General features: G+C 41.7%; 1 protein-coding gene across 1 annotated transcript; it reads right to left on the reverse strand.

Moving 5' to 3' along the window:
• Window positions 1-28,386: 28,386 nt before the first annotated feature.
• On the reverse strand, window positions 28,387-50,305 carry LOC134508910 (cell surface glycoprotein CD200 receptor 1-A-like). The gene is made up of 6 exons (XM_063321129.1): window positions 50,056-50,305; window positions 35,954-36,262; window positions 34,942-35,187; window positions 34,059-34,158; window positions 32,481-32,532; window positions 28,387-31,184 (listed from the first exon to the last, which is right to left on the reverse strand). Exons 1-6 carry the CDS (start codon window positions 50,123-50,125, stop codon window positions 31,062-31,064), a joined length of 900 nt encoding a protein of 299 aa, XP_063177199.1. The 5' UTR covers window positions 50,126-50,305; the 3' UTR covers window positions 28,387-31,061.
• Between the last annotated feature and the right edge of the window lie 21,784 nt (window positions 50,306-72,089).

Below are 72,089 nucleotides of genomic sequence, written 5' to 3' on the forward strand. Positions count from 1 at the left end.
TGTCTTGGATTAAATGCCTGAAAATGTTGATGGTCTTGTTTGTCCCAGCCATTTGCTTACCAGATTTGTTGAGCTAACAGACATATTGCTGTATGTTGGCACATGCATTACCTCAGCTTAAACGAATTTATGGGCTGTGGCACCTCTGACACAGTTCCCCTGTTCCAAACAACAGTCTTAATCAGTCTCACTTAGAAACATGTATAATGCTGAGGAGCTGTAACTCTTGATTTAGCTTTTCTCTTATTAGGCCTTTGGCACTGGTCCATTATTCAGCCCTCCATGAACGAACGCGTAAAGGAGCTCAATGAAGCAGAGATGGCATTGACAGACGGGTCAGTGATTTTTTTCTGTCAGGAAGAACAAAAATGTGGTGAGACAACTAGGGGACAGGGAAAGTCATACAAGACAACCCAGCCTATTTCCTTCTTAAACAAAGATGTCTGGAATGAGCCTGCACTAGCCCGTCATAGCGTCTATTTGTTGTTTCTTGGGATGCTAAGGAGGCTGGAGCTTACTGTGGTAGTGGAATATCTCTGCAGTCACTTTGGCAGATAAGGAGGCTGGGGCTGGCTCTCTGCTGTGCCTCCTAGAAAACTGCAAAGAAGGAACAGCCTGATAGAGGAGAACAAAAACTGGATTTGTGCCACTCTGATTCCTCTATCATTAACTTAAGTACCTCAAAGTTTATGTAGCCCTCAATATAAGGATACCCAAGGGGCTGCTCCAGATTGTAGCAAGGTTACAGATCTTTTCATGGACTACTCTGGAGTTTGTGAAGACTAGCATCTGTACAGTATCTCTCTCCTAGCCGTAATCTGCTTCGGCTTGCCCTGCCTCTCTTACTTATGCTAAGAACTGCATAAGAGAGCTGCTGGTTATGCACCGTACTGTTCCTGTATAGGCTGCGGGCACTTTGTCGGAAGAGCCCTGAATTTAAGCTAACAACCCCTTCAGCACTGTTTTAGCTGAGGAAAAGGAAGGACGAGCAGGAACAGAGGGTTAAGAATTTACAGAGAGATGCTAGATACAGTCAAGTATAATCCTCAGTCCATCTGTTTCTGCAGCTTGTCTCATAACTCAGGAAAAGAATTAAGGAAATTAGCTAAGGGAATTCACTTTAAAGAGTGGTCAACATTTGGAAGTGTTTTCCTTAAAATTTGCCAAAAGTATTTTTTCCATTTAACTCAAAATTTTTCACTGCCTCTTCCTTTATTTTCCAACACAGTGAGCTGTTGTTTTAAAAAATACTTGCCTGTCCACTAAAGGAAAAAGAAGGAAAAAAGGGAGGAAGTTAGAAAAGTGGACAACAAACCCAAACGAAACCTTGCAATTTTTTGCTTTTTCACTAAATAACTTGAAACCGTGAAAAAACCAGATCTCTCTAAAGTTTGGTTCAGTCTTTTTTTCATCCTAAAATGTGTTGACGTGCAGTAAGACAGATGTCTCCCAAGGTGGTGGGCTGCATGCCTTGGAGGAGGAGGCACCGAACAAGGGCTTGGGTACAGCCCCGCAGCCCACACGGAGAAATCGGGCCATGTTGAAGGGCCCGCTGGTGGGTGTGAAGCAAGCTTCTTGCTAAGCCACCGTAACTCAGCCTCATGGTCAGCAATTTGCCCTTACTTTGCCCTACAAAGGACACTCCGAAACACCAGGTGTTTCACCTCAATTTGATTTGAGACCAAAAGCAGTAAAACAAAAAAAAAAAAAAAAAAGAAAGAAAAATGTAACTCTGTTCTTGGTTATTTTTGTCAGTCTAGGTAGGGCGGTGTTGCTAGCAGTATACCAGACACCGGAGCTGGCAGTGCGCTGCACGGAGCTGGGCAGTGAAGAAAACAGCTGTTTTCAAGCACTCTTGAGTATCTCCTGCAAAACTGCCACTTCACATTGCGCTAAACCCTGCCTTGACCCTCTTGCCCCACCGGAGAGGCCGTTCTGCCCTCCCCCAGGGCAATCACGCCACTGCACGACGTTGCAGCTGGCAGCTTTGGACGTGTGGATTACTCCTGGGAGGGCTGCGGAAGGTGTCCGAGCAAGGTGGCTGCCGGCAGGCTGCCACTTGCCCTGCCGGGGCTGGGGCCTGTCCCGGGGAAGAAGTAGGGGAAGGCTGAAAAAGCCCCGGTTGGGGAGGTGAGGGGCTGGCAGTTGGCGGTTGGCAGTTGGCCGTTGGCTGTTGGCAGTTGGTGGTTGTCAGTTGGGCATTGAAGGTTCTGGCACCAGAGCTGGGAGGGGAGGGGCGCCCCCTGGGCGGGACACGGGGAGCAGCTGGGTGAGGGGAGGTACAGGCAAGCGCTTCGCGGGCCAGGGGGGCTGCTCCTGAGGAGCAGCGAGGGGAGACTGGACTCCGCACGGCCCCTGCTGAGGTAAGAGCCGGTGGCCGTGGCTCCCTCGAGCTCTCCTGAAGGTGGGAGGGAGTTTGTGCTCTCTGTTTGTCTGGTCTTTTGTTTCAGCTGCTGCTGCTGCGCAGCTCCCTTGCGCTTGTTTCAGTATTCCCCGCTGTGGGCTCCTTCCTCCTCTCTGCCTCCACCCCCCTACCCTACTCCCCCTTCTTTTCCTCACAAATTGCTCTAGTGAGTCCCCTCCTCTGCCCACAAGCAAACCAGCAGAGTGGGACCCAAGGCCTGCTACAGTCAGGGTGCCATTTGCTTTTCTCATCGTGGCAGGTCCAAAGTACTGCATGGTGGCCAAGCTGCCCTGCAGCCAGGCTATACGGGCACTGCATGTGGGATTTTAGGTGAGGCTCAGGATATTTGGGTAAGGGGGGAAGTCCTGGTTCATCCTGCTGCTTCTTTCAAGGCTCATGTACCTTGGTGGTGTTTTAATGTGTCTAACAAATATTTTACCCTTGTGTCGCCTCTACTAAAGACTAATGGGATGTGTAAGTATCTGGAGCACCAGTTGCCTGTGTATATGTCCTGTCTGTCTGAAGTGAGTTTGGGGTCTTTTTCACCTGCCTAGAGTGAGTTAGGAGGAACAGAGTGGACAACGTGTCATTTTTTAAAATACAAATAGGCATAGACGAGTCATTTTTCTCAGCGAATAGTGTCTTGTCACCTGAGAACTAAAAAAGAATATAAAAGAAGTGCAAGGAAAATGATGCCTGGAGGAGAAATTGGAAGTACCTCTGGTGTTCTAGTGTACCCTTTTAGAATTACATCCCCTTAACAATGTGCAGCCTCACTTCCCATCCCTCTGATTTAATGGTTTTAAGGCAAAGGCATTTGATTGCATACTAAGGGCTTAAGAAAACAAAAGACAAAAAGATTGTCAAAAGCCAAGAAGTTTGGAAGTCAAACTTTCCCTCAGGTTTTCCTTTATATGCCTAACTTCTGCACATAAAACTACCTGGAACTCTCTTCTCACTGGTAACTCTAAGGAGGACTAAGAGACTCAGGATTTGCACCTTTAGGTAGGTTTCTTTCAGTACACTGTGCTCTCTGGCTGCTGGCGTCCCATGAGAAGCAAATTGCCATGACTAATAAGTTCCATCTCACATGTCACATGAAGAGGTTTGGTGGCTTTTTCCAGATCCTTAAATTGAATCAGGGATAAGCCAACAAAGAGATTACACACATATCAAGAGTTTACTTTGCGTGATTGCCACATATTTGCTGCCAGATACAGTATCCTGTTTTCCCTCTACACTTCACTTGGAGATCACATCAAATAAATCTCAACGTCTCAGTTATGTAGAAATAAAGCAAGCTGTCTCCAGTTTTGAAATTCTTTTTATTTAGCAAGAAATGAAAAAAACAGGCGTTATGCTGATGGAATTCACCGCGATTTGAGAAGAGATCACAATGAAAGGTTTTTTCAAGTCATTTTGGGATATGACCTGTGAGCCCAAATCATGACAAACAGGATTAGGGGAGGGAGAAGAGAAAAACAACTCACTGTGGGCTTTTGCGCCTAAAAATACTTTGGTTATTTACTGAGAGCTTTTCCTCTGAGCCCTGACCTATTTCCACCTGCTGCATGGCATTTGATGAAGCAAATTACTATAATGAATCCATTGTTACGGTTGGAAATAAATTTCCCTACTGGCAGAGGTTAGATTTTAGGATGCTTTTAACAGCCTTAGACCTTGCAGTCAGCACATATTTGGGTGGATGCTCAAGTTTCTGGAGTAGCTCCTGGTGCTGCCTCTCCTCTTAGGCCTTTTGATGTGACTGAGCACAAGTAATCTTTCCTCTTTGATCTACGGAGATTGGTGCTAGTCTCTGCAGCAAAGTCGCTGCTTGTTACTCAGCAATGATGAGACCATAAAAATCTCTTCATCTTTTATTTGTCACAATGAAGCCCACTGTGTTGAATTGGCAGTGTAAAACCAGATTCAGGCAAGCATTGGTATATTTGGAAAGTTTAGCTGTCCTAGTATATAGGAGGGCTAAAATGATCCTACTGCCGAACAGTCTTGCAATAGAGAGGTGCTGGTGGATGCAAATCAGCTCTGGCAAATAAGCAGAGCTGTGGGAAAGAGAACAGTATCTCCATGGCCTATGCAAGCCTGACTCGGAGAAAAATTCCTTCCCGTCTCCCAGTCAGTTTATCTGTGACCATGTGAGTCATGACCGCACAACTGACATGCCCACCTGGCTTACCTGTTCTCTTTTGTACTATGTTTGCACTGTTCTGCTTACAACTTGGACCAGGTCAGAACCTGGCTTCACTGGAAGTCAGATAAATCTATTAGAAACCTGTAATTCAAACAGCCCATTTAATGAGGTGAATGCTTTCCAGCTGTTGGTGGAAAAATCAGCTGATCCTATGAAATGCAAATTTAGGCATTCCAAATGATCTTACTAGATAAGTAGAAGTTGGGAACACTGTGATGTGGAGGATGAAGGGAGGTGCTGAGGAAATTCAGTTTATTGTCTTGGATGGATCTGAAATGTTTGTATGCGTTTTGCTATGGATGGTTAGTGCAGGAACTCTGCAGATGCTGTAATTTCATCCATTTTCTGTGAAAATCACAGAGTACTTAAAAAGCAGATTCTGAACGGCTTATTGTCATAGGAAGCAAAATACATCTGTAGATGTATAAATATGCTCTGTACTTTACAGAGTAAAAATAAGGCAGATTGTTGCCCCAGGAACTCATTGATTAGCTCCCAAATGCCCATGTTGATGCTTTCAGAATTGCAAATACCAGGCAGGCTTTCCAAATGCCTAGAACTCAGGTGTTTGCTGGGCCCTCAAGTCTTGCTACACAGATCAACCCTTCCTTCTGTCTCTCTGGCTTGGCTTAAGAGGCTGTTGCACTGTGAGCTGAGAGAGAAACAAATGATTGCCCAACCTAGTAATTCCGAGATTTGTAGGGCTCTGAAATAGGTACAGAACTGGGAAGTGAAAAGTGTATCCCCTGGCACTTTGTAACCAGTTGAGCCTAATAGGTGTGAGCTGGGCACTCCTATTGAAACCCAGCATCTGAGTGCCATCTCTAGAAGAACCAGCAGTGGGTTAGGGCCACCACACACGCAGGCAGAGGGAATGAGACGGGGGAAGCTGTCCTCACTGCCTTTGGTAGCTGCACTGTAGAAATCTCTTCTCTGTCAGGGTACTGTGTGCTTTCCTGATGATCCCCAAGGCCTGGCGTTGTTGTTAGTGATTAGAAACATATTTGACCCATGTCTTCACATCCCAGAGTTTAGAGGAAAAGGTTGAAATTCAGTGGTAATCATAATTGTTTGTCTCTGACCCAACTGCAATAGGAATAAAAGCCTTAATGGATATAAGTGAATATTAAATCTGTAGGAGAGCGGCTTGACAGGGTGGGATGGAGGTCACTGTGGCACACTAAGGAAGATTTCACTTGCTCTGACCTATCATTTTTGAGTGGTGCTGCTTTTTCACTGATTGTATTAGCAGAGAATTTGACCATTCTCTTCAGTGATTTATTTTCACGTTACTGAAGCTAATTCTGTTCCACATGTGCTGATATCACTGGGAGAAGGAGTCTTGTTACATGAATTTAAACCCTTTGTTTATTCTTACCAACATGGTGCATGGCTTGTTACAGGAATCTTTTGATGGCAGGTAGTGATTTCAATGAACTACCAAGAGAACAATTGTTGTCATACTAAAGAAATCACCACAGCAATAGACTCCAGTTACTGTTTGCTGGCAGAGGTTTGTGGACTCAGACAATTGCTGTCTCTTAATATCTTATCCCCTTACTAAGATTTCTCTGCATCAGGCATGGGCTGATGAAGAGGACATAATAAAAGAGAGAAACTATATTTTTCTTTATAGGAACGTCATTTTTAGAACTCTCAAGCAAGCTTTAAGTTGATAAGAGAATAATATTGACATTATCTTACAAATGCTTTTATCTATCTCCAGGCCAGAAAGCTGCTTTTCTGGAGGTTAGACTTGAAGCATGTAGACTTTGTGAGCCTGTACTGTGTGAAGTAGAGAACAGGCTTGCCAGTGAAAGTTACAGGAATTTGCAGTTTATAAGTAAGTAGCGCTTGTAATAACATCGTAAATATTTCATTTCACATCACACTTGCAGTTCCCAGCACTGTTAATATAGATGCATTGTTGATCCCCAGCCACTGAGGAAGGCGATCTTGTCTGGAAACTGGTTCATTCCTTTACTGGAAAGCCCGTTCCCTGCAAAAGCCTGTAGTGAGCTGGTTGTAAAGTGTGGGCCCCTGGTTTCCCTTCTAAGTACAAGGAGATTTTTTTTGTTATTTCTTTCCTAGCAAAGACTCGGGGGTCTCTCATCTGACTTCCTGACGTGTTTGTTTACCCTGGGCTTGAATAAGTCCTCCACCTTTTTAAGCCACAGACAGAAGAACTGTGTCTCAGTGTAACATCTCAATTTCCTTAAATCTGTTGCTGGATAGATGGTGGAATCATTTTTGCTGCCAGGATGCTCAGTAATGCAATGCAAGCAGGACTGTAGCAGCAGTTAAACACCACTGAAAATAATGAATATTTTTTCCTTGCAAGTCAATGTCTATACACGGATTAGAATACCAGCAAGCTTCCTTAATCCTTTTGCCCTTGTATATGTATCTTAACATTTTTAGAAGTGGCTAGCTATGAAATAATCTGAAAAATAAACTGAAATGTTTTTTCTAAGAAATTAGTGCAATTTTACATCTTCAGTATGTAACTCTGATAATAAAAAATAAAAAATCCACTCTTTGCATTGAATCTGAACAATCTGAATATGAATCTGAATATGAAAAAGAAGCTGACTTTGCTTTAAAGGTTTTGTTGTGCCAGTGTGATGGTATGTCAGAGGTGGATGGCAAGATCTGTGAGAATCCAGGTGCAGACATCAAGCTCTTTCTGCAAATTGAGAGAGATGTATGTCCCTGGAACTGCTCTACCGTCATCTCCAACAGCTGACTTGGCATTCATAGTTGCGAGTCCAGCAATGAAGGTTTTTACTAGATTAGGTTGCACTCTATGTCAGATAGTGGCCCAGAAATTTTAACTGCAATGGTCCAGCCCAGCAACAGCCATGACACCATGTCTGGTGGGGCTCAGCTTGAGCTGCGTTTGCATTGGCAAAGCTCCATGGAAACGAAGAACAGAGATGGTGATGATGAGATGAGTTTTGCCTAAGAGCTGAGGACATGGCTTTAGATTAATATTATGCAAGTCCAGTAATTCCAAAATCTTTGAATAGTCTTGAATACAGACTTTGGAGCCTTCTGGACCTGCTTTTTCAAGTGTGTCATTGAAAGAGCCCATTGGCTTTGCAGCTGTAATCTTGCAGAATTTCCATGTTTCATAGGGTGGAGCCCTGCAGAGCCACAGTTTTCACTGAAGTACCCAAACTCTACCAAGGACTAAGAGCTTTAATGCACCAGTTTTTTGAAACCTGCAAAAGCAAAATCTTCAGTGGAACCCTGCAAGGGGGATGTTACAACATCTGGCTTTCTGCATGGAACTGGGATGTGTAAGATTTGTCTGTCATAAAACTTCACTGTCTCTGAAAAGAGCATCATCCTGTCTAATGACACAAAACAGATTGGATATCTCTGATGTCATCTTGTGTATTTACAAAGTATGCAAATACATGGACATATTCCCCCAAACACAGTAGGAATCAAGCTGTCTGTTTTCAGTTCTTAGCATTTCAGTGACAGCATGGTGAAAGCTGCCTTTCTAGACTTTTTCTCAGTTACCAGTGCTTCTACTGATATGCTGAATTTTGTTTCTTCTTTTTCTTTGCTGTCACTCGCACATCTCCTTCCTTCCACTCTGATCCATATAAACGCAGGTTTATATAATTGAGTAACTAATGAAGCTAGTTTGCTGATGTGTTTGAGTATGCAATGAAGCTGGTTCGCTGTGTGTTTGAGGTTTCTGAATTTCTTTTCATTTGCCCATGCTTTGGGTGGTTAAGGTACTTGTGGTTGGAGGTTACTATCCGCTGCTATTTTTTCAGACTTTGATAGCTTGTTCTTTGATGACTTTGTTTTTAGTGACCTTGTCCAAAGGACTCAGTTGAGCTGTAAGCCAGATTTTAAGAACTCTATTAAAATCATAGAATCATAGAATTGTCGAGGTTGGAAGGGACCTTTCAGGTCATCCACCTAACTCTGACAAGAACCATCACTAAACTATATTTATAAGCACTATGTCTACCCATCTTTTAAATACCCCCAGGGATGGTGACTCAACCACTTCCCTGGGCAGCCTGTTCCAATGCTTATAACCCTTTCAGTGTAAAAATTTTTCCTAATATGCAATCTAAGCCTCCCCTGGTGCAACTTGAGGCCGTTTCCTCTTGTCCTATTGCCTGTTTCTTGAGAGAAGAGACTGGCACCGACCTCGCTACAGCCTCCTTTCAGGTAGTTGTAGAGAGCGATAAGGTCTCCCCTCAGCCTCCTTTTCTCTAGGCTAAACAATCCCAGCTCTCTCAGCTGCTCCTCATAAAACTTATTCTCCAGATTTAATGTCACTCTCCAGAATTAATGTCACTCTCTTTCAAATCCTGATATGCAAATTAATGAGGCAAATGCTCATCTTTCTGAAATTGCAGCTGGACTTTTTCTATCCCTTCCCATACATTACCACTAAGAAATATTCTGTTGAAAGTGAGACAATAGTCATTTTAGCAGTGGCCGTTGCAGCCTGTACCCCACTTTATAATGGCAGGGTAGTTAGATGTGTGAACTTGCCTACCAGGAAACAGCGCAGTCAACAATCCAGTCACATGTGGAATGAAAACTGTTCTTGCAAAAAGAGCTGTAGAGAGCTGATCTGGCACCTTGGACGCTTCACAGGGGCAAAAACATGTGAGTTTACTGTGTTGCTTTTCCACAAATAACCGGGTTTCGAGGGAGATTTTGTTTCCTCTCCCGAAGTTTGTATGTTCAGAGTAGTGTTTCCTAACACAGACTCTGCACTCATCCTGTATTCTTTGTCCTTTCATCTCCAGCATTCCAACATTAATATTTTGGTTCTGCAGTTTCTTGACTGTACTGTAGTATTACACATGGATGCCTCTAGTTTAGCTAACAACATGTGCTTTGAACTATTATTATTAATATTGCTGTTATTATTTCTCCTAGAAATACAGAGCCCCTAGACAGAATCAGCCCCTACAGCAACAGATTTTATACACAAATGCAGTCTCTTGACCACATCTAGTTTTCTTACTGTTTCGGTGTATTTCTGATTTACTAGAAAACCAGAAATCTTCAATATTTCTTTAAGTAGACATTTTGTTCTTTTTTATTATGAATGAGAACTTTTCACTGTTTATTTGCTTTGTAGGGACTCCTTGTCACTGAGTTCTGTTATTCTACGTCATCATCCTCATCTGCTTAAGTCTCATTGCATTTCTGTAGATATATCTTGTCAGTATTGTCTTTAAACTTGTTTAGGGAGAAGACCAAATGGGAGGGAACAAAAGTATTCTCTGCATAATATTCTCTGCACCGGCTTTTGTGCACGTGGCTGATGGTCCTTGCAGCCAACAAAGTCTTTATATTTCATTGCCTAACACACAAGCAAGCACCAGCTACATAAAATATTGTAATGAAATACAGTGTGGTTTTTCCTTGTGTGAATCAAGTTGAGCTTAAAGCAAATCTGCAGTTCCTGTGAACCTAAACACTGGGAAAATTTTGGATCCGGGTATGAATTCTGTAGCTCAAGCTGACCTGTAGCATTTTAATTACTAGATATTGCTAGGACCCGATTAGTACCTGATGGTTCAAATGCTGACAGTGACTCCTTTCCTGCTTACTGCCAAATGAAATGTGCTTCAACATAAGGAAACAGGGAGGAAGAAAGGATAGGAAAAAGTCAGCCCACTGCCATTTAATAAATAACATTGGACTAAAATCTTTTGTCCTGGGAATTTTTTACAAGAATGCATGGTCTGTGAAAAGCTGGTGAATCTCCATGATGAATCTCTGCAGACCAGAGAAGTCTGTGAAAGCCAATAACACATAAATCACAAAGCCAGTTTTAGCCAAAAAAAAAAAAAGGTCCACTCCAAGGCTTGTAATTTAGCACAGAAAATGCAAAATACATTAGACTGACTTTAAAAAAATAAGTAAGGCATATTCTAACTGATTGCAGTGAACCATGAATTCTGTTACTCCTCTGTTCTTGCAGTGAAGCAGGGTAGATTTTTCTGTAATTTTAGAACCAGGAAAGGGCAGATTCTCTCACAAATCAGTTTGGTTCAGAGCACAGTCTGATGTAGCTATACTTCCTGTCATAACTGAATGGAACAGCATTTTTCCTTCACACACAAAAATAAGAATTGCTAAAGTGTGTTACTTTCTCTTTTGCTGGTTTTCAATTGCTTTTTATAGTCTTCTACAATTCACTGGTCTTCCTGGAAGAGCATCCTGAGAGTGCTTATGCAGACCATAGGCAGCTCTTTGTATCTTATGTCTGGAATAATAACAAAATATCCTTAGTACATGATAGCTCATTTGCCCCTTGAAGTCAGCCAAAAAGGCTCCACCAATTTACTTCGGTGATCTTTGGCTCAGACTCTGAACGTTGATTTACTAAAGTCATACTAACAAACATCACTTGAATTTTGTGAAAAACAGATGAAGGCTGTATATTTATGCTTCTTAATTTACTTTTCTCGTAAAAGAAGACACACACATACTTAAGTCAAGCCTAGCTATCAAAGAAAACCTGACAACAATAATGTTGTGTTAAAGCAGCTGCATTAAACAGTGGAAATTTTTAGCTATTATAGTGTTCTCAAACCCAGACCTGCTGTTTTAGTAGGACCTTGTACACACCATTTTGTCTAAAGCATACTAAAAAGCTGCATCAATTAGCACTGGCCCCTTTGGACTGGCACTGCTTACTGCTTCCATGCTCTTCTTATAGAATCATAGAATCATTTAGGTTGGAAAAAACCTTTAAGATCACTAAGTCCAACCATTAACCTAGCACTGCCAAAACTACCATTAAACCATGTCTGTAAGCACCACATCTACATGGCTTTTAAATAACACCAGGGATGGTAACTCAACCACCTTCCTGGGCATCGTGTTCCAATGCTTGACAGCCCTTTCGGTGAAGAGATTTTTCCTAATATCCAGTCTAAACTTTACCTGATGCAATTTGAGGCCATTTCTTCCTGTCCCTATCACCTGTTACTTGGAAGAAGAGACTGACTCCCACCTCTCTACAGGCTCCGTTCAGGTAATTGTAGAGAGTGATAAGGTCTCCCCTCAGCCTCCTTTTCTCCCAGTTCCCTCAGCCGCTCCTCATAAGACTTGTTCTCCAGACCCCTCACCAGCTTGTTGCCCTTCTCTAGACTCATTCCAGCACTTCAATGTCTTTCTTGTAGTGAGGGGCCCAAAATTGAACACAGTACTCGAGGTGGGGCCTCACCAGTGCTGAATACAGGTGGATGATCACTTCCCTAGTCCTGCTCACCACACTGTTCCTGATAGAGGCCAGGATGCTGCTGGCATTGTTGGCCACCTTGGGCACGCTGCTGGCTCATATTCAGCCGGCAGTCGACCAACACCCGCAGGTCCTTTCCTGACAGGCAGCTTTCCAGCCACTCTTCCCCAAGCCTGTAGCGCTGCATGGTGTTGTTGTGACCCAAGTGCAGGACCCAGAACTCGGCCTTGTTGAACCTCATACCATTGGTCTCGGACCATCAATCCAGTCTGTCCGGATCCCTCTGTAGAGCCATCCTACCCTCAAGCAGATCAACACTCCCACCCAACTTAGTGTCATCCGCAAACTTAATGAGGGTGAACTTGATCCCCTTGTCCAGATCATTGGTAAAAATATTAAACTGAACTGGCCCCAATACTGAGCTCTGGGGAACATTCTTCATAGAAGAAATATATCTGACTTATAACTGTACTTCTAAATATGTTTTCAGGTACTTCCTCTGCACAATACCAGACAGCTGCCTTAAGATACATCCACCCATTAATTCTTTAGAGGACCTTTAATAAGGGCAGCTCAGAGCAGACAGCAATTTAAACGACTATTTAGTCTAAGATATAATGAGTGAGTGACAATGTGCATATTGCTGTCATAGGCATTGAGCTGTCTCTTTGGCAGAAAATAACTGAGGTATGTTGTTTTCAGGAGCTCCCTCTAGCAATTTTGATGATGCTTTCTCTCTTGAAAATGGTTCTGTATCACTGCCTCTACAGGTGCAAATTTAGTGACAGGTTTCATCAGTGACATAGGAATCACCTTTTTCCATCCTAACTTAAAAATGGCACTTTGTATGCTAATGTACTTAGTGAAAATACAGTTGTTTTGTCCATGCACAGATGTAAGGAAACAAAAAGCAATTGAAAAATATTCAAAAGGCATTCATTTTCACTTTTATAATGTTAATCCTACAATGGTCTTTTCTAAAACATGACGAAATATTTACTGAGAGAGACCTGATTCCAGTTCAGAAATGTGCTTGATGCTTTTGATCAAATGTAAGCACATGAAAAAACTCCTAAATTAGGATGTAAACATAAGGTTCTTTGTGTAAATCAGGCTCGCAGTTTTGTGATAAGATTTTATATTATGACTTTGTTACTTTTATGAAGTAAAGAATGTTTACTGTAAATTTAGGGTATTATTATAACTTATCAGTGATTGCCAAAGTTTTTTTTTTTGTAAAGAGCGAGCTTGGTTTATGTTCTTCTGTATTTTTTATGTAGTGAATATATTTTTTAAAATCATTCTTTTGACATTTATCTTCCTGTCAATGGGGATTAATGAAACTCTTCTATATCATGGATGTTGTCATGTAGACTATCATGGACCTTCTATTACAGGTATAAATTGAATAATTTACCTCTGCCTCTCAGTGATACCCAGCAAGGGTTTTAATCATGTTACTAATATTCCTTCCTCAAGAAGGACTTTTATTGGTAGTTGGTGGCCTTAACAGAACGTGCCAGGTACAGATGAAATACGGGCCTGTCACCCCCAGCGTAACTGAGTTCTACAGCAGTGTCAGGCATTTGGATTTTATTCATTTTGTTAAGCAGTTTCTATAGAGAGTCTACATCCTGAATCTGACAAAACAAAATACTAAAGGGAGAAGCATAAAGGTTTGTGAAGTGTTGGCATGATTTTTCAACTGCCTTGAGCTGAACGAAGTTCCTAACAGATGAAAAACATTTTTGTTCACTTGAGATAACTGCAAGGCAGCCAAATTATTACATTCAAATTTTCCAAAGCTTGCAAAGATTTGCTTCTGAGTGAAAGCCAAACACCAATAACTGCTGCCCAGAAGGGATATTGTTGTTTGGAAAGAGAGAGACAGCTATAGCTGATTGCTATGCTGAGCCTGGAAATTCCATCTCAACCTTATCTTCAGCATCATGCTTTTGCAGCGCTCTCACGAGCTCCACCACTGCTGAAGCAGCAATCCAGGAGCAGCATACCTATCTTTATGATGCAGTGAGCGGCTCCAACAAAAAATGCGTCGAATCCCTACATCAAGGAAGGTGTAGCGTAGTAAGCAGGTAGCCTGGAGAACAGAAAGCAGTCATCAGTGTTCCTTCCAAAAAACATACATATACTGCATCAAACTCAGCAAGTGATCTTTTTTTTTGATTTGAAACACCGTGTGACCAAACAAGATGTTCTGCCAGAATTAAATACAGATTAACCTTTATCAAGTGACTCTGAATAGTTGGCTATTAACAGAGAATTTGGGCCTTCAAATCTTGGCCTACAGCAATTTATATTTGTGTGTTATGTTGTTAATGAGATTTCATCTGTTCTTTTAAAAATAGTTTCTCTTGGAATCAGAACTAAACATCCGAGGAGCTGTCATAAATTAAAAAGAAACAGGTAGAATCTCTGCAGAAACAAGCCAGCATAGGAAATGCCGTCAGAGCAGCTTAGCATTCGACTGAGTGGAGGTACTGGTTCCAGGATACTTCTGTAGAATCAAAAATGACAAACATGCAATATTCAGTTCTTAACCTTATTTAAAGGCACCAACATGTCTCTATTGAATCTTCCCCAGGAAGGCTTTCCTGAAGACCATAGCATAATCTTCCATTCTCAAGCATCCTGCCTTTTTAATGGGAGAAGGAATTCACATTAGAAAACAGACCAAAAAACCCACTCCCACCCTGAAAACAGTGCTTTTTCTGTGGTGCTTCTAGTACGTATATGGATTTCACTTACCACCAACCAAAATGTTCCTTTTCTAAGAGGAGGAGGACTGACTCTTGTAAAGGACTAAGAAGATTATGAGCATCTGGAGTCTCTCCTTGCTGCCAGCTCTCCAGTTAAATACAGTTGCAGGCTGTGCGTAGGGGGATAAAAAGCAGATGTCTTTCAAATCCCATGTGAAGTTTCTGTAACTGTCATTTGAAAGAAAACACCTTTGACTTGTGCACCAGGCAAGATTGAACTGAAACCACAGGGAGAGAGTAAATATGATCCTCCTGGTGTCATTTTTAGAGCCTCTTTTTTATCCATAACTGCTCTTTAAATGTAAACAAACACTGTTCTCTTAATACGTGAATTTCTGCCCTAAGAACACTATTAGGGATTGCACAAATATTACCTCAGTGTATATTCAGACATTATTAAAACAAATTACTCTATTGCAGTACAGCTAAGGCCCATTCATTCATTCATAATGGTGGAGGACTGTGCAACGTCCCTGAGGTATGCCAGAAACAACCGCTCCGTTGTAAGCATACACACTGAGTTATTTAAAATTGATTTATTTTGTTAATATCATATAATGGCTCCCAGGAGGAGATGAAAACAAACAGATCAGAGCTGGTTATGCCTCCAGGTTATTCCCTGAGACAAGGCAGTAACTCTTGGGTCTAGAACTCACAGCTACAGTAAGATACTGCTTTGTGCTTTGTGTGCTTTTTTCTCCCTGCATCCCTTTGAACCTCGCAGTGTTCATGTGCCTCAGGTCTTAAACCACCACAGGCCTGCATTGTACAGCTTGGCCCAGGGTCTCCAGATTGCCTGAACTGTACCTGGCAGAAGTCCAAAGGGGTCTTTTACACGCAGCTATAGTCAGTTTTAAACCACCCATACAACTCCCCTGTTCTTGGGTTCCTCAAGTCTTGGGACACCCATTGGCACAGACTAAAACCATCTAAAGAAAAAGTCTCCAGTAGCTGGGGATCTCTGGTGGACAGAGACAACCAGTTAGTTCCCCCTTTATATTCTGTGTACTGAATACACAAAAGGCATGACCTAGAACACAAAGCTCTGTGTTGGCTTTGGCTCAGTCTAGAGATTCATGCCAGCTAGGAAATTTGGAGCCATGTTCCAAATTGGCTTCCAAGAGGAGTTTCAAGATCTAGATATGTTTCTCTTCCTCTCAAAACCATTGTTCATGTGTTGCATGTTCCCAACCCTCCGTTTGTTTCCATTTTCCTCTCAGATGCAGGTTTCTGTAGACATTTATCTGGACATCAGTGGTATGACTATACAATAGCTTTCTCTTGCCACAGGAGAGGTCATTCCTAACCTTGCTGCTGTGAGGCAGATAGTAAACAGCCCATGAATTATTTTTGCATGAATACAGTGAAGTGTTGGAAACAGGATGGGAGCAATGTGCTATGTCCTATATGAATGCTCTTAAACCAGATGCTATTAAGCCAGTTGAATATGGCGCACTAGAGACAGTGGCTAAGAATCTCATTTACTGAGTAAGACTGTTATGCTAGATGCTGTCGCTGTTGCCATAGTGCCTTGTGGCTGCAGTCTTGGATGAAGAACTTGCTACAGTGGGAGCTGCTCTGCTCATATATAAGTGCACGACGAAGTGGTATTTATCATACATACCGTTCCCCATCCCAGCAAAGCTGTAGATGATCTGTCAGATCTGTGCTCTAGACCTAAAATTCACACCTTAGAACTGCTTGACTGCTGATCATAATGCAGTCCCGAAACAGTAAATCCTTGGGATTTTGTTGCCTGGCTGTGTTTTCTTCTGCGCGCCATTTATGAAATAGTCCCTGAGGAGAAGCAGCACCCTGGTCCAAAAGGTGATAGACTGTTGAAAGCAGCGTAGCCCCCTATCTAAAAGAGAGTCACAAGATTTTGCTTATATTCCTGGACCCCTGAGGCTTCAGTGGATAACAAGACCTTATTTAAATCTCTTGGCAGCAATTTAGGGATCTGTCCAATAAAACAGTTATATTACTTCCAAACAAGATGAGGCCAGGACAAGGATACATTTATGATTTCTTAATGCCTAGTTTAACTGTTGCTACTTTAAGGATATGTTAGGACTTCAGATTTATGCCTGATTCAAATCTCTGAAAGCTGAGCTTTCAAGGCATAGCTGTCCACACATCTCTTGGGTATCTGTATCAAGTGTATGTATGTTAGACTGGGTAAGACTGGCACAACTTTGACCCTGGAAGGTACTTAGGCCTGTGGCTGGCATTGTATATTTCTTTGGGAAGCTGGTAAAAAGTGTTTTTTCAACAGTTTTGGTAGCACTGGGGTTCATAATTTTATTGCAGAGAGTAGGAATTAAACATTCTGCAGTGCTGTCTCTTTAAAAAAGGGGCAAGCTCTAGAAGTGACTGCCCTCTCTACTGTAAGTGTACTGCCTGCCACGTATCTGTTTGATCTATTGCCTCCAGTGTAAGATTAATAGACCACATTATCACTCCAGTTGTTACCGATAGTGATGGTAGTCTGGAGACCTGATCCTGTGCCATCAGTTTCCAGCTTCCAGTGAACCAAGGATGAACGTCACGGCGTACCCCTCATTAGACTACAGAATGCCCCAGGCTTCACATTTTTGTGAGTTTTTATCTACCTTCTGTGATAGCCCCACTTTTCTCCTATGGCCAGACACTAATATCTCCACTTGATTCAGAAGAATCCTCCAGTGAAAAATCAGGTTCTCAGTGTGTGAACTGGTAAAGTGGCACAAAATCAGAATGGATGAAATCAGAACTTATTTTCTTCTGCGTCCTAATATATCTATGCTCCAAACGTAAGGCTCACTCACTTTTAGCTGATAAAAATGTGTTTCAAATAATTTCTTTTATGTCTACTGCTGCTTTGGAAATGGCAAGCAGTAAACTGTGATAGTAGCCCGACTGTATGAGAGCTGAAGACACTGAGTAGACACTTCTGAATGAGGCTTATTGAGAGAAGGCCCAGACAGCATCTGCACACTTAAAAGCTGCTGGGAATCTCTGCATAGTCTGAGGTCTGCCTAGCCCTAGTTAGAGCCTTATAGTTTGTTTTAATTATGATTTTCCTTGCATGGGTGCAAGGCGCTCTGATGCAGTAATGCTATTGCAAGCTCCTAATGCAGATGTGTCAAGCTGTGCTGACAATGGCTTCATTCTTTGGACCCTGCCTATTACTAGATGGCTTTTTTTTTATCGATGGGTATTAAACTCACTGTGTTTGCAGGTTTCTTTTGAGATGCATGAAAGGAATGAGGTAAAAAAGGATTGAAAGTATACATCTGTCATGAAGACTTGAAGTTATTTTCTTCCACACTGTGCCTATTTTAACTACTCAGATTGTAAACTCTACAAGGAAGAGGCTTTTATCCTTGGTTTTCACTAGGATCTCTAAATTTGCCAGTAATGCAGTTAAATAATAGTAATGTTACATACAGTACATTTATAAATACATATGGTATATATACAGGACAAATCTGTTTTGTAAATATCAAGGAATCTGCATTTTTTTATTCAGAGCTTTTTATCAAGGCAATCCTTTGGTAAAACTTAAAAGCACGTGAAATTTCCAATAGAAGACAAACCCCAGAAAAATAACGGAGCATGGATAGGGACAGAAAGGATGAACAAATAATGATGTTTATATGTTTAGTATGTGTCAGATTTCAAAAGCAAATGGAATAAACTTAAGCAAAACAGCATGTATTCCAAATTGGAATCAGCCACAATATTATGAGAAATCTGAGTACCTTCTATTGTAAATATTTATATTTTTGAATTTCCTTAGTAAACTGCCAGATGTGATTCCCCAAAGAACATAATTTACTTGTTTTAGGTTTTAGCTACGCTGCCTTTCAATTCTCCTGTGAGATCAAATTCTCACATTACTGAGAAATAGGGGGTTTTGTATTGCAGATCAAGGGGGAATACAATTCATACATGCATTACAGCATCATCTATTAATGTCTATCAGACTATATTGACTAAAATTAAACTTCATAGAGTATTAAAATCTGAATAAGATGCCAGAAAAAGTGCCACAAACCTCCCTGGAACAGAAATCCACTTCATATCCTCACCTAAGTAACTTCTGCACAGTCTTCCCTTTCCTAAATTGCTGCCTGTACTTCAACACAACTTCAAAGGGAGTACTTTATGCACCCAAAGATCAGGGGATTATTAGTGCAGGAATTATTCTACTCAAATTTACATATAACTTCCTATTCTGTCTCAATGTACCTGCAATTATTAGATTTCTGACAATATGCAGTCTATTGATTAGTCTTGCTCAAGCTGATGGGACAGACCCTGAATTCTGTCCTGCCAGTGTAATCTTGAGTTATTGTGTATCTGTAGTTAATTCCTGTCCCATCTTTCATTCCTTAAATTCCATCTGCTGCCTACTTTCTCCACTCCACAGTAAGAATGCAGTGAGGCTTACATACCTTTGACTTAACTGCCTTGATACTTGCCCAAGAAAAGTCCTCATAACAAGTTAGGCTGTTATCGTTGCTTTGAGCTTTTAAATGGCAAACATGCAATTAACTTAAATGGCATAAAGTTTAGCATTTGTTTCTACAGGATGTTGCAACGGAAATGGAAACAGTGAAGACCGTATCAGCTCACAGAGTTAGCAGTTTAAGGTGAGCTTTCTCAATGTATTCTCCCACCCTTTTTGATATTCTTAACTTTGATCCAGGAAGGTGTAACTGGGCATTAAATTATTGAACAAGCTGCCACAATTGCACGTGCTTTCCAACATCACTGATAACATCCTGTTCTGTCATGTTTGGCATGTCTATTTACAATGTAAGTTCTTTAGGTCAAGGACTGTCTACAGCTCCCTGTTTGTATAGCGATTACTAAATCTTTGTCCATCTTGATTAGTACCTAGACATTACTATAATAAACAAGGGCAATAACAAAGCAGTTAGGAATCTTCAGTCACCTCAGATTTGAGCCAGAAGCATAAAGGCAAGGCCTCATTATCCCTATTACCATTCATTCAGTCTCTTCAAGGTAAGTTCTTGAACATCACAAGTCATTTCTCCCTTCCTCCCTCCCAGAAATCCTCACCACCTTTTTCTGTATGTCGTTAAAAATCAGGTAAGAGAATGACCTCAAAAGCTCTTGTGAAAAATCTCCTGAACCCCTCCAGGTCCAGACAACAACACAAACACAGAAAGGTGGTGGGGGGGAAGAGTTTCTAGTTTTGATCAAAACAGCTGCAGTTTGAAAGGATTAGATTTGGTCTACTGTCCTGAAGAGGTAAGAATTGGACAGTGGCTCTTTATGATTTCACAGCCCTCTGTGTAGGCTGCCAAAGTAAGCATGTTTTGGATGAATGTCTGAAAAAGGGGAAAAAAAGCGCTGGCATCAAAAAAAGTTTTGCTGTCCACCTCCAGTCCTAATAGTTTTCTTTTAATCTTTAGCCAGGGCATGGAAATAAAATCCTACTACATTAAAAGCAATCAAGTGATCATATGTTGGACTGTATGTGACTTGAGATTTGCCCCCTTTATGAGATGAATAATGTTCGTGGAATCTCATTATAAGCTGAGAAGTCACCACGGAAATTTTTATTAACTTGCTTTCCTCTTTACCCCCCCAAAAGTAACTTGTTCCTTTCTACAATTTTTTTTCTTCTTATGATGACATGTGAGGATTAAAGCAAGGAGGGCATACATTTACTTGGAATAATACCTAAGAATTCTTTCTAATTATCCTACTCTATTTTAGTTCCTTAGAACCCTTTTTCACTGTCATATGGTCGTATAAGTGATTTTATGTGTCCTGTTCTGTGGTTACAGATATCAATTATAAAAAGAAAAAGCACACTTTCAGCTTCTGCAATAGAGCTTGAAAGCACATGATGGAGAACCAAAATCCCAATGCTATACATTGTTTTTGCAGGTTTTTTCCTAGTTTTTTTGAAATCCATCCTCCCACCCCCACATACACATGGCAGCGTTTGTAGATTTTCAGCCTTGGGAATGTTAGCAGCTGAATCTTGTGTAACCTTTCCACTTTAGGGCATGAGCTCATCAGCTTGTACAGCTAAACCACTGCTGGGCACTGGTCAGTGTGAAGTGAGGAGACCATGGGAAAACAAACAAGCAAACGAAAAACAGTGTCCTTTGGAAAGTATTATCTAATAAACAGACAAAGGGCAGTGATTAATTTGCTGCTAGGTGACATCTTAAATCAAATACCAAATGACATTAACATTTTGTCCTTTAAAAACTCAGTATTCTCTGTAAGGACGTTATACACACTTCCATGACATGGTGCAAATAGGGGGGTGAAGGACAGCTTGCCCTTCTAAACTCAATTTGGCAGTTTCAATTTGGTGTTACAGTTTTCATTTTCTATTCTGTAACTGTTAGATAAATTTTGCAGTTTTCACAGCTTTCTGTGTTCAGACTCAGAGGTGACTTCACTTCGATGATAAAAGTAATACTTAGTTTTTACACAGCATCTAGCAAAAGTAGAAGACCATGTGCTACACAAAGTAGGTCAGTATCATTATCCTGTTTTACCTAAGGGAAAAGTGAGGCTCCTAGAGGTGAAGAAATTTGCCTATGTTTATTAAAGTATTGGTAGCTTTTTTTTAAGGAGGATGTTGCAGTTGATCTGTCCTGATTTTTGAACAGGCAAAGTGTGGTTCTTGGTGATTGTGTGCAAATCACTGAATCCTTCTTTCCTTCATGTTCTTGTCTATTTAAAATATTGATGATATTTTGATTTTGAATTTAAAATACTGAGGATGATTCAGAGGAGATTAATAAGGTTAAATTTATAAGTAATGGTGAAGTGCTATAAGATCTTTGGCTAGGAATTGTTTACTGACAGGCAAAGCAATATTATTATTCTTATACAGCATTCTGAAATACTGATATGGCAGTATCAGAGAGCCATGACTGCCTACTTACATCAGCATAATTCGATCAATGAGGTAAAGAGGGATATTTAAAAAACCTCATGTGTTTATCACCTCCCATGCTGCTCTGCTGTGGCACTAGCAGCTCCTACATTTGCAGCGTCCTCTTGATTTGGATATTCCCTACATCAGATTCACCTTGATAGCATATTTGTAATGTGCTGAGTTGCTTTCCTGCAATGCGAGTCCTGGAGCTGGAAAGAGACGGCTGCACTGCACTGCATCCAGTGGTAAATACTCCTAAAAAGCATGTTCCTACAGTCAGTCATCTATAAGTCATGATCATACAACCTCTCCTAATGTTCCTACTGTGGATCTATGCTGGTCCTACCAGCAACAGGACTAGCTAGCCCAGATGTCCCTGTTCTTCACTGAGACCTCACACACACCTACTTCCCTTTCCTGAAACAGCATCCCAGGGAGCAAGATGGATCGCACTAGTCCATGCCTAGACATCTGTTTGGTTTGTGTTTGGATAAACAGCTTTTCACATCATACTGCCAGACCCTTTGTAGTGGTTTTGGCTGAATTGGCCAATGACCGGCAACAGATGCTTTCCCCCCACCTCTCGCACACAGAGAGGAGAAGGAGAGATAGAGAGATATACGAGTAGAAGGAATAAAACTACTTTAATGAAATATTAATAATAACATAAAAAGGAAATAATGAAATAGATACAATGTATACAAAACCATATCAAGCTCCCAGGGTGACGTCAGCAGCAGGCACTGGGGAAGTACCAGACTGGACTCCGCGATGGGTGGGAACTGGATTCCAGATCTGGAGTCAGGAATGCACAGATCCGGATAAAAGGCAGATGAACAGACAGGGTCCTCCTCAGCCGTCAGCCGCTGAAGAAAGAGCTGACCCTTCGATCCCTCCACTTTTATACTGAACATGGGGCAGATGGGATGGAATACCCTGTTGGTCAGTTTTGGGTCACCTGTCCTGTCTGCTCCTCCCTGCAGGTGGGGCCCTCTACGCTTTTCCGTTTCCAACCCTCCATGGGGCAAATAACAAAATTAGCAGACCTTGGTTGTTATAGCGATAAGTATAAGCTTGCAGAGAAGTGGAGAGAGAGAAAAAAAGCAGAGATGGGCAGGTTGAACCGAGGATGGGAAGTAGTTACTCATCAGAAATGTGAACGGGATTGAAGTGACGGGATGCAAACTTTAAAAAAGTATTTAGTCCCCGGTTCTTACTGTGAGAGTGCCATAAAGGTACAGGGGAAGAGGCAAAGAACTGGTGAAATAAATGTTTCTGGCAGGTGTGTATGCCTATGTTTTCCTGTGATCAGAAATTCTTGGCCATGTTTTGTAGGGTTTTCTCAAGAAAGGCCTCGCATAGCAGAGTGGTAATACATAGGTTCTACATTTAAAAGGTAGGGCCAGCATCAACTCTTCTTAGTTTACAAGCCCCTTCCCAGCTTAATCCTTCATGGAATAAGAAAGTGTGGCCATGGCATGCTTTCTCCATGATGTTTTCCATCAGGTTTTGATCACTCTTACCCACTGGGCTGGTGTGCAATGACCTCTCACCCATTTCCTGTTCCTCTCCCCAAATTGGAGATTAAGTTTGATATCAACTCTCATGTGATGCCAAAAGATCCCATAAAGGGATCCCACCTTGTCAAGAGCTGTGTAATTTTCTGGGTTACAGGTGAGCGGCACACAAGGGAGAAGAGGAGGAAATTTGGACAAAGCTGGCTTTAGATGTTTATTTTGGCTAGAATATAAAGACCAATTTTCTAAATAGAGCAACCACTGGAGCAGATGATATTTTGCTCTACTGCTATCCATACTGAGGCCAGGGGTCCATAGAAGTGAGGGGATCGCTTTTACTGAACATGTGGAACCTCTCCTAAGGTTTCTACTGCAAACCTGCAGGTTTGGTCATACCAGCAGCAGGACTAACCAGCCCAGACGTCCCTGTCCTTTGCTGGCTTTCTGCTGGGATCTCACACCCACTTACTTCCTGTCTTGAAAGAGCAGCCCAGGAGGTATGGGAACAGTGGGGGCCGCAGGAGGGAATTCGCTGCTCTGTGGACCCCAAGTAGTAGGCAGATTTTGATCCCTATGATGAAGAATGAGCCTTCCCACTGAGAAGGTGGAGTGCTGAAAAAGGAGAGGAACTGCTGTTCCTAATGGTAGCCCTTGAAGTTCCCACTAATCACTCCCTCATCTTCTTCCCAATTTGCCTTTTACTACACAGCCCTAGAGATCCCACTGGTTTTTGTCTGTTCTCTTCTCCATAGCCTCAGAACCTACTTAACATTGCACATTTGAGTGTTGCATATACCATGGAGGTATCTCCAGCGATTTCTGAATGAACTTGTTGGTGCATAGTACGTAATTTTTGTTCATTTTACTTAGAATTGACTTATTACTCAGTGGTGTCATGCATGGGAAAATGCCTTGTTTTGGTGAGAACATCCTGTCACAAATGAAGCTCCACGTGTAGGAAAATGAGTCACTAGAATCCAGTGTTTTTCATAGGGTGAGGTGAAACTGTCATCTAGTGGTCATAATAGGTGTTCCTGAATTACCATTTTCATTTGGATATAGCTGGAATGTTTCTTATTCCCAGTATGTATCACCTGAAAATACTAAGCTAAAAAAAAAAAAAAAAAGAAATTATATCTGAGAGACTTTAGGTGAAGGGAAAAACCCTAGAATCTTTGATCAAGAATAAACAAATTTATAACTTCGTGCAGCAAGGCTGTGAACTCCCTTTTCCCTCTCTCTCCCACAATTTACCACAGTGACATATAGGCTTCTGCCTTACTGAAGAGCTGTGGGAGGCAGAAGATCAAGATAACTGAAGCTAAAATAGGGCATCAAAAGAGCTTATCTTGTTAGGCATCCTACTACATTCATTTTACAGGTCAGCCTCAATTTCAAATTTCCCCTAAAAAATAGTTGCGACGCTTCACCCTAGTTCATCCTAGAAGGTCAAGTTTTGTTACAGCGTGAGTGCAATGATAGTGTTTTCAGTTGGACAAGCATAGGTTGTAAGGGAGAATAGCCTTCAGCCTAAAGATGTAGGTCTTCTGTTGTGCATCAACTTCAGCAAGTTGTAGTAAACCTGCAGGGATATATCAAGAAACAACAGACCCATGAGTGGGCACAGCCTCAGGCTCCTAGATCTTTGAGTACAGACCTCTTTATATAAAAGATACTCTGCAGCAAGTATGTTGATAGTCAGAAGAGCGTGCATCTCCTCACTATGGGCTTGTTAATGTATTAGTGTTTTACAGCTGACTGATTGCTAAAGCTAATACTAACATCTATCTAGACAATAATGACTGCTGTTCAAAGAATAAATGTGAAACAGCAGGACTAGTACACAGTGTAATAAGAGTGTGCTCTTACAAAGAGCAAAAACTGGCAGAGCAAAGTGCAGTCTTACGAGTTTGATGACTCAGGCTAGAATACTGCTGCATAGCATTAACATTTGCCTCTAGTATCTGTGATACTGTGGACAGAAGCAGGCACGATTCTCAATTTTTTGAGAGATTCATGTGTACTGATCAGTGAGGAAGCTTTTATGCAAGCTGTGCCTTTTGGAGCAAATTGGCTAATATAAGTCATAATACTTAGCAAACAAACTTCCCGTCTATCTCAGTTTGCCGATTCTGTGTATGATTTGAATTATTTTCACAAGGTGTTGGAGCCCCAGTTTTGGATTAGGATCCCTTTATTCAAGGTGCTTGCAAACTCAGAACCTCAAGAGAGCATCTGACTTAAAATGCCTTCAGTTTTAAGTATATATCGAGGGGCAATGCTGACAGAGCAGATGATGAGAACCATAAGGGAATTACAAGACAATCTGCTCTATGTAATTAGCAGTAATTCCAGTATGTTCACACCCTAAAAAATGTAATTTTTATTGTACAGGTGTTATTGCAGAAGTTAAGCAAAGACATTGAAAAAATGATGAGGTACTTTTCTGGATGTTTATGCGGTTTCCTAACTGAGGAGTGTCCCATCTGACGTAAATGACAAAAAGCACAAGGTGAATTATTTTTAAATTTAACATGTGGTCAAAGATAGGTGGCATCTATATTCCATCAGAGAGAAATGGTTTCTCAATAATGAATGCAAGGGACAAGAAGTTAGGCTAGGGAGCCTTTCTTACATATTCGGTAGTGAAAATTCTTTGCTCAGTATTTTCTGTGAATAGGTTTTGGTCTGACTGCATAGCTTCTTTCTGTCCAAATGTAGTTTTTGAGCTTTCTTTCTAGTTATGACTAAATGCATTGCGTACTTTTCTTTCCCTACCAGTATGAATCAGTTTTTGCTCTGCCTATAAAGAATTTAGATTTTTTTAAATTTCTTTTGATAAATGTTTTTTTGAAAAATATTCCTTTAGCATTCCCATGCCAATACATTCATTCTCTAGATTTGTATGAGGAAGTCCCTGCTACCACTAGAGGCAGGTGGCTATGTCAATGCTCATGTGAAAGTCATCCAGCTCTAATGTGAAACTTAAATTTCTATTGCCAGTAGGATGAAAATAGAAGATACTGAAGTCATTTTAATTCATAACTGGACGTAAGCTGGGCAGAACGACAGAGCAGTCCCACACTGAAACAGAAGGTCTGTGATGGACAGCAGGATTACAAACTAGACTGTAAGTAGTAAACCACAAACACGAGTAGGTGATACTGGCAGGAGAATGTAGTTGTAAGTTCTGAAACCTGTTGGGATGCAGAGACAGGGTAGTTTTTGAAACACCACTTTTAATGGATTCTGTTGTTAGGAAAGCTGTTTGAACCAGGCAAGTGGTGATATAATGACCCTTCTGCAAAAATTTTCAATTTAATGAAATCTTACACATTGCTGTAATGGGTGATGAGGGGCTTGACTTTTTTCCCATGAATTTCCGGTTAGAAAGGCACAAGAATTAATGTATGTACAGAAGCTATGTTCAGTCTCAGGATTTGTAGTGCATCTATTTTTTAGTATTGCCAGTGCCATCTTAAAGAATAGGCCCTTGGTCTGAAGGAGGCCTGCTGCACTTCAGCGAGCAGTTCCTCTGTGGATGCACAACAGCACAGAATCTGCTAACTTGCTCTGCATGTGAGCTCAGTGCTCAGGACTCTCTATAGTCATAAGATAACCATGATTATTGACTGCCTGATTAGAGCCGGAATGCCAGTTGTAAACTGTCAAGAGGCTGGAATATGCGTGTGAAGATAAAAAATAGCAGTAAAGGTGGGAGATGATACAAATTAAGCAAAATTAAGTGTTGCAGCAAGAGATAGCATTGGTAAATGTGGTTAAAGCCAAAGCATTTCTTTATGGGAGGAGCTGAAAAGCTGCTGACTTTCTTCCTGTGACTCTGCAACATGCTGGGGAGCTTAGAGGGCAAACTTGCCTGGCTGCTAAGAGATAGTCAACACAGCACTTTTGCATGGAGGATGGCTGCAGCACAATAGCAGCACATTGCAAAGAAATTGCAAGTACCTTGATGTGGAAGTGCAGGAAGGGACTTTCTGCTCTAGACCTTCTGTGCTGCTAGGAGCAAAGAGCATATTTGTATATGTGTGTATACATAAGACTCTTGACATATTATTTATCACAGTGACAAACTAAAATCTTGTTGTCTGCCAACTTACTGCAGAGGATCTGGCTACATTCTTGGCTATGCTAATCAGTTAGGCACAGAAACAGTGGTCTTCCTGCCTACATGAATGGGCAGGATTAGCTGTTGTGATGGCTGCTTTGGCTTTCTAGCCACTTTGCTGCTTTGGGCTTCGGAGCAGAAGACATACATGCCATACATGACATACATGCTACATGACTTTTGACTCAAAGTGCCCATAGCAGGCCTGAATGTGGAAAAAGGTAGAGGACAAAGGAATTAATTAACCAGTTAGCAACTTAGCAACAGCCAGGTATGGAACATACATGATTTAGTACAATGTAATAGGCCTGTAAAGGATCATAAGCCCCTACAGCTAGACAGCAGGTATTATACTTCTGCAAATATATTACATATAAACTGGCATATATATAGTACATACAAACCTTCAAGAGCCGCTGTCTCATAGGACGAGCCCCACATTATGGACACTGAACAACATAAATGACCTTCCAGTCCACACAAAAGAAGTCTAAGAAATGATGGCACTCTGTTTTTGGAAGGGAAGAAAGATCATTGGATAGTATTACACTATTTTGAGTGGGGAGTTTCAGAGGTTTATGACTGAGTTGACTGGCTCTCTTCCTTGGTAAGTCACTGGAAACTGAGATTCCTTTAAAACTTTCTGTTTGTAGCTGACTGATATTCAGCCTGGCACCCTTCCATTCCAAAATGACAGAAACAGAGAAAAACAATACTTACATGCAGAAAGCGCCTCGAAAAAAGTGGCTGTTACGTTGCTGGTAGAGTGAGAATAACCAATTGTATGAGTTTACATGAGTAATACATTTAGGAACTGTAATCAATTTAGAAGTCTGTTTTACAAGCAGTAGGTCATAGCCCTTGGGAGGCTATCCCAAAGGAAAGTTCTAGCAATGTGTGGCAAAGACATTTCTATGGCGTAAAGGAAAAATCTTGTTCTTCTGATCCTACCATCAGACAAGTAACCAGTCAGTCCTTTAAAATACTGAAGTAAGAGGTAGTAAGCAGAGGTTTACAAATGGATTTATTTACTCTTATTTTTCATACTTTAGCTAGTAAGGCATCAATCAAAACTTTTGAGAACTGATAGTATGTAAAGGACAATTTATTTATCTTATTCCCAAAGGATATTTTGGGAAGGTGAGAAGAAGTCACCTCAACATGAGAGACATTAAGATGTATAGGCTAATTTACATACAAAAATGTGAATTTGCAAGTATATTTTAAAAAAATCAATAAAACATCTAGACATATTAATGAAAAAATCTTCAGTTGTGGTAGTTAAAATAAATATGACTAGAATTAGCAAGCATTTTATCCTTTTTGTACAATATTGCACAGTTATAGAAGATATATTTTAACTAGTTTCATTTTGTGAAATATTTGATGTTTGCTTCTGTTACAAGTAGTTTACCAAATTTGAGTAACATAATTCTTTTACAGTATCTTAATGCAAATACTCTTAAGAAAGAGAGGAATACCATATCTTCAGAGAATCATACAGAAAAGTAATCATAACGATAATCTGAAATACAGAATGAACACGTTTAGTGGAAATACTATATATGAACTTAACAAATACATTTATCATGCTGAAAAGGCAGAGGTTCTCAACACTTTCTTCACTTCTGTCTTTACCAGCACTGTTGTGCCACAGGCCTTGGGAAAAAAATATCCAGGTTGATGCAAACACAAACACACTGTCAGTGAAGGAAGAGTTGGTATGCGAATTATTACAGGAGCTTGACCCCTAGAAATCAATAAGCCCTGATGTTACTCACCCAAGGGTGTTAAGAGAGCTGGCTGACATCGTTGCAAGGCCATTCTCCATAATCTTTGAGAAGTTGTGGAGATCAGGGGATGTCCCAGAAGACTGGAAGAAGGCTAATGTCACCCCCATCTACAAGAAGGGCTTGAAGGAGGATCCAGGAAATTATAGGCCAATCAGTCTTACTTCAGTCCCTGGGAAAGTTATGGAACAAATCCTCCTGGGGGCTATCACAAGTCAAATGAAGCATGGGATTGGGAAAAGCCAGCACGGATTCACCAAGGGCAAATCGAGTTTGACAAACCTGATTGCCTTCTACAACAAAGTAGCCTGTTTGGTTGGTGAGCTGTGAGCAGTAGACATTGTCTATCTGGATTTCTCCAAGGCTTTCAGTATGGTTCCACACTGCCTCCTCCTGAGAAACTGTTGTGTTATGATCTACACAGTGGTCTGTATGGTGGGTGGGGAACTGGCTGACAGGCCATACCCAGAGGGTGGTGGTAAATAGCTCCTTTTCAAACTGGCAACCTTTTGACAGGAAAAGTGGGATCCCCCAGGGATCGATATTGGGCCCAACGCTGTTTAATATCTTCACAAGTCAACTGGATGATGGAATCAAGCGTACCCTGATGACACCAAACTGAGTGGGGAAGTGGACACTTCAGAAGGGAGAGACACCCTGCAGGAAGACCTAAGAGAGGGCTAACAAGAACCTTATGGAGTTCAACAAGGACAAGTGTAAGGTCTTACACCTGGGATAACATAATCCAGGACTGCAGCACAGGCTGGGATCTACCCGGCTGGGGAGCAGCTCTGTGGAAAGGGACTGGGGGGTCCTGGTGGACAACAAGTTCCATACGAGTGAACAGTGTGCTGCTGCGGCAAAGCAAGCCAACAGGATGCTGGGCTGCATCAACAAGGGCTTCACCAGCAGAGGTAAAGAAGCCATTATCCCATTATAGTCAGCACTTGTGAGGTCATAACTGGAACACTGTGTTCTGTTTTGGTCTCCGCTAGGCAAAAAAAGATGTGGACAAACTGGAGAGGGTCCAGAGAAGGACCGCAAAGATGATCAAAGGATGGGGAAGCCTGATACATGAGGAAAGGCTGAGAAAATTGGGTTAGTTCAGCCTTAGAAAAGAAGGTTTAGGGGAGATCTTATCACCATGTTCCAGTATTTAAAGGGTGGCTACAAAGAAGATGGAGACTCCCTTTTTTCAAGGAGTCGCATGGAAAAGACGAGGGGTAATGGGTACGAGTTACTCCTGGGGAGATTCCAATTGACACAAGAGGAAAACTTTTCACAATGAGAACATTCAGCCATTGGAATAGTCTCCCCAGGGATGTGGTGAATTCCCCAACACTGGACAATTTTAAGATTTGGCTGGGCAGGGTGCTGGGCCATCTTGTCTAGACCGTGCTTTTGCCGAGAAAGGTTGGGCCAGGTGATTCTTGAGGTCCCCTCCAACCTGGTATTGTATGATTCTGTGACTCCATGATTCTATGCCAGTGAAGTCTCTTTCTTAGTGGATGACCTTCTAAATTCATCACTCATTTCCGTTTTCAGAACCGGGGGATTAAAGGTCTTGCCTACCAATATATTCCGCCATTTGAGCTATTCCATCATGATCAGTACTCAGGCCACTATATTAGTAATTTGTGACTTAGAAAAAAGTGGCTGTTGATTGAAGAGTGTTTCATTTTAGTTCAGAGGTTAACACTCCTCCCATCTCCCAGATGTGTGCAACATAGTGTCAAGTGCATCAAAGTAATGCCTAGAAGTGCCTGACAAAACTAGAATCTCCAAGGCAAGAACAGCAAAGGGAAGACTGATCACAGCAACTTTTCCAGGAGAAACTATGGCATGGGGTCAGTCACATTTTCCCAAGGAATAACAGGAAACGTGTTTCCTTTCCCAAGGAAGAAGGCAAAATGGGGAAAAAAGAACTATACAGACTCATCAGCAAGCACAAGTATTTGAACAGACCTAGTGAGCTATGTTGTCCCTAAATATGAAGAAATTCTCTGGTAAGTTTCTGTCAATAACGAGTCTTTTATAAAGTGTCTCTCTCCCTTTCCAGTGTTGTTGAATCACTCATGTTGCTGGCGACAGTCCTTGTAGAAGATTCTGCCCCACTGTCAGATCAGACACTGAGTTATAAATTACATTTTCCTTCTGCACATAAGTAGTATAAGGTTCCACTTCCATTGTGTCGTCCTAGAAAACAAAACCAAAAACTGTAAATGCAACGATTAGTTTAGTTTGGCAAGAGCCTGCAAGCCTTTGATCTGGACTGAAGAATGTAACTGGAAAATAGTGCTCCCATATTTATTCCTCTTGTATTTAAGAAAGAAACTCTATTGCTATTTCTACGAAAGAACATGTATTGCTGTTTCTGTGAAATATTTTTAGGGTAAAGCTGAGGTATTGGTTCACCTGCCTCCTTTTCCTCCCCTTCTACCTCACTTTTTTTGGCCTGAAAAAAATTGTATTAGGGTCTAATTCTCTAGAAAGAGCAAATAACATGCTAGAGTCTTGACCAAGATTGATCCCTCCATTAGTCTACAATTTCAGTCTACAGACAAGCTAATGAAAGTTGCCTGATGTGACAGCAAGAACACTGGTTATTAACCCATTATTTTACAATAATGCAACTGCATCTGTCAGCAACAACTGTGAGGTAGGGCAGGAGGAATAGTAACTATAATGGACTAAGTCTTTTCAGAAATCAAAACTGAAGCACCTTTTTAAATTGATGATAGAACTTGAGCCTAGGGTCTACTCTAGGTGCACAGATAGTCACAATATAGATGTAACAAATCTTGCCTGCATAGAAATCCTGTTTATATTTAGTAGCAGAGAACAGAGACACAGAGCTGATGAGTGAATTGCTCGGCTACACAGGAAGCTTGTAACAGCATAGGGAATTCAAGAATACCTCCCAGCTTGCAGCTCAGCACTGCTTCCATTGTTTTATAAAATGTTTTGTCTTGAGTATGGTTGGTCCTTGATTGTGGATTAACCATACAAGATAAAGAGTGGCTTTCAAAACTTGCACATTATCATTCTGGACATCAAGAGGAATATTCTTTTTTCTCCTGTGTCTGTTAATTTTGTTATTTAATCCTCTTCTTTACTAATAGCTTTATTAATATTCCCTAACCCCTGACAATGCAGTATCCTTCCTGAGTATTGTTTGTACAGCAGTTGTGGTCAGTCTATCTGTTTTCAGCAGGGAGATGTGGTGGGACTCACTACTTGCTAAGATAAGGGGTGGCAGTTGCTGAGCCTTTGCTGTTGGAACATGCCTCTAATGTTTGCTCCAAGTCAAAATTATGGTGATGATAGGCTTTCTTTTGTCCTGAGATACAGCTAAGAGTAAATATATAAGACATAAGCACCTGCTGAAAGCAGAGTGTAAAAATCTAATAGTTTCCCTTTACTGACTATGTTTTCAGGGCTACCAAAAGATCCCTGATTTGGTGATGGTCTAATTTGTGTAATTCTCCTTACCTGTGGGGAATGTGTAGGAGCAGTCTCAGGAGGTTTGGTTTTGTGGCACAGTCTGTAGAAAAGAAAACAAGTATTAAAGCTAATTCCTTTCTTAATACTAGGTTTGGCTGGATCACAGCCTGGTTTCTTTGATCACAATCTTATGAAGCATTTCTTTCTTTTTTGTCATGAAGAGTAAAGCCAAAAAGCCTTCTCATATCCCTTTCTCCTTGACTTTTGATCCTTGTGTAGTTGTGGTTTCAGTTGGGATAGAGTTAACTTTCCCTTCCTTTGGGATGGGAAATAGTGTCGATAGCACACTAGTGTTTTTGGTTGCTGCTAAGCAGTCAAGGCCTTTTCTGCTCCTCATACCACCCACCAGTGAGTAGGCTGGGAGTGCACAAGAAATTGGGAGGGAATACAGCTGGGACAGCTGACCCCAACTGACCAAAGGGCTATTCCATGCCATGTGATGTCATACTCAGTACATAAAGTTGGAGGTAGAAGAAGGAAGGGGGGATGTTCAGAGTGACGGTGTTTGTCTTCCCAAGTAACCATTACGCATGATGGAGCCCTGCTTTCCTGGTCATGGTTGAACACCTGCCTGCTGATGGGAAGCAGGGAATGAATTCCTTGGTTTGCTTTGCTTGTGTGTGTAGCTTTTGCTCTACCTATTAAACTGTCTTCATCTCAACCCATGAGTTTTTTCTCACTTTTAATCTTCTGATTCTCTCCCCCCTCCCAACTAGGGGAGCGAGCGAGTGGCTGTGTGGTCCTAGTTGCCAGCTGGGGTTAAACCATGGCAGTCCTGAAATTATGGCACCCTGACTTTCTTTAGAGTTCTTTCCCCTGTTTGTGGGAGCTTAAGTACAAAGTGGAAGCAGAAGATTGAAATCAAAGTTCTCTGGAAGGATGTACAATTTGCGGTTAGTGAAATTATATTGAACCAATTCTTAACCTTGAGGTAGAAGGTTTGGGAGAAAATCAGTTTTGGAACAGGGGAAAGAGGAAACATAGCTGAGGTTTTCAGTACAGGTGCTAATTGAGCCTTTCTCTGCAGAAATTATTTCTGTAGTTTTTTATTGGAACTGCTTTTTTTCTCCCCAGATAGTCCTAGTGGGGCTAGAGTCCAGCTTCACGCAGGGAGCTTTTTCATAAATACAGTTACAATCTGCTGTTCCCTCTGTTGATATGGCAGGATAGCACTGGTCAGTCCTCTGCCACTTGATGGAACTTACTAGGCAGCAGAACCAACCCCCCGCTCTAAACAAGAGAGACATTGACAAACTGTCACCCGATCTGAAGAACAGCTTTACTCTCCCAGTTTCCTATTAAAAAGAAGAGCTCCCCTTTAGCATAGCAGGCAATGCAATGAGGAACCTCTGCCAGCTTCTGCCCATTTATATTTTACTCAGGTGCATTATTCAGTGAAGATGTGAGCAACGCACAGTGTCTGCAGTATAGAATTATTTGATGTAGTTAATTCAGTTATTCATAGCAGCACAGACTGTCAAACTCATATGGTTTCAAGATACAAATGCTACTTAAAGATTTCTTCCAGTAGTAGACAATCTTTTCTTAACACTCTATCATACGTACCTGTCACGGTGGAGCTTAAAGTAGTAAAAGACAGCCATGAAGGTGATAATGCTCAGGAAGCAAAGAATGATGTAGACGTATCGGGTAAAGATGGTGGACTCTAAACACAAAGAGTTAGTCTTAGTTATGTCTTCTTTGTTATTTCAGTATAAGATTAAAGCTGCTTTAGTACGTACACACATTTTAATTCATGCTTGTAAAATAAATAAAATCCACTTCAGCAGAAGGGAAAGTCAGTAATGAAACTTGTCTGAGAAACACAAATGGAATCTGCATCAGAGACAAAAGCAGATCCCACAAATCCCACAGTGGACACTCATGGTATTTTTTCACTAAGTCATACCTGAGATCCTCTCAAGAATTCAGCATATCTCAGTACTGCAACTTATGTGTAGTTCTCAAAAGCAAGAAAAAAAGCAAAAATGAGAAACCAAATGTCATACAGTCAGACATTCACAACTCAGAATTAAGTCATTTATTTGTTTTTGCTGGCCATGCAAGAGTTGGTTCTCTTTGTCTCTCTTACTGTGATCTGAGCAAGAGACTTTACATTTGCATCCAAAAAAATTTTGCTGATATTCTGCTTCCAAGTGATTATTTTAACACTAAGATCATGAGTGCTTTGTTTCTGGTTCCAACATCTCCATTACCAAAACAATACTACCGCACTTATCTATATCTGTCCTAAGAAAGAAAGCATTAGGAAATAGTGTCTAGAACACAAACAAGCTGGTCATGTTTATGGGCAAAGGCAGTTGGGGATTGTACTCTGTCTATATGGGACTTCACTGAAGATTTCTGTAGCTTTTACAGATTTTCCTTCCTAGAAGGAAAAAGAATGTGCACAGGATTTTGCATGCCAAATGCACAAAGGGAAGCTTACTTGTGGGATGACAGGCTATGGACTTGCTCCAGTTCCCAGCCAGGTGGGACACAATGCAGGTTGTCCCATTGGTGCTGTATGCTGTGAACTTGCTGAGAACAGTCACTGTCCCGTCGTCATGGCCTTCTTCCTTGGGGGTGGAGTTGTTCTCTAGGACCCACGAGATCTGAGCAGCCGGTTTCCCTGCCGCTGCCTCGCACACGGGGTTCCCTTGATCATCACAGTAGAGGGTCAGCCTCGGGGGGACTGCAAAGCATCAGGAGGAGGAGATACATGGAGTGAGTTTGCTGCAGCTGGGGTAGGATGTTCTTGTTTTCTACCCAAAATGAACAGAGTGAAAAGAGGAGAATAAGGTAGGAGGTGCAATCCCGTTACAGTGACATGGGCCCAAGTCACAAGAGACAGAGATCGTGCCTCTTTTTTCCTTTTGGACAACTCTCCCCCATTCAGGTGGCTTACCACAGCCATGGAGGAGGTTTCCCTGGACATTGCGGTAGGCAATTATCCCAAATGCAGGACTGAATTAGACTTTTGACCTAAGCAGCCATTGTACACATTTTTTAAAATGTATTTGAATGGCAGCATAAGAGGAAATGGGTCCATTCTTACTGTCTGGAAAAGAACATCCCCTGTTCAGTACAATATCTCGGCACTTGGAAGTGTCAGTCTCACATGCTTTAGTTCTCTTAAATTAGTGTATTTACAATTGATTCCACAGGATGACTGTATGCATATGCAGAATTCTCTGTTGGTATATTGGATATTGCTTCACACCTGCCATTTCTAACTAGGCAGTGGAGAAGGGGGTGGGACAAGGAAGAGAAGTTTTGGGAAATAAGGAGAAGGGAGAGATGGAGCTGCTATCAATGAAATGCATGAAGTTTATCCCAGGAAGAAACCTCCACTTCTTACTGCACGCTTCCCCTGGTGCATCCCCATGCATGTCCCTTTGTATGTCCAGGCCCAGCCACGGTCCTTTGGAGAACTGTAAAATAAGGAAGGAGTCCCTTACCCAGCACAGTCAGGTAGTATGACGTGTGGAAATTCCCTTCTGCTACTACTACTTCGCAGGTGTAACTTCCCTCATGGGCTCTTCCCACTTGCTGTATCTCAAGGGTAGGATCCTGATCTGGTCTGAATTTCCAGTTGATGCTCTCACTGCAGTTTGTTCTGTCTGTCTTGTTCTGGTCAGCCCTGTATCCCAGGCTGCAGGGGCCTCCAGCCTTGGGGTTTATTTTCCATGTTGCCATAGTCATATTTGGTTTGGGAGAGCAGATGAGCACAGAGCTGTTACCTACTGTCACTGACACTCTCTTGTGCCCTGAAAGAGAGGAAAAGGAGAGGGACGTGTGAGAAGGATCCCAGGGAAGTCACTCACAGCCTTGGAGTTCTGGTCTGTGCTTCACAGAGAAATACCTGCACTGTTGCATGCCAGGGTAAGGGTTAGGGTCCGCTGTGGACAAAGGCCTTGTCTATACCTCTCAGGCATAAACACAACATAAGTAACAACGGCAGAGCTTCGTGTAGGGGGAAAAGATTTTGCCTCAGGGGTGTCATTTCATTTCCTGAATATTTGTGAACATATTCATTCACACTATGAATGTACACAATGCGTACATATGCATTCACACTGTGACTGTACTTTTTTTACTGAAGAGGTACCAATAGTACATGAATGTAGGTCCTGCCTATCTTTGTGCCAGGCATGCAGTTATGAAAGTCTAAAATATGCCCATATCCCTGTGTCTCTTGCTTGTGAGGCTAAGGTTGCAGAAACACCTTTTTCAGTTGATGAATCAACTGTGTTGACTCCCTAATAGTGAGTATGTCTTGTTCTTGATTCTGTTTTGCATTTGCTTGGAAACATGTTCTGGTTTATTTTTTTTCTTTCTATGACACTGACTCTTCTTTTGGGTTTTAAGAGATGACTCTTGCTTGGAGTTAGGCACGATATGTCCTTTCTATCTTTTCGTGATCCTTGAACTATGTACTTGAAGCTAGATGTCTGTATGGAAAAGCTTGGACCTAGTCCTCTTGTCCTTTTCGGAAGTTATCACATGGGCCAGTGAAGGGTGGAGAGCCAGACCACTATTATGGCTCCTCTGTGTTCTGGGTTTGCCCCTCTACTCTGCTCTGGTGAGACCCCACCTGGTGTACTGTGTCTAGCTCTAGAGTCCTCAGCACAAGAAGGACACGGAGCTGTTGGAATGGGTCCAGTGGAGGGCCGTGAAGATGATGAGAGGGCTGGAGCACCTCTGCTATGAGGACAGGCTGAGAGAATTGGGGTTGTTCAGCCTGGAGAAGAGAAGGCTCCGAGGAGACCTTACAGCGGCCTTCCAGTACCTAAAGGAGGCCTACAGGAAGGATGGGGAGGGGCTCTTTATTAGGGAGTGTTGTGATAGGACACGGGGTAATGGCCTCAAACTGAAGGAGGGCAGATTTAGATTCGATATCAGGAAAAAATTCTTCACTATAAGGGTAGTGAGGCACTGGAACAGGTTGCCAAGGGAAGCTGTCAATGCCCCATCCCTGGAGGTGTTCAAGGCCAGGCTGGATGAGGCTTTAAGCAGCCTGGTCTAGTGGGAGGTGTCGCTGCCCATGGCAGAGGGCTTGGAACTAGATGATCTTTAAGATCCCTTCCAACCCGAACCATTCTGTGATTCTGTGAAGACAAGGCACACTCTGAGGATTGCCTCTAATATATTTTTTTTAATTTTTTTTTCCTTATGGGCCCCTGAATTTCTCCTTAGCCAAGAAACTAATTTGCCCAGGCTTTCTTCTTCCACAAGCTTTCAGGACTGATTCTTTTTTGCATGTATTGAACATGAGTCACTCTTCCTCTCTTTGTATTGACCAGATTTGGGCCCCTCATCTGCCCATTTCTTCATCTGACACATCCAAGGGGTGAAGTTTCTAACCCCAAGATTCGTTTCACTATTTCCTTGACCATTGAAGCCTCTCAACATGGTGCCACCTTTGGGACAGTTGGTTCTTTTGCTTCGTTTCAACTAGTCATATTGGGACCTTTTCATTAATGAAGTATTCTGTGGTGGGCTTTGTTCGCAGTGAAGGCACATGTGGGCAAGCAGTCAGAGATGAAACAAAGGTTACCTGTTACTGTTCTTCAAGATGAGTTGCTTATTATGTGCATTAGTGTTGCTTACACTTACATACACAGCCCACCCTCCTTTGTGAGACACTTTTGAGGCTGAGAGAAAACAAGAGTCTGAGGCACAGGTTGTAAACCAGTGGGAAGTATAGGTGAGGGAATGGGACTTTTGTGTCCTTTGGGACCTGCTGAAATTAAAAGCAAACAACCCCAAAAATCCACAATGCATGTATGTGTATAAATGACCACCTGTTACAGATAAATAACCTTTCTTTTTCCAAATCTCCTAGGTGCAACAATTAGTGAGTTAATAGGAATAATACCCATAGCTGCAGTCCAAACCAGCCTCCATTTACCACCTCAGTCATTTTCTCTTTTAATAGATGACCATTAAACTGTAAACTATTGAACTGCCCCTTCCCTGGAGGTGTTCAAAGCCAGGTTGGATGGGGCTTTAGGAAACCTGGTGTAGTGGAAAGTGACCCTGCCCGGGGCAGGGGGGCTGGAACTAGATGATCTTTAAGGTCTCTTCCAACTCTAACCTTTCTATGATTCTATGAAACCAGGGACTGTAAACCACTGATGTCTGAGCGCTCTGTGTCTCTGGTAGAACCCCAAGTTGCTCTTTCCTTGGGCTGAGTAATGGTTTTAGCCATACTCTGAGAGCTGTGTGTGAGGAGAAAATCAGAGCACTACTTTCACACCATGCATTAATCTGGAAGGACAACAAAAGTTAACCAACCTGATTTGTACTGACAAATGAATGTTTCACAAATCATTCCAAAAATGTTAAACCCCTCCCCAAACCTTTCAAGCAGATATACTAAAGAGGCAATTGGAAGTTCAGCTGGAATATGCAAAGAATTAAAAGACCTAAGTTTTGTGTGATTAATCAAACCTTTGTCAAAGTCTCCCTCTGAGGTACCAGACCTGACTTTGTTGTCTTTCTCTATCCTCTATGCAGAGCTGGAATTCTATTGCCTCTGCTGGCTGGCACCATATGAAGCCCAGTTCCTGAACATTCACAACACTATGAGAAATGGTCTTAATGAGCATCAACTTCAAATTATTAGTCAAATCATTACTATTAGTCTCTTTGAGAAAACTACAGTTAGTTTTACCTTAATAATATTGTCTGAATTCTCATTATCTTCTGGAATCTAGGTGAATGAACCATTCCAGCTCAACTGCTTTTCCTTCTGTTTAACTGTTTTCTTGGGAAATGATTTCTGACTTACAAAATGAATACTGTTGCCTGCATTTTCACCACTTAAAGATTCCTTTAGAGGTTTTTGTCTTTTTGTTTTGAGGATTAATTATCCTTTGGGTGAAGACATTTCCAAACCTAGACCTAGCTCCTGCAGATTGATAGAAGGTGGAGCTGCAATATTGCCTCACACTGCACTACACTGTACAGTGCTGTAATGTGTTAGTTACTCCAGCTGTATTAACATGGAAGTCAGAGTCTAATTTTGAGAAGTCTGGGGGTTTTTTCTGGTAGAAGAGGAAAATTAGGTGAGGATAGTATTTCACTGAAGCCATCCTCTTCCCATTTTTATTAAATAAAGGAAATAATGGTTAGCTTCCTGCTGCTCAGTATTGCAAGGATTCATTGATTAATGTTTCCAAGCATGGCTGAAGAAGAAAAGTGCTATCTATTCACAGCATTTTCTGAGACACAAATTACCCACGAACTCTTCAAATGCTTGTTTCCTTACTTCAATTGTCAACAGTCTTCTGGGATACATTATTACACTGGAAGTGTTTTTAAATGACAAGTTTTTTCTGCTTAATGGCATTTCCAGCTAATGTGAGGTGTGTGTTTTGAGCTCAGATGATTTTACCAGGAGAGGAACTGAAAGAAGCCTTTTGTCTCATGACGTTTCTGGATGTGAGTTCTATGAATATCTCTGAAAATTGGAGAACAAAGTGTTTCCTCTCCCAGGTTAATACTGCCAAGAGCCTCAGAGCTCCGAGTCATGTCATCAGTATGGCTGACCTCATCTGAAAATGACTAAGCAACCCTAAGCATTCAAAGAGCCTGTGTGTTGGGGCTGGGGTTTCTGTGGATAACGCTTGCAAAGATTGTGCAGGAATGACAATGTTGTGCATATTTAAGTGCATGCACTTTAATTTACATATTAAAGCAGTATCATTTTACTTGTCTTTCAACTCTGCATCTCCTAAGCAGCCTGTTGCAATGTACACATTCCACAACCTAACAGCTTGTGTGCTTCAAGATAATGAACAAAGAGGGAGTGAAAGTGGTGCTTTCTGCTGTGCCTTTCTGTCATATTCTCCCCTGAATGAATCGGGTACCATTCACTTTAAATGATAAGCCACATCAGTCAGATTAAAATCTGCTGAATCATGTTTAAGTACAATGTTAGGTTTACAAAACATTTGTAGAGGGATTCTTTACTCTGAGGGTGGTGAGACACTGGAACAGGTTGCCCAGAGAAGTTGTTGAGGCCCCATCCCTGGAAGTGTTCAAGGCCAGGCTGGATGGGGCTTTGAGCAACCTGGTCTAGTGGAAAGTGTCCCTGCCCGGGGCACGGGGGTTGGAACTAGATGATCTTCCAACACAAACCATTCTGTGATTCTGTGAATTTATGAATTCCCCAGTATCTTGTTATGAGTTTAGAAGGCTTTTAGCAAGGCAAGAGCTTTTCCCCAAACAGTAGATTAATTGGTAAAAAATCTTCTCGTTTATCCTACTCTTACATACAGTTTCCTACTGTTGTGAAGAGGCCTTATAAACATAATAAAGTTAAACTGCTTTCACTTTATTGTCCTCTTTATTGTCTCTAGAGCACAGGTAAGTGGCATCAGTGAAAATATGAATTCCGTACTTCTTCCTTGCTTTGCTTCTGTTGTCAGGCATGCTGCTGGAAACGTGATCTTTAAACTTCTTTTACAGAAGAATATGTATGCCAAAAATCCTGAAAGGTTTGGTTAATTTGTATTTGGGAAATTACTTTGAATGCCTCCTCTTAAGGTGGAAAAGGGAATATGTTTTTAGCTCTGTAGAACAGATATATATTATTAGGAAGAGATTTTATCCTGTATTATGACCCTGTTAGCCTGTTAGCATTCTCCCAAGACTGTCTAAAACTCTGATCGTCTATCTTTGTGTGGAAGACAGAGAAAGTAACAAAATGGTAAGGGAGCAAGGCATAACTGCAGAGCCTGTGCCTATTTTGATCCTCTTCCAGTTCAATGTGGCATGGAAGCATGTTGTGATAGCAGAGTGCTCTGGATACCTGCTCGACTGAGTCCCAAAACCAGCGTAGCCAGGCTGATAGTTCTGCTGGGCATTTGCTCATTAGCCCTGCTTGTCAGCCTTATGCATGATTATAGTGCTTCCTTTTCTATAGATGCTCATTCACATTATCACATGGTGCAGAAATCTTCCAGCGTGCTTTCTATTCTCCCAAGAAAGTATATGCAAAGAGAGAGCTCTGCTTCGTTTTACCACAGAGCATAGTACCAAGTTCAGATAATGTGAGGTTTTGAACTGTGTGAGCTAAAATCTTGTCACTCACAAGAAAAATAGGTCTGGGCCTGGGTAATACTCGATAAGAAGCTTCCAAACCATAAAGAATAGTGTCAGCCATTTTGATAACTGTTTCTAATGAAAAAAGGATTCGCCCTTCTGTCTATTTCAAGCTAAAATATAGCCTAATGAGATGTCAAGACTTGCTGGTTTGTAGCACAGAGTTAGCTTTATTTAAAAACAGTCCAAAATGTATATTCTCAGGGTTTGATCTGTAAAGAACTATGCAACCCACCAGCACAAAGGCAGTTCTTTAAATAGAAATTATGCACATCCCTGTCCTGTGCCTCCTGGTCAGCCATAGCATTTCCTTTAATTTGGAGATGTTGATAGGACCTCATCTTGGGCTAAAGTTGGACATGCCCTGCTTTCTTTTTCGAGTGAGCATACCAAAAGCCATCTAGTCTCTAAAAATATGTTTTATTAGAACAGAAACCGATATGCTAGATAGTGATAGCTCTTTAGGGAACACATAATTGCTAGCTATACTAATGTAAAAAAAACCTGCCTGAAAATAAATCTCCCCTGCTCTCTGCCGCTACACAACGGGGTCTTTCCCCCAGTCGTCTCTTCTGCTCCACTAGCTTCTGTTGACTTGTCAGTCTGCACAGATTCCACATGATCTCTTCTGAGCTCCTTTTTTTGTTGCTACTTGTGGATCTGCTCCAATCAAACCCTTTGCCAGGGTCTCCCCATCTGCTTTCTCTGCCCTCCTTATGCTGCCCGCCCCAGCCTGCACTCTTGGGTATGTACTCAGCAGCTCTGAGGGAGGGCACAACCTCCCCTTCTCTCTGGGAATTTCTCTAAACCTAAAGGGCATGTGTCTGCTCTGCAGGAGAACTAAACAAACAAAAGTATTCCAGTCTGTTAAGGAGGAAAGTTTCAGTGCTGCAAGTGTTTTAATTCAGACCTGTCATTGCACCACAGTTTTCTGGAATTGTGCTTTCATACTGTAAAATGGCTAAAAGTCAGTTGGTAAAGTTTCCTCTGCGATAGCTGGTTGGTTTATGACCAGTGCCTTGGGGCATATATGTCATACACGTCAGCATTTATCTATTCAAAGGAAGGCTCGGAAACAAGCTAGTGTGTTGCACTGCTACTTCTCTCAAGGTGAAATCCCATGTTATAGCTGAGATGAACTGACTGCTTGCTGCACCTGAAAAGGGGATAATCAGTGCAGCAAAGGCCTCGCCACAAGTTTGCAGAGAACAAGAAATGTGGTGTGAGCTATCAAGCTCATCTCAGTGCAGTGATAACCAAAGGACGATAATTAAATGTCAGTCCTGTTAACTATTTCATTGCACTCGAGAGATGAAATGAAGGATAGTATACCTACACATTTATTGTAAAGAACTTCTCATTTTCAGTCTTATTCTTCACAAATGAGTGGACTCTGGAAAATGGCAATCATTTTTTCTGTTAGCCAGAAGGAGCAGAGTTCAGGAGCCCAGGCATACGTGCTGTCTGTCACACTGATGTAGAAAATAGGCAAGTCAGGTTCCGGGAGTCCTGTACAGCTCCAGCCTGAACCAGCCTTTTTTGGTTGTGGATGCAAATCCATCATGAGCAGGTTTCACCTCAGAGACTCATCTGACAGCTGGGGTGGGTAGCAGGCTTTTAGACTGAGGTCCTCGAATTTGACTCCAGCCTCTGAAGTTCATCTAATTATGACACCAATAATATTATGCCCTCTCCTTGTCCTCATTGTCTCTCCTTGACTGTTGAAGAAGATTTCAAGCCATGTCTGAGGAGGTTCTCAAACTCTATTCCGGCGCATTGAGTGCGCATTCCAATGCACTGACAGATTCCACTTTTATGTTTGGAAATGGACATATCCTTTCTCAGGAAAAAACAAACTCAGTTGAGGAGTTCGCATTTGTGTTTCATAAATGTGCAGGATACTTTTGTCATTACTTTAATTGAAAAAGATTGGGGGAAAGATTTTGCTCTGTTTTTTTCAACATGGTTTATGTAGTGTCTTTGACATTTCTTGTGGATAACTAGTTGCACCTGTTCCTTTGCAGTGTCACTTATTTAGTCATTTCTCCTGTTTTTCAGAATCTGTCTCACAGTAAAAGGAGAAAGAAAGATTTGAAAAACAGGATAACTTGATTGTGAAGCCACTGAAATTTTTAGGGGAATCACTGCAAAATAAGAAACAGCTAAGCAGCTTGAAAGTGCTTTTGATTGCTTTCAAATAGGAAAGATTTCCAGCCTGTTACTCTTTATAGCAGCTTTTAACCCACAGTAGTATTTTTTCTTGCCCCCAAAATGACTCAAGTTCCATGACACCTTCAGAAATTTAGTTGTTAAAGAGCTTTTCACACTTTACTTATTGTGTCTCTATTTCTTACAGTAACAATCTACCACAGCGTTTTGGGGCGTCTCCCCCACCCTCCACACTTCCACTGCAGATAGTGACATATTAAACTTAAGAGGTATAATGAACTGAAACACTGATCATGCCACAAGCAAATGACTAACTGTATCTTGGAATGAATATATTATATGAGTCATAGCAAGTCATAATCAAAAAGGCAATACAGGACGCTTGGAAGAGGCCGGATACACCAGGCTGAGCTCTGCATCTGTTTTCCTCTTCTACTGCCACAGAGTGCCTGTGACACTTGGCAAGGCTTGTCTGGAATGAAGTGAAAGACAAACAAATAGAAGTGCTTTGTACTAGGGTAGGGATTGCTGAAGTACTGACAGAGTTTTATATATGGCAGCTTTGTGACTCCGAAGCTGTAGCCACAACAGCACAGGATGGGGTGTAGGCTGAAAACCAGCCCTGTGTGTAGGGTGAGTAGTAAGTAGTTACTCTAATTTTCGTGATGGAAATACATGAACTGGCTGGCCTGAGCTCACATGGCTCTGCTTTTAGAAGCTGCAATCACAGCTTTTTCAGCGTGGACATATCTTTGAAAGGACATAATCATAGAATCATAGAATTGTTGAGGTTGGAAGGGACCTTTAAGATCATCGAGTCCAACCTTTAGCCTACCCTGACAAGAGCCACTTCTAAACCATGTCCCTCAGTGCCCCATCTACCTTTTTTTTAAACACCTCCAGGGATGGTGAATCCACCACCTCCCTGGGCAGCCTATTCCAATGTTTAATAACCCTTTCAGTGAAAAAATGTCTCCTAATATCTAATCTAAACCTCCCCTGACGTAACTTGAACCCGTTTCCCCTCGTCCTATCACTTGTCACCAGGGAGAAGAGGTCAGCCCCCATCTCTCTACAACCTCCTTTCAGGTAGTTGTAGAGGGTGATAAGGTCTCCCCTCAGCCTCCTCTTCTCCAGGCTAAACAACCCCAGCTCCCTCAGTCGTTCTTCATAAGGTTTGTGACCATACTCTGGTTTCTCTTCAGATCGTATAATGAGAGACTTATACCTTTATTGTTAGTTTCCCATTCACACTCTTTTATCCATAATCATCATTATTCCTTAAAAATATCTCCCATTCCCATTTCATTCTATTTAGGCTTTTTTTTCTATTCTCAAAAATTCCATTCTTCCTCATACTTAAATTCTTCTTTTGTTCTCCTTTTAACACATTTCTATTCTGCCACCATTACTGTGTCACTTGCAGTATGCATCTCTTTCCTGATGCTGTCTCATACAAGCTGAAATAGCAACCTTAAAACACAGCCAGAAAAATACACTTTGTCAATGTAAACTCTGTTTTTCCAGTATAAAGTGTCTGCAGCATGGCTGGATTTTTTTCAGATGGCAAACTTTAATATTAAGAAGTGACTTTATATGTTGCAGAGAGGTGAGCACACTGACAAAACTTAATAATGAACTTAAGGTTTCAGTCTTCCCATTCAAGGTGGAATATATCTTTGCAGTTGCCAGTTCCTATTTTTTAATTTTTATATGACCTTTTCACTCTCTTTAGCTTTCTCCAGGATCCTTTCAAGCAGTCATTCAAGACAGCTGATTTTGAAGGCAAAGGAGGGATGTTAAAGCTCACCTAGTTAGAGATGCAGTTTGATACAGCGTCCTCTTGAAAATCATAAATTAAGCTGAAGAATAGAGGGAAAAGTGGAGGGAAACATGATGGACAAAAAGCTGGATTAAAGAAGGAAAGCAAAAGTCAGCGTTAAAAGGAGTTGTCAGGTTGAAGGTAGCTTGCTAATAGTGTTTCTCAGCAGATGATTTTATGGTAATTTTGTTTAACAGTTTTACTAATGGCATTGGCATTTGTATCAGGAGTGTGTGAGGAAATCTGTTGAAAGCAGGAAGAATAAAGTATTTTTAATATAAAGTATGGCAATGTCACACAAAAAGAATCAGGTGACCTTGATGAAGTGAATGGTAGATGTGTGCTGAAATTCAGCATCCTAAAATGTAATAACAGTAAAAATAGGCAGAACAACAAATTTAAGCTGGAAATTAGAATAGAGAATCTTGCCTCAATCAGGATTAAAATCAGCCTTTCAAGAAGGTGGGTGCTTCTTTTGGCGCTCAGATTGTTTATGAAAAATGTTTCATGATACAATGACTGCAAAAAAAGGCAATTTGATGCAGTGATGCAGGGGTCTTTCTGAAGCTGTGTTTCTACCCTCACATAAATGGGCTATGTCTCAATATAAACATGACTTTGTAGAAAAAAGGATGGGTACAATTCTTTAATGAAGGAATTGGTGTTTAAATTATATGTTTAGAGCCATCGAGCTTGTCGAACAAACACTGTTGGCCAAATCCTCAACTGATAATAAATCATCACTGAACTTCACAAGCTGTCACATATTACATCAGTCTGGCTGTAAACTTTAAACTTGGTATAGCAACTTCTGTGTGCAAAGTAAGCAGATCTTGATCCTTGCAGAATGCGAGCTGGAATGGATGAGGAGAAAAGGGATTTGCACGGGATGCCAAAGTGCCTTAGGTAGTGTTTCTTTCAGAGTAGCACTGTGACACCATGTGTTAAAAAGTGCAAAGGCTCCCCACTTCTCAGTATAGAAAAAGAGATACAGAATGTTTTATACTCTGTTCTGCACACTGAACTTGGACTTTACTCTCTTCCCCATGATAAGAAGAATAAAATAACTTGTACTGTTTATTTATGCTTAAGTGGCATTTTCTTGCTATTCTGAACAAAAACTGATCAGTGACTCCAAACAGTAGGTTGTATGCCCTCTTTTTATACTTTGCAGAGACCACATAAGGGGTCGTTGTGAAAACGTGCTTATGCCCTCACTTCTATGTCGTCAAAATCTCAGTCATACCCTGTTTAGTGCTTAGCTTTAGCATAGTACTTCCTAGCATTTTCGTGCTCAATGCAACGATAAGGCAGCATAAGAAGATTCCCTGCACTTTTTTTTTAATGAATGATTGTACCTCTAAATACAAAATATATCAACTATGAGTTTTAAGTAGCAGGTACTTCTGCAAGTGCATTCCCAGTTAAGGGAAATCAGCTTTGTAGTCATGGAGTATATGGTCAGCATGCAAGACAACTCTGTTGTTTCCATGGTTTTGACACTAGACACGTTCAGACACTGCATTTGGACCACAGCAAAGTAAAGCATTAATGTCACAAGGACATGCTTTGAAAATTGTTCTAGGGCAATTTGGGTGCCTTCTGAGAAAATTTTTGCTTAATTTAATAGTACAGAATTCTGTTTTAAGCATGTAGGTAAGAAAAACAGGCGGTTTGGATTAGGCTTTTTTGAGGTAAAAGAAGTCAGAATGATTCCAGCACATAGACCCAAAGGAACAGCAAAGAAATAGTGAAATGGAGACAAATGTAAGTTTACTAGAATATTTTTTTAGGCTGTGATTCTTTGTATCTGGAGAAAGATTCCACGGTAATCTAGAATAGGAGGGAGACCGGATCACTGAAACACACTAGGACAGAGAAAGTAAGAAGGCAATAACTTTTCACTAGTACGCTAGTGAAAGAGAATTTACAAGTTATATTAAGGAAAGAAACTCAATGAAAGCAGCAGCATTTAAGAAAGTTATGTATGCCGGTAAACTTGAACTCTAGCCAGGTTGCTCTGTAAATCTACTCCATTTTATTCACCTCATACACTCTAATTCCACATCTTTAATGCAATGCCCCTGCTTTCAGTTTTTCACTATTGACAGAACTGAACCAACCATAGAGAATCACATCTCATCACTGACAATGGATTTCTTGCAGCTTCCTCTGAAGCACTCGGTCCTATCTCTTGTCACAGGATACAACTGCAGATGCAGGATTTACACAGTCCAACATTGCAAATGTTAATCCAATAAAAAGGATTTGTTGCATGAACCTCTCATGGCAGATCTTGCCTTCCCTTGTCCCCTCTCCTTTGGAGTAAGTACACAACCACTTGAGGTGTCCTGTCTGCTTAGTTAAAATAAAGAAGTCTTCAAAGTGTTACTAAGAAAGATTTTAATTTTGCATCTTTTCCACTGCTGCTTCTATGGGGATTGTCGCAGAAGGATTGCTAATACAGATCTCACACCAGCAGCTTCCATAGCATGTTATCCAATTCTGCTTGTGGGCAGATCTAGTTTTGACAATCACGACGTGATGTCAGCCTTGCTTCTGAACTGGCCCTTCTGCTGTTATAAAAACTAACCAAACCACACACAACAACACGCTAAGGAAATGTTAAGGAAAATGCTAATGCAGATAAAGCCTGGTTACACACAACAGGTTTTGCATGACCTTATTTCATTCAGGGTAGCTTGCTGTAGTCTTCAGCAGCAGGGACATAGTTCCTTCTGAGCTTCATATGACACTAAAATTCTCTGGATGTAATAGACACATTGGGTCACCTTGACATATTCAGCATGTGAACTCTGAAGAAAAAAACCTTGTCATTACATCTTGCTCAGAACAGCCACCCTAATATTGAAGGAAACAAGTTTAAGAGCAGTGTTAGCTAAAAATGTCCCATCAAATGTGACCTGCTTTTTATTTGGGGGAGGGAGGGGAAGGTTCAAGCATGAAATTACATTTTAACTAATCAGCTTTTTCTGTGTTCTTTGAAGGGGAATATCATTGATTCACCAAGACACCAAGAAGTTAAAATCCAATTACCTTTTGGGTGAAAAAAATAGCTTTTTGGCATTGGATTTTTTTTAATATTTCCAGAAAAGTCCTTTTTTAAAAAGAATTTTTGCCAGTAGGATTCCACTTTGTCTCCCCTCTTTTCTTCAATGTTTTCTGACATGTCCATGCTTCTTTACTTTTTGAGCAGCTGTATTCAAAGTGTAGACTGTCTCTGATGCCACCAGAATCTGTCTGTATGACCCTGAGCAGGTTCATCAATATTCTTCTGAGATAGTTCTTTACTAGAGAATAAGGACAGGTTTTTTACCTCCAGCGTGCCTGTTGTGAGGTTACCGATGCAAAGTTTAATAAGGCTTGTGAAGTATTTCAGTTTTTTCCAATGGGTAGCACTGAGGTAACCATTTTAGATCCCTCATTTAAGCAGCCAAAACACATTATAGACGGGTGTTTCCTCGCTGCCAGCAATGACTGCATCCATTTTGCTTTAAAATATCACCAGAGCCTGTTTTTATTTTCTGGCCAAGTAGAACAGAGTAACACCTGTCCATGCAGTTTAGTTCAACCTCTCCATAATAGGAATGGACACAGGCACGTTACATATTATTCGGAGATGTCCCTAGTTTAATTTGGATCTCACAGACCTATCTGCCTTCTCCCTCTATACATAGACAGTTTAGGTTTCTGGAACCGCTGCTTAAATCCCTAGTTCCATTACCAAGTCCACAGACTGCTATGTGGTCCCTGGAAGAGCACAGGCTCTAGAAATGCACATGAACAGTATGTGAGAGACATTAACTGCCGTAGCTAGACTATATTAAAACCAAGTCAACTACACTAAAAGAGGGGGTTAGAAAGGCTTAGGAGTACTTCTGTCTTTGGCACAAGAGCCTTTCCCGCTTTCGATACTTGATACGTGGCCATTAGCCTCAGAACAAAATTCCAGAAACTGCTCCCTTCTGTCAGCGCATCGGTGATCTTCCACCACTCCTCAGAAAGATGCAAGAGATCCCTGCCCTATTTCAGAGTATCTGTAGCCTCTCTTCAGCAGAAACAACATGGGCAAAAGCTTCAAGTTCACAAACACTTTCATGGCCCTATTTTAACATGTCACATGGGTCAGTTTTCAGATGGTGTGGATTCAGAGGTCTGCGTAAAAAGGCTATCTGTGACAAACAGTACGTTCCCAGCTAAGGGTCACAGAATAATTGCTTACATGGAAGTCACAGGGATAATGCCTGGCAGCCTTGTGACCACTGAGGAAAAAAGGAGCAGGAGCGGATATTGGGGAAGCACGTTTTAGTTGTGCTCGATAACTTTTAGCAATTACAGAAAGTCACAGCCTGATGAATAGCTTTTATGGAAAGAAAATACCTGTGCACATTTCCCTTTCTTCCATCCCGATGGCTGATTGGTTTCCGTTGGACTCACCTACTGTTCTCGTGACCTTGGTGATGGTGAGCAGCACAAAAACACACACAGTCTTTCCAGCAGTCTTCATGTCGGCTCCTGCTTTCACGGCTCAGGCAGCTCCGTCACTCCATCCATCCCGCCGCCAACCTAGCTGTGGTCATGGGGAGTATTTCTTGCTTGCCAGTGCGTCCTCAACAGCCAATATCAACCAGTGTTTTCTCTCCCCCTTTCCCACTGCTCTCCTCTAACTGTGCGTGCTCCCGATCGAGTGGCTCCTCAAAGCTGGAGAGGTTCCTCCTTCTGACTTTTCAGAGCACTAGGCTTCCTGTGCCGAGCCTAGGCAAATGCTGAGGAAACAGACTGAACAACTCTGCCTTCCGTTCATTGGCTCTCCTCAAGAGGCTGATGCGTGGAGATAAACCCTGCAGCAGACCTCAGAGGGGGTAAAAGCAGAGGAGATTATTCAAGGCTGAGTTTAATATCAAAACGGAAAACAGTCTTGGGAAGCTACAGAGAAACTTATTCTTCATATTTGTCACTACTACTACTGCTGCTGCTACTACTGCTACTTCTCTGTCACTTCTTTGACACTGCCTCCAAGAACATTCCTCCTTATGTCTCCCTCAAAAAAATTAGCTGTCTCTTCCCTGTAAGTGACATTTTAAATGATTTCTCCCTTCAGTAGCTACTTAGCTACTGGCAGTATAGTTCTCATCTTGAACACCATGGCTTTCTAGACCATGGGGGGAATAATTGAGTTTTGAAGGGAAAGAAAAGCCTATTTTATATACTTTTCAGCAGAAATAATACAGAATTGAAGCTGGCCCACATCTTTCCCTGAAAAACTGTTTGGATTTTTCAGAATGCTCTTGTGTGTTTTTTTTTTTTAAATAATATTGTACTTGTTTCCCCACTGCCTCACTGATCTACTAATTTTAGATTCAGAGTTTCTTTTCCTTTTTTTAGCCACAGCACTTTCCCAGCACAGTTCTGTGGGCTAGCAGTAGAGAAAGGGCTGTTGAAAGCTACAAGTCAGAATAATTACCACTGAGGACAGCGACATAAGAGGTAAAGACAGAAAACATATCAAAGTCGGCAGGAAATTGAACGGCTCAGGAGCTAGGACTGCACACCGTGTTTGAACATCAGTAAGCTGTACTGATGACTGTAGTCTGATGTTCTGGTAATTTTGTTTGATCTGACTGGTGTTCAAAAATGGTCTGCATTGATGTTCACTGGAACAGAAGAGTGTGAATTAAGGTCCTATGTAAATAAGTAAAAAGAGACTGATAATGTTCATGTAAAGAAAATGAGATCTTGGTCCCACAATCATCTTATTGACTACAGTTTTGTGTGGGAGGGCGTTGTGTATATTTTTCCCCACTATATGTTTTAAATTCAATTTAACATTTTGACACTCCTCCACAGTGTTCTAAGGTTTTCGATATGCTATTCACAGTAACACTCTGGCTTATTTTTGGAGTATTTGCTGTTAGTAATGCTTGTGAATAGATATCATAGCTATGTTTTAGACAAGGGCATGGAGAGGAAGAAGAGGTTTTTATGTAAGTAGAGATTCAGATGCAAGGCTGGAGAGAGAAGCCGTCAACATGCAAGCAGTATGAGGCCTCAAAGGCAAAAGAAATGGTGCTCAAAGGCAAAGGCAAGAGGAAACTAAGACAGTGTAAATGTGCAGACATGTGGCATATTGCATAGATGATTGCTGCATGAATGTGAAAAAATGAAAAGATGCAATGGGATAGAGGAGATTTTGGAAGAGAGCAAACTGTCATCTGAGTAAGAAGAGTCCTACTTTGAGTTGCCACAATGAAAGGTCTCTGCCATTCCTACAGGAATTCATTTGGAACCAGAAGTTAGACAGCTTTTGGTAGGCAAATATTATTTAAGCTGTCATTAAGACACTTTGGGAGCAACTTTGTTGTTAAAGCCTAAGTTTATAGGTACAAGTGAGGGGCTCATATGAGGAGGTGTGGTGGGTTGATTTTGGCTGGTTGCCAGGTGCCCACCAAGCCGCTCTATCACTCCCCCTCCTCAGCTGGACAAGGGGAGAAAAATACGACAAAAGGCTTGTGGGTCAAGATAAGGACAGGGAGATCACTCATCAATTACCGTCATGGGCAAAACAAGACAGTCTTTAGGGCAGTGGCATGGTTTATAGGGTATGTTTCCATCCAACTGGTAGTTGCTTCCACCACAGTGAGCTTTCCTTGGCATGTCCGTGGCAGTAGTCCAATACAGTCCACTTGCCAGGCCTCGCCATATTGAAAACCCAGCCACCGCTCTTTATTCCAGGGAGCAATGTCTAGGGATAGCTGGATGACTTTCACTTCTGCAAACTGACTTGACTCACCTTCTCCTTCAGTGGCTTCAACGACTTGCCATGTGTGACTCCACAGCTTTCTACTTCCAATGGTTTCCTACCACATGATAGGATCCATCAGTAAACAGAGCATAACGCCCTTCATCTTCTGACAACTCATTAGATGGTTGTGCTTCTGCGGCACCAGCCACCTCCTCATGCAATGCTCCAAAATCTATGCCTTCTGGCCAGACCATGATCTCTTCAGGGGTTTCTGGATGGCTGGGTTTCCCCCATCGAGCCTGTTGCACGATCAACACTACCCACTTACGCCATGTAGCGCTGTTTGTGTGGTGTGTAGAGGAGATGTTTCCTTTGAACATCCAGTGTAACATGGACAATCGCAGTGCTAAGAGGAGATTTGCTTCTCTACCAACAATTTCTGAAGCAGCTTGAACCCCCTCATACGCTGCTGGTATCTCTTTTTCAGTTGAGGTGCTGTGGGCTTCCGATTCTTGATACCCCTGGCACCAAAACACTAGTGGTCAACCTTGGGTTTATCCTGATGTTTTCTGACAGAGGCTCCAGGTGATACCATGCTTGCTGGCTGCAGTGTAGAGTACATTTTGCACAGCTGGTGCTATACAGACAGGCCCAAGAGCTACCACACGAGCTCTCTCCCTTTGATCTGCTCAAAGGCTTGCTGTTGCTCAGGACCCCACTCAAAACAGTTCTTCTTTCAGGTTAGTCAATAGAGAGGGCTCACCAGCTGACTGTAACTGTTAGCTGGTGCAGACATAGTTGCTATCTTTGATCACATCCATAGGGACATGGCAACATCTAGAAATCTGAGGAGGACTGAGTCTGGGAAGTAGTGCAAGTTCCTTCTTCTATCTTGTGAAAATTCTGCTACAGGCAACAGAACTTGGGAAGTGAGATATGTGAAGTCTGTGTCAGGACACGACTGAAAACATAAATTTACCACAAGAAGTGAGAAGTACTTTATTTCTTATTCACTGGAGCCTGTCCTCTCAGTTACACATTGAGAGACAGGATCCAATGACAGAGGAACTGACTCTGAGAATGGCCAGAGTGGGACAGAGGATGACCTGGATGGAGAAATATTGCATGCAGAAGGAGGAAAGTTGTCAGGGTTTGCTGGCTGCATCAGTCAGAAATGTAGTGTGCATTTGATGGAAAGGAGGAGAAGGAGAGGGATAAAGTGATTGTGATAGCTCAAGCCAAAGCCCGAGACGTAGCTGAGGGTGAAGACATTGCCAACAAGGTGCAACTAAAGACCCACTTTCAGCAAGTGCACTTTTCCATACAGCAGCAGAGAAAACTCAAGCATTGTTGTTTATGCAGAGCCATCACAGCCTTCATGGAGACTGAACTTTCCCTGTCTTCTGTGTTCTCAGAGAACAGATCTGGGCTCTGCCTGTGGTTTTCAGTGTGGGTTATTGCAGACCCATTTGATGTTAATTATCATAATGTCATCAGATATTATTTGACAAAGGCACAGTCTGTGATCTACTCTGTTTGAAGTGGTTTTCCTCAGCCTTAAAAGTCCTTGCTGACAGCAGATTCCATGCTAATAGATCATGCAACAGGAAGTGCTGGAGGTGTAAAGCTGGATTTTAATTATCAAGGTGCAGGCAGAAATTAAATTCTTTCCAGGAACTTCATTTCCAATGATAACATGAATATCAGAGTTCTGGAACCTCAGCCCATATAAACTTTTAAGCTGGCTTGGTTCTCTTGACTTCTTATGGACCTACCATGACTTTTTCCATGGGAGAATTCTCCCTGCTCTCTCTTTGTATGACAGCAGAGGATCCTAAATCTTCTGACTGTACAGATAGCTCAACAGGCTGCACATAAATGAGGAAATCCAATTGTCTCTGAAGCTGGGAATGGTTCTGGAAAAGCATCATGATTCTCTGTGTACTGATAGATCTGTTTTACTCACTGAGTAAATGCTCACCCCAGCAATGAAATACAATGGTTTTGTCTGACAATTTGGCAAGGAAGTGAAATTAAGGCTGGATTACATCACGTCCGATGTCCGATGTATAGGACATTAAGACCACTTTAATTCTTTCAGAGACAGCAGTGTGTGTCACACTTGTCAGTGAATTTCCTGCCTTTTGATGGCCTGTCATAGTGCTTAGAACTTGCTACATTTATAATGAAGGAAAAATAATGTCATAAGTTTTATTTGCATACTTTGTAACAAAATACGTTAATTTTGCATATAGGGGTATGTGAAAGAGAAAGCAAAATTATTGGGTAGCATCACTTCTTGTGTGGGCAAATACAAAACTTCTCCTGTATCTACCTTGCTGATGCACTTTACTTTACTGGCTGGTCCTCTGATTATTCCAGTTGTTAACTCTAACAGAGTTCATCCAGTCTACCTGGAATATGATTGACATACCCATGATCTGCCCAAAATTTGATTGTGTGAATGTTCCAATTGCAGATTCTTTAATTTCACCTTGTGCTTTCAGCATGCTATGAAGGGCAATGTGCAGTGGTCATTTCCTAGCCCATTAGTCCCTCCGCATGGCAAGTCCCTGAGTAGAATGGCATAATATGGTAGGCTGGCTATGGAGATAAAATTTATAAATTTTGTGGCAGTAAAGTGACATGGTATGCTTATAAAGCCGCTTCCTGGTTGTTCTGTGGTTGGGTGTTGTTTATTGCTGGAAACACCCACACACCTGAAAGTCCTAAGGAGAATATGGTTTCTTTTACACAACTCATACTGGAGGGTAGGTAAGGCTGAGGTGATGCCCACATTCCCAGAGTCCCTCTCCCTTCAGAGAAGCTTGCATTTAATAGCAAGACTGAAATTGGAGGATGTGACTTTGAATTCAGAGCTGTTGTGCACCCTTTATACACATTTGTAGGTAAATAAAACACTACTAATGTTTCAAAGTATTTCTGGGGGTGCTGGATGTAGGGGCTACACATACTAAACACCTCCCTGCAGCCTAGTCTGAAATTCTGCTTCCCATCACTCCTTGCATTCCTGTCTCAATATCTTCTGTTGCCCATGTCCATGCTGTACAGTTGCTGACAGTGCAGGACACCCTCATCTGGCTTTGAGCTAGCTTCAGAAATAGAAACGGTGAAGTCAGCACAGCACTGCATTGAGCCAGGGCACAGCAACTTGTTCATGCAACTAACTGCTATCCATTAGGGATGAATGATTCCACCCACTGCAATGCTATGACGTATCAGCTTACTTGGAGCTAGTTCTGGGGTCACTAACATATGCAGAAGGCACACAGTTTCTGCTGGTATGAAATGTTGTGGCTCTTTTGAAATCAGCATTAAGATCACTAACATGCATGACATTCATCTGCCCTGACCTCCTGCACAGGCCACAACACCTAGGAGCTTCACCTTGTGATTATGTTGTGGTTATGTTCTAGCCTACCTCCTAGCAAGGCTTCCCTTGAACTCTGCTCCAGATATTGGGCAAAGAAGACCGGGCTTACTTGGACAAGTGCACTGAGAGCGCATGACTTAAAAGTGGGGAGGAAGTGACTCATAGGACCGGATGAACTGAGGCGGATGTTTGGTGAGAGGAAAGGAGCAGGAACCTCCCAATGAATCCTAGCTCCCCTCTGTGCTGGAGGCCCAAAGCATTGGACTTAGCCTCTCTTTTCTTTGGTCAGGAGGTTGCACAGAAATAAGCAATTGTTAAGGGTCTACTTGAACAATAGGAAGACGTTTCACTTCTGTGCTTCCTTAAAATGCTGAAATCCTTGGCCTGAGGAATGAACAGGATGTCTTCACTTGACGGCAAAGCCTGAGGCTGATTTTCTTCCCAATGGAGATGTGTCCTAGTAAACTCCCAGTGGAGGGTGGGCACGCTAAGGATATGAAGGAGGAAGTTCTGCATTTGTACACCATTTGTGGCCTGGAAATCCACTAGCTCAGCTAGGTTGGGACTAACCTCTGCACTACCCTGCATGTTGTGCTGAGTCTATCATGCCCAGTGTGGCTGCACAGAATACTAAGGCTGTATGTTATATGTCCTCTATTATTTCAAGTAGCTGGAGTAAGAAAACATGAGAAATCTGTGGGAAATTGTTCCCTGACATAAATAAATGGAGGTTAGTGGAAAGAAGCTGGTGTATGGAGAAATTTTCAGTGTGTGGAGGCATTTATTTCATTTTCTGCAACAGATGCTACACAGGTAAGCAGAAGCAGGAGATTCTGTCTGATTTGGGGTTTGGAAAGTTATTTCTGCCTTATTTTGCTTAGTAAATGGCAATAAGGCTGAGAGAAGATGGTTCTAATAGAATGGACATTTCTAGTGAAGAAATTAAAGTCCATCACCAGATCACAGAAAGGAGTAAGACGCTTTCTAATCTTCAGGAGACGGGTATTGATTTAAATGACAGTACCTAAAGCTTAATATCTGTTTCAGTACTGGACCAGCATTGTTCTTATTTCTAATGTTTCCACAATTCATGATTATCTAACATTTTATGGAGTCATGCTTGTTTTCTTATTTCAGTAATATCTGGTGATAAAGACATACGCAGGCCATTTATGCAGTGAATGAAAAGTTACTTCCTTTTCTTGCCTTGAAGTTGGTATGAGGTGAGGTGAGGCATCCTGCTGTTTTTTGCATTGTGGGGATCAGGGAAAACAGAAACTATTTTCTTGTCATCATAATAATAATACTATAATTAGCTATTATAATAATAATAATTAGCTATCCAAGCTTGAATCCTAATCTTTATGCCTTTCTTCTAAAACCTTTGGTTTCTCTCCCTTTCTGTTCAGACTTCATTTAACATAATCTGAAGAAAAAACAGAAGGAAGTAAAGAGAAGCATATGATTCAAATCTGGAATAGATGATTTGCTAATATATGACCAGGTTTTTAAGACTACTCTGAAATGATAGACTGTAGTTTAGGAGGGATTTCTGTGCAAAACATATTCCCCAGTACAGTTGGAGAAAGATATGAAACTAAAAGTGTTGCCAGGTCTGAATATCTCCTGTCACTTTAAAAAGCTACAGCCTTTCCAAAGTGCAGTCAAGACGTGCAATAATGAGCCTTGTATGTGAGGGTGTGTGTATTGCTCTTGTTACTGTCTATAATTTCAGTCAATCATGGACTGTTTATGTGCAGGAAGGCCACAATATTGATTAAAATATACGCTAGGTTCATTGTTGTTTTCTGCACCTGCATCAAAAGGACTCCCCAAATACAGCTATACTTCTACAGAGAATTAGTAAAACATCAAATTGGCCATTTAAAATTATTATTTTCAGCATCTTGCTTTTCGACAGTAGAGAGGAAACGTCTCTCACTTCCTCTGGTTTACTAGCATAGCCTGTCTTCTCTGTAAAGTTCAGTTTACCACAGAGACATCCACAAAAAACCTCACAGCTTAAAATCATTCTTACAGTGTATAAATTACACTGAGATCCACCATGACATTCATCCATCAGGAACCCAGCAGTCACAGAGAGTTGAAATTAGTCTTTTTTTTTCATAAAACAAAAAGCCATCAGGAAACCATGCTAAATCAGCATTGTGTTAAAACTTTTAGGACAGAGGTAAGTAGAACTCTGGGGGACAGGAGGTGGAGGCAGACATCTTTTCTCCAGCCTCACTAACCCTTCCCTATTGTCCAAGTGATCTGATCTCACAAGTCGGGTATGGGGGTTGTAGGACTTTTTCCTAGGGCACTTATCTCCACAGACAAAGCAAATAGTGTAGAAATTGCTGTGACTCCCTCCTTGTCTCTGATTCCCTCTCCTTGGCAAAACCCCATTCCTGCTACCCTCTACCCCTGTGACCCACTGACTCATTCTCCTACATCGCTTGGAAAGTGCCACCAGCTGGGATAGAAGAGTCTTCACCTTCCTTTGCACTGATGGAGCAGGGAAGACATGAGAGAGATATGGCACCCCATTTCACAAGATGGGATGTTGAGATGAAAGGACAGAAAAGAGAGGCTGAGGGGAGCACACAGTGCGTCACTGTGTGCAGAGCCGGGCACTGAGATAGTATTGTATGTACTGTGTAATATTACATTAATGTTAGCAGCTAGTAGCTGCAACTGGGACATGGCTGTACTGTGCGCCTGTTTTCCAACGGTATTGAGTGCAGCTTTGTCTAATCTGGTTGAACGGTGGGACTAGAGATAGGAAAGAAAGCTTTTCTTTTTGGGTTCACCACCATCAAATTGACCAAGAGCATTCAGTGATATATCTTGTCCTGAAAAGGCCTAATATTTCAAGCTAAATGGGGACAAATTAATTTGTTTCAATGATATTTTGCCTCAAGGTTTGAAGCACCTTCCGTGAAAGAAACTGACAGGTTATCTTGGTCTGCACATATTAATTTCCTCCACTATATGAAGAAAACCCTTTTGGGAAGAACCAATCCTTTGGTTAGATAGCTATAATAGCATATAAACAGACAGGTAAATGGAAACACGGGAGATTAAAAATGTGATCTGATCACCACATGCAAATATGTGCACAGGGGAAAAGCGCAGGTGGTAAAGGACTTTTTCACTCAGTGAAAAAGGTGCAACACCCACCAAACTACAGCCAGTCAAATTCAAACTATAAACAGGCATGTATTTTTAACAGTGAGCATGACTCAGTGTTGCAACAAACTACTGTAGGAAGTGATGATTCCCATGCCTCATTTCCTTCAAGTAAAGACTGGCTGCCTTCTTAGAAAAAGTGCTCTACTGGAGCCTGGGTTACCGTACCACAGAGAATGAGTACTAGGAGTACCTCTACTGAGATGAAGAACAGGACACACACGAAATTTGAAACACCCTTTGTTCATACCTATTCACGTCTCCCAGAATTAATCTTAAACACCTTTGTGAATTGCATAGCAGTGATGAACTGTAGGTGATGAAGGGAAGTTATGCGTTGACAGCTTTAGGCTTTTAGCCTGCACTACCATTGATTTTTCCAGTGAAAGAAAGATAGCTATACTGAAAGGTGAAAGAAGACTAAATTGAAAAATAATATGGAACTCAAAATTTTCTGAAGGCCACAAAAAGTCTGAATCTCTGGATCTTGTACCATGCTCTGGCTTATCTCATTTCTGCCACTTTCTGAGGAAGGCAGGAGACTTGATCCGGGGGGTTCAGGACAGGCCAAAGATAAAAATCTCTTCCAGTTTTGCAGTTTTGCTCATTCTGTCACTTTCACTTTTTATAAGTGATTTGTAAAAACTGCTTCTGCGACATAGAAGCTCAACTCCCACAGCTACATATATGATATGCATACAATGCTTATGTAATGATTGGGATGCATGTATTGGAAACTGAGAACAAATGGGCTTCTCCCATCTAAGCAGACTTGACGACCTAAACAGTTCATTGTTTCTGATACTAATATATGACTAGGAATCAGCCCTGCTTGCTACACCAGAACAAACAAGGCCTGTCTTGCACAAGGAAATACCAGCCTACGGTTGTTAGTGATGTATGACTAAAAGCAGCACAGGGTGGGTACGTCATCTATATGATGTGGAAAACAGGGCCTTGCCAGCCCTGAAGATTGAAAATAATTTCTCAGCTTGCTGGACACAAATCATATGACTGCAAAAGAAACGCATTTGCTTGGGTGGTTTTGTTCTGTAACAGCAATGGCTAAAATATGAGGTCTCAGAACTATATGACTCCAGCTGGGTCAGAAGAACTCTAAATATCACTTAGTTTGGGAATTTTGCAATACTAAGAACACTTCAGGTGAAGAAAAGAACGTGATGGTAAAATTCTGGTAGTTATAATCAATTTGGCTTTTTCTGTTTTAATCAGGTCAGAAAGAAAGACTTTTCCTTGGTCGAGGATGATTGGGTTAAAGATCATTTAGGCAAACTTGACACCCACGAATCCATGGGCCCTGACGGGATGCATCCAGAAGTGCTGAGAGAGGTGGCAGATGTTATTGTGAAGCCACTCTCCATCATCTTTGAAGGGTCATGGGAAAGAGGAGAGGTGTCTGAGGACTGGAGGAAAGCCGATGTCATTCTAGTCTTCAAAAAGGGCAAGAAGGAGGACCCGGGAAACTACAGGCCAGTCAGCCTCACCTCCATCCCTGGAAAGGTGGTGGAACAGCTCATTATGGATGTCATCTCTAAGCATGTAGAGGACAAGAAGATTATTTTGAGTGGTCAACATGGATTCACCAAGGGGAAATCATGCTTGACCAATCTGATAGCCTTCGATGGTGGCATGACTGGCTGGGTAGATGAGGGAGAGCAGTGGACGTTGTCTACCTCGACTTCAGCAAGGCTTTTGACACTGTCTCCCATAACATGCTCATAGGTAAGCTTAGGAAGCATGGGTTGAGGTGGATTTAAAACTCCAGAGGGTTGTGATCAGCAACACAGAGTCTACTTGGAGGCCTGTAACTAGCAGTGTTCCCCAGGGGTCAGTACTGGGTCCAGTCTTATTCAACATTTTCATCAATAACCTGGATGTGGGTCTGAATTTGCTGATGAAACAAAACTGGGAGGAGTGGCTGACACACTAGAAGGCTGTGCTACCATTCAGCGACACCTCGACAGGCTAGAGAGTTGGGCAGAGAGGAACCTAATGAAGTTCAACAAGGGCAAGTGTAGGGTGCTGCACCTAGGGAGGAATAACCCCACGCACCAGTACAGGTTAGGGGTTGACCTGCTGGAAAGCAGCTCTGCAGAGAAGGATCTATGAGTCCTGGTGGACAACAGGATGACCAAAAGCCAGCAATGAGCCCTCGAGGTCAAGAAGGCCAATGGTCTCCTGGGGTGCATTAAAAATTGCGTGGCCAGCAGGTCGAGGGAGGTCATCCTCCCCCTCTACTCTGTCTGGGTGAGGCCACATCTGGAGTACTGTGTCCAGTTGTGGGCTCCCCAGTTCAAGAAAGACAAGGAACCACTGGAGAGAGTCCAGCAGAGGGCTATAAAGATGATCAAGGGAATGGAGCATCTCTCTCATGAGGAAAGACTGAGACCTGAGTCTCTTTAGTCTGGAGAAGAGGAGGCTGAGAGGGGATCTCATCAATGCTTATAAATATCTAAAGGGAGGGTGCCAAGAGGATGGGGTCAGACTTTTTTCAGTGGTGCCCACTGACAGGACAAGGGGCAATGGGCACAGACTGGAACACAGGATATTCCGTCTGAACATGAGGAAAAACTTCTTTACTTTGAGGGTGACAGAGCATTGCAACAGGCTGCCCAGGGAGGTTGTGGAGTCTCCTGCTCTGGAGACATTCAAAACCCAGCCGGATGCCTTCCTGTCCAACCTGCTCTAGGTGAACCTGCTTTGGCAGGGGAGTTGGACTAGATGATCTCTGAAGGTCCCTTCCAACCCCTACCATTCCGTGATTCTGTGTGATTTCTAAACTAGATATTGGTGAATACAAGTGATGACATTTGAAATTTGCATCACTCCAGTGCTTGGCAAGCTTGTCTCAACAGGAATAAGAAAGAGGCAGTAAATCAGAAGCTCAAAAAGTGTAATTTGGGGACTAGCAATGACATGTTGCCTCATACTGCTCTGTTCTTTCTTTAGAAACTGCTGTAGCTGCTCTTTGGGATGAAAATGCTGAAAGTAGAATAAAGCAGCACTAAAATCCAGGAAATACTGCAACTTGAATTTTGATGAGACAAAAGGGTGGTATGGAGCAGAGCATTCTAAGCCTTCCACTTTGGGATGGCTTCCTGAACCTTGTGCCCTTTGATTATGATGGCAGCTTACAATTTGAGCTCTGTAAAGAGCAACTGTTTACCCTGATAAGCTATAAATACCAACAGCAGCTTACTAATGAGTTTGTCACTGTTGTCAGTGAATGTGCAGCAGGAGTACGGCAGCTTTTCTTCTAAAGTCACTTTGTCAATAGATTGTTGTGATCCAAATAACTGCCTAAACTGAGTACAACTTCAGATTAAATCTTCTGTGATTAAATATTCTGCTTGCTTTCAAGGTAGGCTGGGATACATGTATTGTTTAAGTCATTATGTAGACCAGCTGAAGTTTCCCAACTTCTCTCTGCCAAGACTCGGTTCAGTAATACCATCTAGAAGATAACACGACTGAATATGAAATGTCATAAGATAACACGACTGAATATGAAATGGCATATACAGTTATTGCCTTGAAATTACAGAGGCTTTTTGGCACATATTAATGTTTGATTTCAGTGAGAATCAAACATCTAAATCTAAGTCCAGAAGGACCAGAACAAAGAGAAAAGGCAATGGCAAACGTTTTACACTGTGGAGTTCGGCCCACGCTCTGCACCTTACAGATACCCCAAATCTTTTCACAGGTACTGTCTTGATGAGTAAAATTAATGATCTGAGAACTCAAATCATGTGACCACCTTAAAAATAACTGTCCTTCAGACAGCTGAAGTAACTAAGATTTCTTGCATTGCTATCCACATTCAGCATGGACTTTGTACCTGATAGAGTTGTCCATCAGTACCATCTGCGAGAACAATACTTTCTCAAAGTTACCAGCCACATTTTCTCCCTGGTAGGGTTTCTCTGCTGATAAACATGTCATGAAGTCATGTTTCATCAGAAATATTGAAAGACCAGAAAAGACTTTACAAGGAACATCTATGTTTGTTTCTCCCATTGCCTCTACTTACTACCCCCCTTTTTCAGCTCTTCTAGCAGTAGGATCTAAGAGATGGGTGTTATATTGCTTCTAGAGGAGAAAACTGTCCCTTTTTCTCCAGTCTGTCCCACAGGTTTTGCTAGAATTCACAGTGAACCAGAACGGTTTTTAGTCTCTTTCACAGCTGTTTGAAAACATGGTGTCTGATAGTCATTATTTTTCTCATTGCCCAGTGGATAAAACTAGACAGTTGCATTAATGGGCATTTGACTTGTGGGTGACTTCCGTAGAAGATTAAAAAAACACCACTCTAGTTGCCCTTTCATCTCCACCTTGTGGTCAAACCAGACGATGCTTCCCTCTTTGAGAAATACATTTTAGGATGGAATGAAATACTATGTTCAACCCAAAGCAAAATATTTTAGTTGTTCAACAGAGCGGGATTTGTGTTTTTTTTTTAAAGTATTTTTGAAGGTCTAATTTCTGTGAAACTTTAGGAGAAATCACGTACTACTGCATGATTTATACCTAATGTAATTGCTTGAACAGGTATGGCATAATAATTTGTCATCATTATATGTAGGTTTATTTTAAAATATTTAAATCAAAAGGGTTTATTAGAATTTTTTTATCCATATATTCACCTGCATTTAGACTCCTGTAAAGACTCTTCTTTGTCTAAGAAAGATAAGTTCATTCTTTTGCACATTTGAGAATAGAAAAAATGAGAAAAAACAATTTAATGGTATTTTCTCATTAAATCTAAAGATTTAAGAATGTAAGCATCGTAAGAATTGCTGCTTGAACCCCATGACATAAAACCTGAAATAAGCAGAACTGAGTTTGCTATGAGGAACATTGCCTCAGATGTACTTGATAGCTGTGATTTAACTCATTGTTTTCAAATAAAGGGTTGAGTTTGTATTTGCCTCTCAATGCAGTGTATATGAATGGGCCTGCTCTACAGAAAACAGGCACAGCTTTACTGTGACATGGTTTATATAGGAAGGAGTTCCATAACGAAATATTTTTCCTGATGGAACGTGCCACTCACCTGCAAAAGCTGACACTCACCATTTTAGAGAGTTGCTTGTGCTTGCCCTGTCTCATAATGTGCTGCATTTTGAAGACACTGTCAGGCAACACGTGAAATGAATACACTCTATTTGATGCAATGAAAGATAACGTGCTGATGCATAGATGTTAAGCAAATTACTTAATGGGAAAAGGTTCATATGCATGAACGGAAATACCACAAGCAGTGAAAATAAACAAGGGCCAACCAGCTTACTGATGGAAGTAGAGATAGCAATAAGTGAAGATTAGGCAGGCACTACTTATTTTTGCATAGTTACACTAGCTGCATTGTGAACATTTGCAATCGTATCCTAAAGACTGGGCACTGGGCAGTCCGCCATCACTGAGATCGTCCCAACCAGGATATCCTTTGCACCGTTGGTCAGACTAGAACTCTTCGATTTTTAATTCCTTTTGCACAGAGACAAGTAGGGCTCTCTCCAGGCTGATTATTATCCTAGAAATGAACAAACGAATGCAAGAAACAACTTCGGTTGTGAAGAAAACCCTGGATGCTGACAAAGCCTATATGAAGCCCTGGCATTATGTTCAGTTTAAGCACAGCCCTCTGAACCAAGGCTCTCCTGCTCAGTGGTAGCTACAAGTGACACGCAGCCTCTTTTGCAATCCTACAAGAAACAACCAATTTTGTGGCTACCACACTGATGCATGACTCACAGTAGCTAGTCCCTCCCCTGTTTCTGTATCTACATTACAGTCTTCAGGAGTGACTGCACTCTGTGTAAGACTTGATGCAACAGCTCTAGTAACCAGCAACTAAAACCCATTCCTGGGTAGACTTATAAAACTCATCCCTGTGCAGCTAGTTTGCCCTTTATAGGGGTTAGGGTACTACTGTCAGGGTGCATTAATAAGCCTTAATGTCCCTGACTGGCCTCACCTGGACCTCCACCTAAGCTTTCTGCCCATAGGCCCAGGAATCCCATTTAAGCCCAGGTGTAGGTCCTTGCTTCTTCCTTGAGCTGCCTTGTAGGAGTGTTGATCTCTGAGTTGCCTGTGCCTAGCTCTGGACTGATTTCACAGCTTGACTCCAGGCATGTTTTGTGGCTGTAGAGATGCCTGATCATCACTGCCTCGTGTTGGACCCTGACCTTCATCTGACCTTGACTTCTGGATTGACTTCACAGCATGACCTTAGACCAGCCTTATCCCTGCGAACTTGTCTGATGGTCTAGACTGGGCTACTGTCCTGCGGGAAGAGGAAGCCTTCTAACCTTGCTTTTCCCTGATGGAAGAGTGGTGATAGAGTAACTTTAGTCTTACCCCTGATAGTCATTGCACCCGACACATAGGTATTCCTCAGCCCCAGACTGTTGCTATTCCATCCACAGCCTGCGTGGAGTTTCTACCTTGTACTAGATGGAAGATTAATAAAGCAGAGCCCTTGCTTTAGTTCAGCTTAAGTCTTAGACTGGCATAGGTGGGGGAGGATGATTTTTTTTTAACTTATTAGACTGTTATTAGCCATGTAAATGTCATCCTGAATTATACTGGCAAGAATACTCAATTTGTTATTAACTCCTTGTTATTACAAATATTTCTGTAGTGGAAATTCTGCCCTTTTACTCTCTTGTAAATAGAAACAAACTCTGACTCCAGTAGTGTTATTAGGTTTTCAGTCTCATTACTGAGATAAGAGAGAAACCGTGATGGATACCTCATAGCCTTATGTCTGCCTTGTTAAACTGGGCGCTATAAAAATATTTTTTAATGGTGCTAAAATCTTCACTGATAATGGGATAAGAGACAGTGATCTCAACTGCATTCTTATTTCATGATTTCTTTAGCGTGTCTTTTTAATTCTACAGCAAAAAAGTAGCAAAATCACTGATAATAATAGGAGAAAAGTTTCCATCTGGTTTTAGAATTAAATGTTTCAATGAGATGTTAAAGTTCCCATACAATTGTGCTGTGAGTAGAAATCATCAATGAGTGGTGACACTATTTATTTGCCTTTAAATATCATGTTCAGAAAAACTTGTAATATTTTCAGCACTGAGCAGAAGGGACATTATAAAGGTGTGCAGTCCCTAGAACTACTTTTTAAGCACTTACAGAAAAACTGTGTGTATACTTTGGGTCCTTAATGATATTTATTTAGTATTTAGTTTTCATAAGCTTAATGTTTATTTCATAAGAGACTGTAAGCTTTGTGAGTTTGATACTTAGTTATCGTAAGTTTCTTCTCCTCCTTAAAGTCTGTTTTCCTAATGGCAGCATGAGGATGGTTGAATTCCAGAGGACCTGTGTCTCTGGCCTGCTCTTTCTGCCATATCATCCAATTATCCTAAAGCATGTTTATCTTTGGAAGCCTAGTTCTGCCTTGTGACTGCTACTGATACATTGGGTTAATGCAGCACTTATTCCCTGGTCAGTTGGGTTAGACATTTGGCCTACATACCATTTGAGGAAGCAGTGTGATTCTTCCTCAACTGGCCTCCGCAACTTCTGTTTCCCATACCTCGCTTGAACACCTAGGATTCTGACCTGGTCTCTGGTGTGATCTCAGTGTCTGGTTAAGAACATGACAAAGTTAGAAAGAAAGCCTTGGCACAGAACCCTGGGCCTGGTGGGTAACAGGGCCATGTTCCAAAGAACGGTCTGACCCACCCATCGCACTTCTGGTCTCCTCACACAAAGCACATGCAGTTTTTGTACTCAGTATTCAAGCCCACTCTTGTTTCTGTCTCAGATGGGTCTTCCATACAATCTGGCTTGTGCCAGATTCCTATTGTGCCAGTAAGTCTTCAACCAGAATAATTGCTCTCTCTGCTGCTGTGCCATGACTTACCATTATTCTGGTGGATTGGGTCCTTGAAGCTGGAGAGCTTCCACTCCCTGCCTTTTTGCAGAGCTGGGCTTCCTGTACCTTCTTTGCCTTGCCTCTCCTTAAGGGGCTGATCTGTGGCTGAAAACCCCCACAGCAGAGCCCAGACGAGGTAGGAGCCTCCTCTTGTCTGTATTTCATATCAGAGAGTGTTTTCTTATTCTGAGCTAGTGGAAGAAATGTATTCTTCCTTTAGTACTGAAAATGCTAAAATTATACAGTCCCTCCCCAGCCCTTCTGCAAAGTGATAACAATATACATCTCTTTACATTTCCGTTGATGCTTTTGTTGATGAAGGGGTACTCGGGCATTAGCAGGAGTGAAGTTCTGAGCCCACGTCTGAAGAAGCCTCCCAGGTACTTGGAGAGAACATAAGGAGTGATGTAGAGATGATGGACACCTGGCAGACTCTTCTCAGGTTTGGGAACCTGTACCAACCCTGTTCCATATGCCTGTTTTAGTTCATACTATCTATCTCTGGAAAATTTAGCGTAATCAGAGGCAAAACCACATATGAGCCTGGGGGAGCTTTGAGCAGGTATGTCCTGGTTTGAGGTAAAACAGAACCAAGTTTCTGTTCAGTAACTTTACTTTCCAACTAAGTCTCTTCTAACTAACTGAACTCTCTGAAATTAACAACATATTGTTCCGATACTGTTCGCTCCCAGAGAGAAAAGACCTGATTGTTTCTAATTTATGCCAAGGAATGGTACGCAGAGAGGCTCTTGCTTATACTTATTACTATAACAACCACAGTCAGCTAACTTTGTAATTTGCCCTGTCGGAGGGTCAGAAGTGGAAGAGCATAGAGGGGTCGCACCTGTGGGGAGGAGCGGACAGGACAGGTGACCCAAAACTGACCAACAGAGGTATTCCATGCCATCTGCATCATGCTCAGTATAAAAGTGGAGGGATCAAAGGGTCAGCTCTCTTCCCTCAGTGGACAGCATTCAAGGAAGACGCTGTCTGTTCATCTGCCTTTGATCCTGATACATGCATTCCTGAACCCAGATCCAGTCCCTGTCCATCACTGAGTCCAGTCTGGGACTTTTCACAGTGCCTGTCAGTAATGTGATTGTCATCCTGGAGCTTGATACGGTTTTGTATATATTATATATATTTCGTCATTTTCTTTTTATTTTATTAGTAGTATTTAATGAAAGTAGTTTAGTGTTTTCTAAACTCATAAGTGTCTTTCTCTTCCTCCTCCCCCTTACAGAAGAGGTAGGGGAGAGCATCTGTCATTTGTTTCAGTGGCCAGTCTGGCCCAAATCACGACAATGTATCAGGCTTATTTGTCCACTGGATGCTTGTGTAAGTGAAAAGTTGTGCAGGGAAGAACCCTGTATTTTTTCAGTTGCTACTGGCCCTTCTGTGACTTAGGAGTTATTCCCAGGCTTCACAGGATATATTATACTTCTGTCCTTTGCTCCCTATCTTCTAAAATACTAAGATTAAAGATAACTTCTGACTTATAAAAGCCTTGATCTGCAGAAAGTTTATCTCTGAGGGCATCCTGCACATTAAGATGATGTGAGTGGGCTTCTGTGTCATCCTCTGGGACAAGCTGGCAAGTAATAATGAGTAAGAGTAGTAGTAATGCATTGGAGGCTGTAGTTAGATCTTTGCTATTTCCTAGGTAAAACTGTTTGTGTTCACTTCAGTCTTGAAGCTTGTTGACTGGACATTTTTGGTGGGAGAAAAGTGAAGGCAATTTCTGGACCTCTCAGGCAAAGTCTGCTCTTTATTTCTCTTACAGTTTGTCTAGACAGCATCTAACCAATTTGGAGAAAACTGTAAATAGTGAACAGAACAAACATAAAAGATAAAACAAGGTTACTGGCAGAAATCAAATACAGCAGGTACTCAGAGGATGTTGCTGACATAAAGTATTTCTCTGATAGCATCAGAAATCATGATGAGGCCGACAGTCCCATGAGTCAGGACACTGAGGAATGATATCCACCAAATCTACAGTATGCTCTTTGCCCAGAGTATTCTTAGCCAGGAACTTCTCGGAGAGGCCTAAGCAGATCTGGAAGTATAAAATTCTCTTGTGAGCAGGGAATGGCTCCTCTCATGCCTGAGCAGTGCCAGGTGAGCATCCTCTGTGTGACTGCATGTGAACTCACAGGTTGTTCTGCTGGAAAAAAAAAAAAGAAGTATTTATAATAACGAAGCACCTTTCAGGTGTGGCAGGACCACTTTCACTGTGTGAACATGAGCTTCATGTTGATTTAAAATATGTATATTCAAGCCAGTGTAGCTTTCTGCTACAGAATTCTTTGTGGCTTTCAGTTATGCAGTTACATTACCACAAAGAACTAATAGCAACCCCGATTTAGTCCTGTGAAGTGCTTATTGTGCTTCTTCTCAGTACAAAAGGAAAACATTCTCTTTGCTCTGGTGGATGATTTACACACCACTCTTTGTAGGGTTTAGACTGCTTAGAAATTGTACTGCCCACACAGGCACACGCAGATAAACCTGCGTACCTAGGTGGTACCTCTTAGTAGGTTTAACTTTGCTTCAAAATAGTTCATAATACATGAATGTGTCTGTGCAGAAGCCTTTTTCAACTAACAGTCAGTATTACTGACTGTTTCAGGTAGAAATCTGGCATGTGCCTGTGTTCTCTAGCTATATCGCTGACAAGAGAGTGGCTGTGAGAGAAAAAGCGTGAGAAATGTTGAGGGGATAGGGAATATCAAGACCTTCAAAATCAGACTGTAACAGGTTTGTCTCAGCCTCTGCCTCTTGCTGTATTTAGTCATCTACGTGGTCATTTTCCTGCTCTTAAGAGAAAAGCTTGTTATGTCAGGGCATGTGAACATGCTGGGCAAAAAAAAACCAAAACAAAACAAAACAAAGAGGTTTTTATCCAACACAGCCATATTATGGTTTCTGGGGAAATTCCCAACACTGGTTGCAGCTTCATGTGTTTTGGTGATACAGGACAGAATAAAAATGGAAAGAAACCTATCTCTAGCATCTGCTTGTTTCCCAAAAATAGTTTGATTTATTTATGTCCCAGAAGAAAGAACTGTAGAATTTCTCTGTAGAAAGCATCCTTACAATTTCTCCCTTCTGGAGGGGCTCACTCACTGACAGATTTGAAGCCTCCCAGACACCGAGGGAGATACTAAATACTTAATAAAACGGAGCCTTTTCTACTTTGGACACAGGTAATTCCAGTACTGAACCTGTGCATTGCTCTTCCCTATCAATGGCTAGCTCTGTGCTGACAGGCTGGAGTATGAGGGTAGCTAGAAGTAGTTGCCTCTGGTAATGGTGTTGACGTGGCTAGAACCAAAAAGCGGAAAGGCTGGTGCATGACTTTCTGCTTCAGTGATTGGCTCTGCTGGTTTTGGCCCATTTTCTGAGAAAAGTGTCTCCACGTGGATTACTTCTGTGAATGGAACCCAAGGATCTGGGTGCCACAGACACCCCCCCACTGATCCACGCAGGGCAGCCAAAAGTTAGGCTTTGTTTTCCCAGTGCTTCACCCTTGTGATCTCTCTGGTACACAGTCTTGTCTTTCAGGGTAACGCGACATACAAAGAAACAGTCTCTTCAGGCAAGTTTCTAAAGCAAGTTCTTTCTACTACATAGCATGGGGCATAGAGACTAAAGTGGGAATGCTGGAATACTTGTTTGTCACTCTTCCTCAGTTTCCTTGCTGCTCTTCAGCAGTATTTGGGAATTGGATTGATGGTCATGGTTATAGGTTTCTTCTGCTGGACTTTTCCTCTGAACCCTAGGGGCTCATTCTGTTTTTCTGTCATGGCAAATCTAGCAATCCTAAATCCCTCTGATTTAGGAAACGCAACAAGTGTTCTTCTCCCTCCAGCTATGTCGCTCTCATTCCATGCCCTTTTTCTGAAATGGCAGGCCTAGCCTTTTGTTTTTATTTTGTTCCTACTTACAGGCTTAGAATTAGTTTGAACTTGAATTTACACAGATACCTTCCTGTCTTTAGAAATCCTTCTGTTTCAGAATGATATCATTGCTCTTGCAAAGAGTCTTGCAAAGACTCTTACACACACGTTTTTGCATACAAAGTGTTATAGCAACACAGCAACACTGTTACAGCAACAGAACTATATCTGTTCTTTCATTCTCTGGAACTCACGCATGTTCCTTTGGGAAGAAAGCTTCAGTGAACAGTGCAGTGCATATATGAATTGTACATTTATGAAGTCTTGTTCCTTGATTAATTTTGGTTGAGCTTTTTATTTAGTACAGCATATCACTAACAGAAAGGCAAACACTGACAAACATTAACTGCCTGATCTAAGATATGTCACTGCTACAGGTTTTCAAATGAAAGATGTCCACACTTTCTGGTATGAGTAAAATGTTATTGAATTATCAATCTTAGCTAAAATGTAAAGGAAAAAAAATCAAATATCAGGCTGAGGCAGACATTTACCACAGATAGTTCCAGCCCAAACTCACAACATTTAGGAATGTTATAAACTGTAGAAAACAGGCTCTTAAAATGGGAACTGTCACACATTCTTAAGAGCTAACTGTATCAGTCCCACCTACAAGCACCCACCTGTGCTTCTGCACAGTACTTGCATAAAGCCTACTTGTGAAAAAACACAGTGTAGTTTGGTCAGAGTAAAAGGCTTTTCCTCCTACTCATGTTTCAGGGGGCTCCTTTCTAGATTAAAGCTTTTTTGCCTTTCCTTTTTATCTAATCCCTTTCCAAAGTGACAAATTCCACTTAGCAGAAGGTCCTGAAGTCACTCCTGTGACTTCCTGTCCTGGTTTGAGGGACCTCTCCCGTGGAAGCAGAGGTGGGGGAAGGCATCTGTCGTTCATTTCAGTGGCCAGTCTGGCCCAAACCATGACACTTCCATTAGTCATGCTGCATGAAAGAAAAGGGTCTATGGATTAAGGTGCCACACTGTCTGTAGCATAACCTAAGATCAGCCTTGTTCCAGATTTCAGACTTCCTGTTTGCTGTTGAGCAGGTAATTGCATGTAGCTTTCTAACGATAATCACATGCATATTAAAAGTGCTATTATGCAAGTAAACATGCTGGAGATTTAAGAGGTACTTACCTAGCAAGGTAGTGCTAGCTCGAGATAGGTAGAACGGAGTTCACTGGGGAGCTCACATGCTGAGAAGATGTGGGTGGATTTTTCATAATTCTTTGATGGACAGAAACACTGAGTGAAAAATA

This window comes from Chroicocephalus ridibundus, chromosome 1 (genome assembly GCF_963924245.1).
Source record: "Chroicocephalus ridibundus chromosome 1, bChrRid1.1, whole genome shotgun sequence".
Taxonomy (NCBI): domain Eukaryota; kingdom Metazoa; phylum Chordata; class Aves; order Charadriiformes; family Laridae; genus Chroicocephalus; species Chroicocephalus ridibundus.

Coding starts and splice junctions, on each gene's coding strand:
- LOC134508910 (XM_063321129.1), bottom strand. CDS start 50,125: ATGAAGACTGCTGGAAAGACTGTGTGTGTTTTTGTGCTGCTCACCATC. Junction 36,263..50,055: donor CAAGGTCACGAGAACAGTAG/GTGAGTCCAACG, acceptor CCTCTCTTTCAG/GGCACAAGAGAGTGTCAGTG. Junction 34,159..34,941: donor CATAGCCTGTCATCCCACAA/GTAAGCTTCCCT, acceptor CTTTGTGTTTAG/AGTCCACCATCTTTACCCGA.